This window comes from Phyllostomus discolor, chromosome 3, assembly GCF_004126475.2.
Source record: "Phyllostomus discolor isolate MPI-MPIP mPhyDis1 chromosome 3, mPhyDis1.pri.v3, whole genome shotgun sequence".
Lineage (NCBI taxonomy): Eukaryota > Metazoa > Chordata > Mammalia > Chiroptera > Phyllostomidae > Phyllostomus > Phyllostomus discolor.
In genome coordinates this window covers 25,950,287-26,022,375 of record NC_040905.2, presented here as the reverse complement: position 1 = coordinate 26,022,375, position 72,089 = coordinate 25,950,287, and positions in this window count along the sequence as shown.

Below are 72,089 nucleotides of genomic sequence, written 5' to 3'. Positions count from 1 at the left end.
GTTTAATGGGAGCCTGAATGTGCAGGCCTTTAAAAGGTATGTGTTTTCCTTTTTTATGTGTTGGCATACCTATTAATATGTCACAACTTTACATTCATTTTAATAAACTATTGATATGAAGGTTATAATTTTAATTACCAGTTTATGAAAATAAACTGTGCTTTGTTATCAACACATGGAAAATACTGAAGCCAAATAGATTCAAAGTTGTCTATGTTCAGGAGACATTTGTACAGCTTAAGAAACCACAGATTGGTTTAAAAAAATGTTGTGGCAATCCTTGGGCAGACAATCTCCCTGAAAAAGAAACTGGGTTGGGAAAACTGCAAATTCAATGGGGAAATCCTCATCTATGTTCACCCCGTGTGACCAGAGAGGAAAAATGTCTTAGGCCAAATCTGATTCAGATGATTGTGGAGAACAGTGAAGAATGAGGGACAAGGGCATTCCTTCCAGAGAAGGGAATCACTGCCCCCTCATGGAAGGTTCACCCTTCAGGACTGCGAACCATCTCCAGATCTGATCACACTGATTTCAGAATGTGTGTGGCCCTATGTCTTCACTTCTTCCCATTTCAGAAAGTGTGTGCATGCACTTGCCTGTGTGTGCACAGTGTGGAAGTAAAATACTCTATTTCCTAGCTCATACATTCCAAATATTTAGGATCCCATGATTTGTTTTTTATGCCTTCTTATCATGACTCAGGAGCTGTGAAAAATGTGCAATTGTATAACTCTCAGATTTATTCCTTCTCATACCTTGTTCAAGGTACCTCATCATGTACCTTGAATAAGAAAGAAATCTTTGTTATTTTAAGTATCAAAGGGTACTGGTGTTTTTTCTTTGTTTTGTACTTTTCAGTCTCAGCATGAACTATTTTAACTAATAGGTTGTCATACATTGTCAAACAATTTATAGGTCATTAGATATGTATATGATTTTAATTTAGATTCTCATTAATTTAAGAATATATATATAGCAGTGCCCCTTTCTTCACATTTTCATTTGCCACGGTTTCAGTTACCTGAAGTCAACCATGATCTGAAAGCATTAAATAGAAACTTCAAGAAATAAACAATTTATAAATTTTAAATTGTGCAGTTATCCGTAGCTTGACAACATCTCATGCAGGTTCACACTAAATGCCCCAGACGTGAATCAGTCTGTTGTTCAACATAAACATGCTGTCCGTGCTGCGTGTCTGTCAGTCACTCAGTCGCCGTTTAGATCATGAGATTGACTGTCTCAGAGTGGCAGGGCTTGTGTGCAGATAACCCATATTTTACTTAATAATGGTCCCAAAGCACATGAGTAGTGATGCTGGCAATGAAGACATGTCAAAGATAAGCCATAACGTGCTTTCTTGAAATGAAAAGGTGAAACTTCTTGATTTAAAAAGGACAGAAAAAAATTGCATGCTGTGATTGCTATGATCTATAGTAAGAACGAATCTTTTATTTGTGAAATTGATTAATTCGTAAGTTAAAATTTTATCATAGGTGTATATGTATAGGAGAAACAATTATCTATAGGGTTCAATACAATCAAGTTTTTAAACATGCACTGTGGGTCTTGGAACAGATAAGGGGGAGTTGTAGTACATAAAAAGTTTCAAATAAGCCACTTTCCTTGACAGTACTTCTTTTCATATAATTGTTTAGATTGCAAGTATAGATAAGTAAAATATAATATATATTTACCAAAAAGTCAGGGAAAAATCTATTTTAATTTTTATCTTATTTCAAAATCCTGTAGAAAAGGGAATGTAATGATATTTTAACAATTGGCAAAAATAAAACTTAAAAGTATAAATTTAAAAGAAAAAATAACCAGTATTACTAAAATGTGTGCTTTATGAATCAGAAGGGGAAATATATATATTTTCTCTCCCACTACCTTTTTTTTTATTTCTAGAGAGGGAAGGGAGGGAGAGAGAGAGAGAGAGAAACATCAATGCGTGGTTGCTGGGGGTCATGGCCTGCAACCCAGGCATGTGCCCTGGCTGGGAATGGAACCTGCGATGCTTTGGTTCGCAGCCCACGCTCAATCCACTGAGCTATGCCAGCCAGGGCTCTCCCACTACCTTTAGATAGCATATTCTCTAAAATCTTCACATATATCCAGTAATAAAATTTAACTCTGCAAAATTGAAAATGTATTATTACATTATTCAAATCAGGTGTAACATTGCTACTTTTTTTTATTAAACATGTCTTCTATTTGGTGTACAATTTTGAAGCCATTCTTCAACCCACTACTATCATTAACTCATAAAACTTCACCTTTGCCACAAGACACTGCAATTACTTACTGCAGCCCCTGGAATTAATCTCCATCATTGATGGTCTCGAAAAGTCACTTTTTAATAAATGTCTGCTATGACTGCCTATGTTTCTCCTGTGCCTTAGTATATTCTCAGCACTTACATGATCAGGCTATTAGAAGGCTATACGGGGCAGCATTTGATACCTACCCCAATTATGTAAGAGGAGGTGCACATTTTAATTATTTGGAAATAATTTTAAAACTAAGGTCTTTCTCCCTAGAAATCTCTCAGCGGTTTAATCTCTCCTTCCTGTTCTTATAACAAACTTAGCTATGCCTAAGAATAAATAGACTACACTGTTTTCACACTGTTAGGAGGAGCAACAAAAGAATCGTGTTCTTAAACAATGAGCATTTTAGGAACATAAGTGATAATATGTTTACAATGTACCACACTTCTCACTTCAAAATTTTAGCAATTGTAATGCACTAAGTGTGGGTGGTTTAAGAGCACAAAGTGTGTATAGTGTTATGTATGTGTAAAATTCTGTGATTCGGAAGTGTTTGGCCTGATTAATTTAGTGAATATCAGTTCACTAAAAGCCAATTGAACAATTTTTTTTTATTCTCCAAATCTTTACATGTGTTAATGACTTATAAAAGTTACAAATTAGATTTAAATAGGCTTCAAAAATTTTCAAAATTATTTTAATTTCCCAGTGGCTCTTATATCTAAGCAACTGTGTCACAGTTGCTCAAAATTCTTACTGGGTAAACTGATCATTATATGTTGATGCCAGATTCTAAATGCTGACCACATTTGCTTATGTGCAAAACCATGCTAAACAGTGTTTCCATCAAACAAACTGACAAATTGGTAAATAAATTAGAAATGCAACCAAATAAAGTGAAAATATATTCATCGTTAGAAGAAAAGAACTTGCCTCGTATATTATGCTCAAATTTCAAAACATCTTTAAAATTTTTATTTTGCTATGCCTTATCCCCTTAAACTACCTAAATTCTGACTTGGTGGCAAAATGGTTTTTGCTATCTATGCTAATATTAAACTGCATGATAACTTTAAAGAATATCACCACTAGTTAAAAATATCCCACATCACAGTAAATGCTTAAGTTGGTGCTGTGAATGCAATTATGGTGGATGAATATTTGCAATGGTCATCTTTAAGGGAAAAAGAACTCATTTCATTCTCACATATAATCTTATGAGGAGATACTACTATGCCATCTGTTCAGTTAAGTAAAGTGAGGAAGACAGAGTGTAAGTGATCTATCTAGGTCCATCCTTCTAATAAGTTGAATGCAATTATACCTATACTATAGGTATAATTATACTATACTTAATATATTATAGTATATTATTGACTTTGTGAGACTTTTCTTTCCAAAATTGATCTGTTCACTAAGTAACTTTTTAAAAATTAATTTCAGTAAACATATTCCTCACAGTTAGGTCATTGTTCACATTTATGGACCCTTTAAGGAAAATAATGCACTAAAACACATTTGTTACATATAGAAAGTGACATATTGTTTTCAATCTTTTAAATAGTTTGTGTGTGTATATGTGTGTGTATATATATATATACACATGTGTATATGTATATGTGTGTATATATATATGGCTACTGTCTATCTGTCTATCATAATTATTATCAAAGTAGAAGGTACTAAAGTGAAATAAAGCTGAGGTAGAAATTTTAATAAGCAGAGTAGTGTAGTAGCTCTCCAGATGAATCTAGTGAAGTAAGCAGGGGAATTACAGTTATTCAGGGCTGATTAAGTTCTTGGTTACTATTATAGATAATGTGTATACATAAATTAGCAGGCCAACATTTGATCTAGATGCCAAATTTTAATTTATTAATTATCAATGTATGAATATTTTCCCAAAGACCTACAAATATATCTATAATAGGGGCACCACTATCTTGATTTTTAAGTCAGAACATTCCTTTAATTAGGACAGGGAGAACAAAATGTTTTTCATGCAAGCCATTGTCATCTTTAGAAGTCAGAGCCTAGCGCAGAATCTGGCCCAGATATAATGTGAAAGAGTTTGCAAATTAACAATGAGCAGATCCTCAGGCAGGCTAATAGCCAAGTCCTTCCCCTAGTCTATCTTTCAATTGTCAGCCCTGACACACTGAACTATTCTCTACCACTCCAGACAGCAGTGAACACACATGGTAAAAGTCTTACACTCGAACCTTCCCTGCATCAAAAGTAGAGACTCTTTTGATCATTCCTGTGTCATCACATCTGCATAATGTAATCCTCTGGCCCCCTTAGTCTGACGTCCAATGTTTCTCCCACCTTTTCCTTTTCTGCATTGCCTGTACCACTTTATTTTCCCTACTTTTAAACTTATTATTTTTCTTGTACATGTGTTATTTTTAACAGCATGAATAAATATCTGCTTGTTATCAGAGTAGCACATTTTCATTGTAATCTGGAATAATGGCAGTGTTAAGGACATTAAAATACAGAGTGTTAACTTTTAACCTTTGATTTCTGCAAGCTTATTTGTAACATTTATTCATTTTGTGACAGTGTTTTCTCTTTTTTTCTCTGATTGAATCATGTTGCTCTTCATTTCAAATTTTCCCATATGAATTTGCAAATTGTTTTTCTTTCCATTTATAGTTGTCTTTCATTTTCCTTTCCTGCAACAATGTTTGAATTATTTTTTAAGTCTTGATACCATATAATAAGTGAGAAAATATTTGTCTTTTATTTTTTCATTTTTTCTTCACCAATTTTGTTTTCATGCCATGTCTTTCTTATATCTCAGATTTTTTACCTCCTGTCTTATGAATTTCAGTCACTCAAGGTTTTGGTTTATGCTTAGAGCTGTAGCCTGGAAGGTGAATGGCAGGCAATATCTCCACTGTTTAATTTATGGGTGGCAGTCACATCCTTGGATGACCCAATAAGTCACACCTACAATAACTCATTGCCCCTTTAGTGCAAATAGAAATTGATACTTGCTTAAATACAACAGACTATAACACAGAACACAAGATAGTCACTCCCAGGATAATTTACATCATGTAAGATTCTATCTTAGAAGTCTGGAGGGATGAATCTTCTTCCTGAACATTAAAAAGTGAGCTGCTATGGTGTGAGGTGGTTTGTGAGAGGGCCACATGGCTCGGAATTGCAGGCAGCCTCACAGAGCTGAGCAAATCCCTAGCTGACAGCCAGTAGAAAATTGAGGACCTCAGGTCTACAGCCATAAGAAACTGAATTATTCCAATAGCCACTCGATTGTAGAAAAGGACCCTGTGCTTGGAAAGAAACATAGCTCAGCAGGCATCTTGACTGCAGGCTCTGAGCAGACAGGCCAGCTATGCGGTGCCCAGATTCCTGGCCTGCTGGAACTCGGAAATAATAATAGGTGTTGTTTTAAGTCAAAAACATTGTAGTCCTTTGCTAAGCAGCTAAATAATACATGAGGACTATTTCCTGTTTTTGTCTTTATAAATGACATCTCCTTCCATCTTACTGCTCTAAATTTTTATTAATTTATTCATTTTCCTCAGTTTTACTGAGATATGATTGACAGATTAAAATAGTATATATTTAGGTTGTAAAATGTGGTATTTTTAAAAACTGCACAATGTGATTTAATATGTGCATATACTGTGAAATATTTGCAACAATCAAGTAATTAATACATCCACCACCTTACATAGTTACTGTTTTTTGTGTATGTGGTATGCACACAAGATCTACTCTCCTAGCAAGTTTCAAATATAAAGTATGGTGTTATTAATGATAGTCACCATGCTGTATACTTACAGAACTTACTCATTTTGTCAATGAAAATTGGATAACCCCCTAAAGAATTCCACCCAAACACCTGCCACTGGCAACCACCGTTCTACTCTCTGCTTCTACGAGTTTGACTTTTTTTTTTGGGGGGGGGGTATATTCTACATGTAAATAAGATTATATAATATTAGTGCTTCTGTGTCTTGCTTTTTGCACTTATTATTTTATGTCTTTCGAGTTCAACCATGTCACAAATGGCAGGTTTCCTTTTTTTATGTCTGAATAAAATCCCATTATATGTATGTGTATGTAATACAGATATCTACAGATATATAATCTACAGATATCTACAGGTATATAATCGTCTATACATATATGTATATATAGTTACACTTCCTTTTTTCACTCATTTGGTGGGAATGTACATTAGTGCACCTACTGTGGAAAACAGTATGAAGGCTTTTCAAAACACTAAAACATAGAACTACCATTGATGCAGCAGTCTTACTTTTGTGTGTATGTATCAAAAAAAATGAACTCAGGATATTGAAAAGGTGTATGCACTCCCTTGTTCATTGCAGTATTGCTCACAAAAGCCAAGGTGTGCTCTAATTTTTAATTAAAGTTTTTATAAATTTCCCCTGGCAGTTTATTTCCCTGGGTCCAAATTTTGACTCCTCTGCCTGATAATCTTCTCTCTGTGTCCTGGGTTCCCTTAGATGAATTTCCAGTTTCTTGTTCAGCTCATTTTTCACTAGAGTCTGGTTACAGGAGAGAGTCAAAGAACAAGATTTCCTCCAATGGTTAGAGAAACATTGTCTTTATTTTCACAACCATGAGATGTAAAGTCTGGGTAACCTGAGCAAGGACTTTTCTCTGGTCTGATGATTGTCTTCCAGCTCCAAAGGCAAAAATACACAATCTGACTCTTGTTTGTCTTATTTATAATTCTACATAAACTATATATAAACATATCAACTATATACCATGAGCAAGTGCGATACTATGTGATACTATTTGATACCAGGTTACAATGATGTTGTGCAAATCATTCTCATTATATTAACCAAGGCTGGACTTTTTCTGGACAGACCTCATATATGACTTCTAATCAAAGACAATACTCTGTGGGATTATAATAATTTTTTATACTGAGACTTGTTTGTGATGGTTAAATATGCTTTATATTCAGGAATATGGCATATTTTTCTAAAATCAAGTTTCATACATTATTTTGAATTTTTCTTATTCAAATGGATGCATTTTTTTAAATATTGGGGAATTTGCTCTCCATTTATGTTATATCACCTATTTGTTCAAAATGAAATGACACATGTAATTTAGGACATGAAATTTTTAAATGTAATTGAAAAGCAGAAAATGATATTCCCATGAGATACCCCAGGAGTAGCATAAGAGCTGAAACTATCAGCAATTTTCTTTATAGTTACGCTGGATGTATCCTCCCACAAGAAAAATTGTTTCATGAAAACCTGCACTCTCAGAGCCCAAATATAAGCCTGGGTAACAATATTTCTCAATGTATAGCTGTTACTATTAAGATGACCTTTCCAAAAATAAATTTGACTAGTCTACTGTATGGAAGTCCTAATGCTCTATTGCTTTATAATGTACAGAATTCTCCAATCACCTTATTCAAAAACTTGTAATAGGAAGTGCCATAGCATATTAGATAAATATTAACTTCCAAAATTATCTGAGACCAGGAACTGCCTGGCTCTTCATAACATTGTTAGATTTTATCTTAAAATATAATCTCTTTTTAACCTCCTGTAGAATAACATGTCACTTTGAGCTACAGGGCTAGACTCCAGAAATGAGACTAAAGCAATATTGGGGAATGTTTCCTAATAAGATAGATTTCTATAAGGATGATTGTCAGTGTACCACATGAAACCCCTTCTCAGGAGTCCATACATCAAATTAATAATGGTTGTGCTGTTAACCTGTTTTACAGAGCATTCCTCAGGAACAAAACATAAAACAGGGAGGTCTTTCTATGGCTACTAGGACAGCCTCTCCTAGACTCATCTGCTCAAACTTGCACTGAACTCATAAAAGGTAAACTACATTGGGAAATGTTTCCATCTACAGTGCGTTATCTATTTTGCTGAACCACTTATTTCTTGCTTTTTTGTTTACTTTGTTCCTCTGTTAATGAGGGCACATCTCCATTGCAACAAAGTCTGAAGACAGAGAGAATTATACTTCCCCACAAATATTCCCATAAGGAAGTGGCTATTACCTTAAACGGAAGTTTGAGCAGAATTATAATACTTTGGATCATGATGCTAGTCCATTTTCTGAGATATATGTGAGAAGATTTTTTTGCACACTACAAAATAAATTTAAACAATGGTAAGTATGTTTGTATATGGACCAAGGATACTTTCCCCAACTGCTGGCGTTTTTCTTGACCAAGTAGCCAGCCTTCTTTGGCTAACGGAATGGCATTGTGTGAGATGGGAAGCAAGGCTTTAAGTGAGGTTGTCAGCTTTGGCTTGCTTCTTGCCCTCTGATGAATCTCCAAAGAACTGAATTTCTAGGTAGCCTGGACTTCTGCTGTAGGAAAGCATACTAATGGTCCGCCAAAGATTTCTATGGCCTAATCCCCAGAATATGTGGCTATGTTACCTTAAACAAGAAAAGAGAATTTGCAGATTTGATTAGGTGCAGGAGTCATCCCTTATATATGGATTTGCTTATCCATGGTCTACTGCAGACCAAAAATATTAAATGGAAAAATACCAGAAATAAGTAATTCATAAATTTTAAATTGTGTGCCATTTTGAAGTGTGATACAATCTTGAGCCATTTTACCCTGGCCTGCCCCCAAAATAAATCATCCCTTTGTCCAGCAAATCCACATTGTATTCCATGTTGCTTCACAATATATTTAGTAAAATGGACTTGAAAAATTTTAGAATTTAAATTATATTTTTAAATATTGATATAGACTATCACATAGAAATAGTTAATCAAAGAGAATATATACAATTTATTATAAAAGACTAGTAATTACCTATTATCAATTGAAGATTACAATTAGTCTTTCAAATCATCAGAGTTATGGGTCTTTGCCAAAATCATAAAAAATAGATAAGCAATCACTTAAAATTCAGAGCTATACCAAATCCTTTTTCTTTTAAAGATTTATTTATTTATTTTTAGACAGAGGGAAAGGGAGGGAGACAGGGAGAGGAACATCAATGTGTGGTTGCCTCTAGTGTGCCCCCTACTGGGGACCTGGCCTGCAACCCAGGCAAGTGCCCTGACTCGGAATCGAACCAGCTACCCTTTCATTTGCAGGCTGGTGTTCAATCCACTGAGCTACACCAGTCAGGGCCCAATCCTTTGTTAATCAGGTAATATTATGATTTTGAGGTGAATAAAAATACTGGATACCTTGTTATATTATGTCACTAAAATAGTACAAAATAGGTCTTTGATTTAACAGCTTAGCAGCAATAGCTCTAAATTGAGGACATATGCATATTTTAATTATCACCCTGAAGAAGAACATGTATGAGCCTATCTATTATCTATGTAAAAAAATGTTAGGAAATGAAAAACAAAGATTGATCTATAGGGCCAAAGAATAAAAAGAAAGATGAGTTAGTAATAAGTCATACAAAGTGTTGGCAAGGTAGACAGACTCTCCATACAGGTGTTTCTCCATTCCGAGTTCCCGACATACAGGTGGGAGAGACAATTATTATGAGCCAACCCTTCTTTGTATAGTGGTGAGGTAACTTTCCCTCTTCACAGGCCTAGGTTCTCAAGGTGTTTTTGGCAATAGCTCCAGTTCATCCACAGGCTTCCTGACAACCACATCACTGGATGTCCAGGTGCAACTACTTTGGTATAAGGAATAGACTGGGGATGGCATTTACACTTTATAGTGAATAAACACGAAGTGATATTTGACAGCCAAAAATTGTCTGAGTTGCAAAAGGCGTGTAACATCCAGTGAGGTAGAATTGATAGAATGGGAGGATTAACTGGTATTGGATCTGGATACAAGTAGGAGGAGATTATCATGCTAGTGGAACTAAGTCATGGGTGGAATGGAACTCCATGTAACTCTACTGAAAGAGCAATATTGCTTGCATTATTCCTTTGCTAGATCCACTTATTCTGACTTTTCAGGCAAGAGACTTGTCTTAGTCCTTGGTGCTGCTATAACAAAGTTCCACAGGCTCATAGCTTGTAAACAATAGAAAGTAATTTCTCCCAGTTCTGGTTGCTGGATAGTCCACGAACGTGGAACCAGCATAGTCGTATCCTGCTGAAGGCTCTTCCAGATTGCAGACGGCTGGCTTCTCACAGCGCCCTCACATGGCAGAAGTGGCTGGTAAGCTCCCTGAGGTCTCTTTTACAAGGACACTGATCCATTCTTGAGGGTTCTGTCATCATGAATAAAGCACCTCCCAAATGCCCCACTTCCTGATACCATCCTCTTAGGAGTTAGGATTTCAATATATGAATTTTAGAAAACATAAGCATCCTAGTTGGGGAATCAGTATTAAATCCCCTTCTTGTTTCTGCTCTCTTCAATCCACTCTCCAGCTCTGTTCCACCTCTTGGCCACATTACCATTTGTCAAAATGATTTTCTTTCTGCTATTTTTTTATTAAACATGATGAATGGTAATACCCAATGCTTGAATTATTGGTGTTTTTTAATAAACAGCTTCTTTTCCTAGAATGGAGAAAGGGCTTACACTACAAAAGCACCCAAAAAGCTTGGGGACAATAGGAGTTTGCCATTCTTCTAACGAAGTAAAATGCAAACAAGAAATAACAGTTTATCATTAATTTTCTGTTCCATTTAATTTGAAGTGTGAATGGCATAGAGGGATATTTTCTAGAAACTTTCTGGGTTGCTATCACTTGGTATTTATAAAATGAAGTTTGTTTGGTGGATAGAAATTAGCATTTTAGAGTTCATTCTTGACTAGACTTGACCCATGTAGCAAATTCTGAAGTCACATAGCAAATGGGCACAATCATCAGAATGTTGGAATTTTTCTACTTTAAATGAAGGACATTTGTGATTTCTTATCTTGATTTGTCTATTAATCACTGTGTTTTTGGTTTTTTCCTCAGATTATTTATACTTTTATTGTTACAAAGATATTTAGATAATACCCAATGTATTATCCTGTATTGGTGACATTTGAAGGTATAAACTCTTATGAATGAATGTAACTGAAATAGCATATGATTTTCTATGAATGTCGGTATAGTAAAATGTTTTGGTAATATTTAAGAACATTGGACATTGTTTTAAATATGTTATCTTTATATTATATAATATTTAAATCATTGAATATTTCATTTAAATTGTTATGCTTTTTAAATTTCTTTAATGAAATCACTAAATAAAAATTTATATAATTTTCTAACAGTACCTCTACTGAAACTTGTTTATTCTGTTTTTTTCTAGTTATTTTTTTTATTATTCGTTTGCTCTGAAAAGTGGAAATTCTTTCCCATGGAGTTCTTTTGCTCTCCAAAAGTGTCAAAGAGTTTGACAGCTCTCCAATAAATTTCAAATTAAAATAACCTAGCCCACAAAAAGAAAAATCTAGCCATATATGCAAACAATTGTTCATTGGATTCTAGACCTTGAGAGAAGACACTATACTGTCTCCTAGGCAATTATGTCAATCATTGTATCAGATGCTGCTGTTCAGGCATCATCAAAGGGCAAATGATGCTTTGAGGATCTGAATTCTCTGAAATGGGTAATATCAGTCAAAACACATACCCAGCAGTTAGTGTGGTGTCTGTGAGTTAATGGAAATAGGCCAAAGAAGCTAAAAATGGTTGAAAAATACTGGAAATTCAGCAAAAAATAGGTCTCCATGAAGTTGCTAGTTTTATTTTTTGCTTTTATGTTTTAACCTACTGAATCTATTGTTAATAATGGTGTTTTAATAGAGGCACCAGCAAATGACAAACTGAATCAGTGAACTGGCTCGGCTCTTGTTCCTTTAGGGAATACATAATTGTCTGTGATTATTGGTAATAGCAACAATAACTGGAATAATAAAAAATCAGCTGAATATTTTAGGAATTTGTATTTGTGTATTGCTAGATTTCTATCTTCCTACTACATTTTTATTACCACTGTAAACATAAACATATTTCAATTATGTAAAGTTAAGTAATCCCCTAAACCATTATTAGTGATTCTCTCCTCTTCAATATAGTGTACAAATCCACATTTAATATAAAAAGGCAACATTTATAACATATAAAAGAAAATAATAGATATGATATTTTTTTCAGAGCTTAAATCATTGGGAGGTATATTTCATAAAATGCAGTTCAAGCATTCATAAACTTTTTATTATACCACACTATTGATGCCTAGCAGGGAATTAGTCAAATGATAATAAGACATGTAATACTCTACACATTCAGGATGATTTTTAATATATTTTGCTAGTCAGTCCATATTTTAGTACTTTCCTTTAGTAGGTAGAAAGCTAGTATGATTATAAGGAAGCTCAAGTTCATTACTTTCCTTAGGAAATCACATGCTTTATAGGAATAATTACTTTAACCTTCTTAATTTCAGGATACAAAGAAATATGAAACTTCAGTGATTGATAATTGGGATTGTAACCTGTAATTCCTAATAATTTACATTTAAAATTAGTGTTTTATTTAATAAGTTGTTCCTTAATAATGATTAAATTATTATGTTCCTTAATGATTAAATAGATACATATTTTATAGTTTTTAATGAAAATACAGTTTATTTATAAAGACAAGAAAGACTTTGCAATGTCCTTCTTTTCTGGGGCTTCCTGAAGGGATCAGTAAATTCAGAAAGTCTCTTAGGTTTCTGATTCATACAATCTCCCTCCCCTTGCCTTCATCACACTGTTGTCTGTGCCCACGGGCTGTGCATATATATTCTTTGGCTAACCTCTTCACCCTCTTTTATCTTCATTTTTTAAATTTACATAATACTCTATTTAAATAAACCACAGCATTGATTTGATGACAAGGAACTTCACCTCTATGATATGTCTCCACTAGAACATTAACCCCAGTCTAACCATGAGACAAACCCAAACTCAGGGACAGCCTGTAGAATGCCAGACAAGTATCCCTCAAAACTGTCAAGATCGTCAGTAACTAGAAAGATTGAGAAAAAAATCACAGACTAGAGGATGTTAAAGAGATACAATTCCTAGATATAAAGTGTTATCCTGATGCAATCTTGAAACATAAAAAAAAAACAGAAAATGGAATGAAATTTGAATAAACTGTGAAGGTTAGCTAATAAGAATGTACCAGTTGTCTTCTTAGCTCTATAAGTGGACCATCGTGATGTAAGAAGTTAACAGCAGGGTAAACTCAGTGTGGTGCAAAGGGGGTCTCCCATGCTTTGCATGCAACTTCTCTGTTGATCTATAATTATTTTAAAATAATGTTTATTTGCACAAAATGTGTCCTGCAGAAAAATGTCAACAGATTATACAAATGAAGTCATAAACAAAATAGCCATTTCAAATAATTGATTTTTTTATATTCTTAATTATTCAGCAGTATAGAAATTTAGAGCACGGTGAAATTTACGTGAAAGGCCAAACAAAATGACACCTTTTCTGGGTAGAATTAAGAGAGGGTCATTGGAAAACACATAATTCACAATTAAAATTTAGAACTTGGAAAATTACAGCTGTATCTGTATGGTAAAGGTGACTTCCATCTCTCCTTTTATAGATGTTACAAAATAAACAAAACTAATGATCAACAGACATTATAAATATCTCTTCTAAATTTCATTTTCAAGGAATTTACTTTCTCCATATTCCTAGAAAAAGTTAAGTGACTCTAACTATATTTTATTTAAATGCTGTGAAATGAAGCCAGTGTAATAGTACCACAGAGGTTTTTACGGGAAAATCATCTTTCACTGTTTTCTCAGTCCTGCCAATTCTCTGCACTCCTGGTCAGAAATGCCACACAGGATCAGCCTGGCTTTCTCCATTTGGTGAAACAGATAACTTTGCAAACAACTAAAGCAAACTAGTTCATGTTTAAAAAGATAACATAAAACAGATGCATATATATATATATATATATATATATATATATATAGTGCGGTTGTATTTGTGGCAGAAGAAAAGATATTCCCTACCGAAGTGAAATCATTATCTACCCATTAAACATGGGGAAGAATAGAGATATCTTTCTCACACTTAAAAAGAAGCAACAAATACATGATGATAACAGGGTTTGCACTCGATTTGTCACAACTGGACAGCCATGGCTCTTTAGTTCCAGAGAAGATAGAAATACACTGACATTTCTTTCCTCCCATCCATTTGTAAAGAGGAACTCCAGTTTTATGTGGATACTTCACTCACTCCCCTACAGGGATCATTCTGGTCTGAAAGGAAAGAATTTTAGTGTAAATTAGTTCAAAATGACTCCGCCCCTGTGTACTAGGAAGACATTAGAGCAAATAAACGATTTCTCACTCAGTTGGAAGTCCCTTGTAAAAGATTATGGATTAAATTTAACAGGAAAAAACCCAGAGCTGTGACAAATGGTGCCCCCGGAAAGGCTGCATTAACCCAGGCACAGTTGGCAGAAACCCAGAGAGTAACCTCCTTTGACCTAGCCATGGATTACGTTGTGATGCCACTGTAGTATGTAATAAGGGAAAATGTGCCAAGGAGTTGATGGATCCAGAAATGTCATTTGAATAAGAGAAATGACTTCCCTTACAGCATCACACAGAGAGGTGACATACGGAAAATGGTTACAGCATTTCAGAAATAATGAATGATATCCTATGATTTATAGTGCTTCACACACAGCGCCAGTTTCCTAAACAGTCACCCAAAGAAGGGATCATATTTTAAACGGGTCTTTTCTTTTCGAAATGTGCTAAATTCAGTGTTGTGCCCCTGTGAAAGACACTGGAAATATCATTGACGCCCTCCCACACACAGCCTTCTAAGTTCAAGTGGTCAGATGTGGGAAATGGCAATGAAGTCGTCCTCTCCATTCCACAGGTAGTTGGCGTATGTGTGACAGTGGTAGCACATGTACCTGCTTAGTGCTGAATGGGAGAATTTCCATTTCAAGATTTTCACACAACACTTGGATCTCAGGTTGAAAATCATTCTGAAACAGATGGGCATTACCTAAAAAAAGAAAATCATTTGGAAATTTAAACTCAATGAAATGAAAAACACGGACTTACAAGTCTATAACCCTCAGAGTAGTAAAACACAAAGCATGCTATGAAAAAAGAAGTGCGACTTAACAAATTACTTGATGCAGCAAATAAATATAGCATTTGAAAAAATAATTATTCTAAGAAGAAAGAGAGAGAGAGAAGAAGAAAGGAAAAAAATGAATGCAAACAAGCATGACACTTATTTTTAGAGTCCCAAACTGCCATTATGGGCTTATTAATTTAACAAAAAATAGGTTTTTTACTTAATGAACCAAAGTACTTAATTGATTATCAAATTTTTCAGTATTACAATTATGCACATGTAAGAATGTTGTTCAATTTTGTCCAGCAACTTTGTTTTACATTTAAATGCTGTTGATCCTGAATGAGGGGATCTTGAAAACACAGACCTGTATCTGGAATTGCAAGCATCTCCCTACTGAAAAAAATATTGCATATTTATTATTTTGTATTTAACTAAAAATTTCCTCTAGGTACATTTTCTAGAAATAAGATGAACAGAGCACTCTAGTTCTGTTAATAAACTAATCACTCATTCCATATACCAGGACATTATACACACTATAATTTAGACAAACTACTTAAAAATCATACTGCACAATAGTCAGAAAGAAGAACTTAGAAAATACATTCTTTACAATTGACAGAATGAACTTATGATAGTTGTTTTTATTGTAAATAGAAGAAATGTTCTTTTGTATTTTAAATGAATAGAAAGTAGTATTGAAAGGAATTTTTTTCTATTTGATTGTAGTTGATAGTTTAATGGATCGCTATCTAGTTTTATAGGCGCTAACCCTTTGGAGTCATTCTTCCTTTGGAAGCTATATTATACTCAATATATTAGTTTGAAGAATTCTTCACTCTCCCAACCATTTCCTAAAAAATTAGTTTAAGTGTGGGTGAAGCAGAACTTTTCTATAATCTGTCAGCTTAATTTTTTAAGAATGTCTGAAATTTTATCCCATGTATTGGACATCTTCCCTTAAGTTTTTTTTTCTATGTATGACCATTATTCAATTTTTTTAATTGTAAAATTTTACCCAAATACAAAAATAATCATAAAATAAAAGGATTCTGGTTAAAGGATAATTGTAAAGTAAAAACTGGTGGAACAACCAGCCAAAGAAAGAATAAAAATTGTCAGAAGCTTCATGAGCCTTATCGCTTTTAGCTGTGTTCTTTTCCCTGAACCTTAAGATAATCATTCACTGTATTATTTTCTATTATTTTCCCTTTTTGGTATTATCACCTAAATAGACATTTTTTTAAATGTTCTGAATGAGGTATGATTTTTCTTTTTTTTTAAGATTTTATTTATTTATTTTTAGAGAGGGAAGGGAGGGAGAGAGAGAGAGAGAGAAACATCAGTGTGCGGTTAATGGGGGTTATGGCCTGCAACCCAGGCATGTACCCTGGCTGGGAATTGAACCTGCGACACTTTGGTTCGCAGCCCGAGCTCTAGCCACTGAATTATGCCAGCCAGAGCTAAATAGACATTTTTTAACATCGCTAAACCTGCAGGTTTGGTTTTCTTATTTAAGAAATTTATAATTAATGAAATTATGTAAAATGCATACTCTGTTTCTGGTTTATTTTTCTTTTTTTATCATTTTATTTTGTTTATTTTTTTTCCTTTTTAATCATTGTTCAAGTACTGTTGTCTCCATTCCCCCCCACCACCACTCCCCTCACCCCGGCCATCCCCACCTCCCACCCTCTATCCCATCCCCCCTTTGGCTTTACATTATGTTTTTGAGATTGTGCTTTGTTCTTTTTTATCCCTGTGCAGCATTACTTTGCATAAGTATATAACAATTTATGCATTCTACAATGATGTACATTTGGGATGTTTCCAGTTTTTGACAATTAGAAATAATCTGCTATTAACATATTATGACAACAGTGCAAGAATCTTGAATAATTTAGTAACATATTAACCCAAGTACTTTTAGAATTGTGTGATAGACCAACAAGTGACAATTTTTTATGCATGCAAATGTGATTCAAAATTAGGAGACCTCACCATCTAATTTGCAGTTCTTAATAACTATAAGTGAAAAAAGATACATGATGATCTCAATATATTTCAAACTGATGTTAATAAAAATCAACATAGAATCCCAATTATGGCAAAAATAATTTCTCTATAAGCTAGAATATAAACATTTTCATGTTACTATATCTGAAAATATGGCCTATTCTGTGATGAAATAGAAGAGATGTTCACATTAATCACAATAATAAAAAATGACTGAATCCTATTTTTACATAATGATTTATCTTATATAATAATAGAACCAATCTATTTAAAGAAGCAGACATAAATAATATGTTAACTGGCAGGAAAGAAACACTATCGGTTATAATTATTTGCCATTAAAGATTTACTTATTATAGGAAATCATGCCTAAGAGGTATATAAACAGAAATATTATTACATGAGGTAGCAGGAATTTTAGTGCCTATGTTTTCCTCTAAATTTTAATGGTATCAAGACATATTTAAGTATTTTATCAACTTTGAGTTTATTCTGGTGTATGGTATAAGAAGGTGGTATAGTTTCCTTTTTTTGCATGTACCAGTCCAGTTCTCCCAACACCATTTCTTGAAGAGACTGTCTCTGCTCCATTGTATGCTCTTGCCTCCTTTGTCAAATATTAAATGACCATAAAGGCATGGGTTTATTTCTGGGATGTGAGTTCTGTTCCATTGATCTGCATGACTGGTCTTATACCAGTGCCCAGCTGTTTGATTACAGTGGCCTTGTGGTATCAGGTATTGTGATCTCTCCATCTTCTTTTTCAAGATTGCGGAGGCTATTCGGGGTCTCTTTTGGTTCCATAGGAATTTTTGGAATATCTATTCTACATCTGTGATATATGCCATTGGTATTTTAATTGGAATTGCATTGAATCCATAGATTGCTTTGGGTAGTATGGACATTTTAATGATGTTGATTCTTCCAGTCCATGAACACGATATATGCATCCACATATTTGTGTCTTCCTCAGTTTCATTCTTCCATGTCCTCCAGTTTTCTGAGCACAGGATACCAAATCAATATTTAGAAGTCTCTAGCATATTTATACACAATTAATAAAGTTACAGAAACTAAGAAAACAATCCCATTTACTCTTACAACAAAAGAACAGAAGATATCAAGGAATAAATTTAATCAAGGAGATAAAAGACTTGTACTCAGATGAATATTGCTAAGTATGTATTTAGTTTTGGTATTTTAAAATAGTTCAATTATATTCTATTCATGGTTAGATATAACAGAGGTTATATATATGTTTCCTTTGAAATTAATTATTTAGCTATAAAAAGGATGTTTCAAAATAGGTATTAGCATGATTTTTTCTTTGTGACTCAACTAAAATAATGAATTAAAGAAGACCACTATGAAAAGGAAAAATAACACAAATAATGAAAAAGAATAAAGTGGAATTTGTCTCATCAGAGTTTAGTGCAGGCCTGTTGGTCTCTCCCTCTGGATACGGCTCTGATGGTGTCTGAGGCTGGTGTAAGCCAGTGCCAGGTGCTGTCCACATCTAGCCCTCACCTGTTAGGATCCTCAAGCGATCCACAGTCCGTGGCTTGTTCTTCCAGTCTTGGCTGTGCCCAAGTTGGGCCAAGCTGCTCTGCAAAGCTGGCCTTCATCAGCACTGGGTCTAGGGTGTGTGAGCAAAGGACCCAAGTCACTGCAGGATCTACATCTGCCTGTCTCTGTCTGCCAGCCTGCCGTCAGTTTTAAACTAGTTCAGATTCAACTGTCTCTGAGTGGGCTTCTGGTGGAATCAGGGGAGATGGGACTCGTGCTGCTGCACGTGCCTTTTCAGAATTCAGGGAAGATTGTGGCTGCCTTCCCCAGCCACAGGGCCACTAGCCTGAGTTTTTCCAGGGATTTTCCCCTGTACTTGGCAGGGCAGGGCACCTAATAGGTTAATGAGTAGGGTCTCCAGAGCCCAGACGTTGGGTTTGCCAGAATCCAGGAGGGTGTTTCTAGGAGTAGTGCCGGTCTATTTCCCAGGAAATGTAGGAAACAGCTGCACCCTACAGACTGTCTCTGATACCCCCTGAGTCTTGTATGTTGCTGTCTCCTCAGCAGGGGTTAAGATGCAGGATGGGAGGAAAAAAGAAGAAAATGAAAAAACACACAAAACAGAACTAAACAACAACAACAACAACAAAAACATACAGTGTGGATTAAGCAGGATTCCAAATTTTGGGAGTAGCAGCATCCCACAGAGTAAAGTAATTGCTTTTCTCCTGGGCAGGTTTGATCTTCTAAGGTAACTTGGTTGCTGCAAACTCCAGGTACATCCCAGAACAGAAAACCCCACAGTCACTCCCCCACGGCCCTCCCCTGTGCCTCCTGCTGCAGACTCTGCTTCTGTGACTCCAGTCCATGACACCCTCTTCACTGGGGCCCAAAGGAAATGGTTGTGAACACAGAACCTGTGCTTTGGCTCCTTTAAGAATTAAGGGAAAATAATAGTGGCTTTGTCTCTAGAGGGTCTAGTCTTGCTCCGGAAGACACAAACCCTGTGGCCTTTAGCCACTGGGTACTACACTGTCTGCTGATCCGGGCACTGGTGCTCTGTGCTCAGGAGCTGAGTTTGTGTTTCCAGCTCCCTTCCTTTCAAAGGGAAGTCCCGGAGCTTTGGCCCCACTACCCTTGTGACTTCACCCTTCGTACTGTACTGGCAACGTTCTTTCTTGTCCTTAGTTAAAAATTTCTTTTTCAGGTAGTCTTTAACTTATTTTGGGTGTCTAGTCCTCTCTTCAGTTTTATATACAATTTGCTTCTTGGAGGAGGTGCACCATATACCCTCCTACTCCACTGCCGTCTTGTGCTCCTGAGAATGTTTCAGAGTAGGTGCCAAAGAGCAGGTCTCATGTACCTTTCTGTAGGCAGTCATGTGGAAAGGAAGCATCTGGCATAATTTACAAAGAAGCAAATCTACTTAAAATAAGTCACTCCATAGAACATTCCTTTTAAAATAGTGTATAATTTAGTACCCCCCTCAAATTCTTTATACTCAAAAGGTCAAAACTGTACAAAATAACATAATTTTTTAAAATTATTTTATTATTGTTCGATTACAGTTGTCTACATTTCCCCCCCCCAACCCCAGCCAATCCCACCTCCCTCCCTTGCTTCCACCCTTCCCCTTGGTTTTGTCCATGTGTCCTTTATAGTAGTTCCTGAAAATCCTGCCCTCCACTGTCCCCTCCCCCCTCCCTCTGGCTATTGTTAGATTGTCCTTAGTTTCAATGTCTCTGGTTATATTTTGTTTGCTTTTTTCTTTTGTTTATTATGTTCCAGTAAAAGGTGAGATCATATGGTATTTTAATATAACTTTTGATACACTTTAGACATTATGCAATAACAAAATCACTTATAAAAGTTTTCACAAATGTGATTCTTGGTAAATCACTAATGTGCTTTCAACGAGGGCTAGCAAATCATGTGAACACATGACATCTTCTAAAGCTAGTTTTAGTCAGGTTCTGGCTTGTTCTTATTGGGATTTCAAGATCGTCTCACACCTATGCTCATCTTCTTCCATTTATATGTATGTCTTTTTTTGAAAGATTTATTTTTTTTTATTTTTGGAGAGAGGGGAAGGGAGGGAGAAAGAGAGGGAGAGAAGGAATCAATGTGTGGTTGCCTCTCCTGTGCCCCATACTGGGGATCTGGCCCACAACCCATGCATGTGCCCTAGACTGGGAATCAAACCAGCAACCCTTTGGTTCACAGGCTGACACTCAATCCACTGAGCCACATCAGCCATGGCTTATGTGTATATCTTAATGCATGTGAGTTGAAGGGACCTCTCATGTTCACTTTGTATTTACAAGAGTTGAATTTCTAAACTACCTGTATTATGTCAATGCTTGTATTATATTACTTTTCAATCAACTATATTTTTTTGCTTTTACACATTCATGAGTTGCATGGCACAGCTGTGATTTGTTGGTTAGAATGAGGAAAACTCACAACTCTCCATTCACAGATAATTTACATTGTGCTTGGACCCCTGAAATAAGAATAAATCTCTGATTACCCATCAATATTTAGCTAATTGAAAATATAGATGGACCCAGGTTTCCGGCGTTAGGACTTCCATAGCCACAGGTTCAATCAGTTCTTACGGTCAGCAACAAATCCTTCCAAAAACCCTTTCTAGTGGTTCTTTGTACAACCCTGGAAATTTGAGGAAAAAATCATTGTTCTCAGCCCCCCAAAATAAAAAATATATATTTATTGTTTTATAATAATTTGCTACCTATATTTTCATTTTTCCCACAATAGCAAAAGAAAAAAAGAAAGCCTTGGTATTTTATATAAATAAATTACAGTAAGGTTTCAGACCATGGTTACATGAAGAAAATAAAACTTTCAGTAATATAAATAATTAAGTTTTAGACCAATTATATTTTCCAATGTGTTAGCATATAGACATGAAAATACATGGAAACTTACTGCTAAGTGTAAAATTATTTTTCTTTCATAATGAAGCCACAGGAGAAGCAGGATATAAATTAATTAAAATGATTAAATAAATCCATACTTGTGTGAAATGTTAGACTACTAATTGTCCAAAGACAGAAGAAGAAATTATTCTTAATTTATTGTCACATAATTAAGCTCATAAATATATTTACTGCTGCTGTTTCTCTGGATTCATAATAATATGGTTTTCTTTGCTGTCATTGGGAATTTTAATATTAAACATCTTGATTTTTTTGTATGTGGAAAAGGCCTTAGATATGAGAAGAGTATGCCTTAGATATGAGCGGCAGATTCCATGACTCTGTCCTGATAAAATTGTGTTCTATGGTTCATATTTCCTGATCTTTTCAGAAGGGTGTCTCCTTGGAGTATAACACAATTATCATGCTTTTTGGGGTGGAAGGTTTAGGTTCATTTCATGGAGCCATTAAAGAAAGGACCAAAAACAAAGGAAGCTTAAATGTCAAGCAGAAAAATAACCAAAATTGGTATGAGGACAGCAGAGAAACACACTGATTTTGAGTTTAGAATTCTCTAGACTCAGATTTAGTGGCCCCAGTTACCTCAAGAAGGAGGTAAGAATGGAATGACTAAAAAGGGAGACTAAAAAAAACTTAAAAAATGTATTAGGGTAATACTGGTTAATAAAATTGTATAGGTTTCAAGTTTACAATTCTGAGTTTCATCATCTGTCTATTCCATTACCTGTTTACCATCCAAAGTCAAAAAACAGTAAAATCCCTAGGTTCCATCACTGTCGGTACTGCGTCACTTCCCCAGTAAACAAAAGACAGAAGCTGTAATTTATGTAAGGGGAAATCATCAAATCTTTGGATACAAAATGAAGTGGAGAATGAGAGTGCCAAACACAAAATACAGAAATGAAGTCAACTCTTACATACCAAGTGCTGAAAATATCAGTCTACATTTCCAACAAAACTCTCATAATGCTGACACCCAGACCTAAAAAAACCGTCCTGAAGATTTCTATAAACACATGACCCAGCTGATCACTAAACCATTTAACAAACATCACCAATCAGCTGAGATACTCAAATGAAAATTTTAAAGCCCCAATTTTAGGTGTTAACAGCAAATTGTCAGTGTGCATTGGAGAAAAACTGATAATATAAAAAAGAGGCTGAAACAGAAAGAAAATAAATATACTGAAGAAAAAAGTCAAAATTCATATATTCAGAAATATAAGAGAAGGTAAAAAATGAAATAGAAATAGTTTTTGAAAAATACAAACACAAGATATATATATATACACACATATATTTATATAAGTATACTTTTTCAAAGTAAAATATGGTGAGAACATCTTTATTTTTACAGTTCAACAAATATCCTTAATGTCTAGTTTAATAAAAGTAAGCTAGCATTTTATGTGTACCTCTGAAGTCAATCTGTTGTAATACATTTTTTGAAGTATATGAATAAACTCTGACCTCACACTGATATTTAGCTGGGAAGAGAGGAGTATTTCAATTAGCTTTTTAGATTATAATGAATATTTTTGTGAAACCACACCAAAACTCAAAGATGGTATATTTTTAAAAATATATTTTATTGATTATGCTATTATAGTTGTCCCATTACCCCCCTTCATTCCCCTCCACCCTGTACACCCTCTCTCACCCACATTCCCCCCTTTAGTTCATGTCCATGTGTCAAAGTTCTTTAGCTTCTACATTTCCCATACTATTCTTGCCCTCCCCCTGTCTATTTTCTACCTACCATCTGTGCTACTTATTCTCTGCACCTTTTCCCCCTCTTTCCTCCTCTCACTCCCCTATTGCTAATCCTCCATGTGTTCTCCATTTCTGTGGTTCTGTTCCTGTTCTAGTTGTTTGCTTAGTTTCTTTTGGTTTTTGTTTGAGGTGTGGTTGTTAATCATTGTGAGTTTACTGTCATTTTACTATACATGTTTTTTATCTTCTTTTTCTTAAATAAGTCCCTTTAACATTTCATAAAATAAGGGCTTGGTGATGATGAACTCTTTTAACTTGACCTTATCTGAGAAGCACTTTATCTGCCCTTCCATTCTAAATGAAAGCTTTGCTGGATAGAGTAATCTGATATAGGTCCTTGTCTTTCATGACTTGGAATACTTCTTTCCAGCCCCTTCTTGCCTGTAAGGTCTCTTTTGAGAAATCAGCTGACAGTCTGATGGGAACTCCTTTGTAGGTGACTGTCTCCTTATCTCTTGCTGCTGCTAGGATTCTCTCTTTCATTTTTACCTTGGCTAATGTAATTATGATGTGCCTTGGTGTGTTCCTTCTTGGGTCCAACTTCTTTGGAACTCTCTGAGCTTCCTGGACTTCCTGGAAGTCCATTTCTTTTGCCAGAATGGGGAAGTTCTCCTTTATTATTTGTTCAAATAACTTTTCCACTTGTTGCTCTTTCTCTTCTCCTTCTGGTACCCCTATAATTTGGATGTTGGAACATTTAAAGATGTCCTGGAGGTTCCTAAGCCTCTTCTCATTTTTTTGAATTCTTATTTCTTTATTCTTTTCTGATTGTATGTTTTTATTCTTCCTTCTGGTCCACTCCATTGATGTGAGACCCAGCTTTCATTCCATCACTATTGGTTCCCTGTGCATTTTTCTTCATTTCACTTAGTGTAGCCTTCATTTGTTCAACTAATTTGTGACCAAAATCAACCAATTCTGTGAGCATCCTGATCACCAGTGCTTTGAACTGTGCATCTGATAGGCTGGCTATCTCTCGGTTGCTTAAAAGTACTAGCTGTGAGGCTTTGAATTCTGTTTGAGCCATCTTTGTTTTTTTTTTTTCTTTGGTCTGGTCGCACCTGTTACATATAAGGGGTGGAGCCTTAGGTGTTCACCAGGGCTGGGCACCCCAGTCACTGGGTTGTGACATTGTATGTGGGGGCTGGGTCCGAGAGGGAACAAAGGTACTTGCTTCACTCTTCCTTGGATCCCAGTCCCTTCCGCCACTTCCCCCGAGCAAACTGGGCCCCTCTGGTGCCAATTCCCATGTGGGTGGGCTTGTGCACACTGTGGGACTTTCCAAGGACCTCTCCTGTGAGGCTGGGAGTCTCTCCCTGTGCGTCAACCCCCACAGGTGTTTTCAATCAGTGCCCCGAGGCTCTATTTCCCAGCGCTGTGATCCTAGGTTGCACGCAGTGCCTTGCTTCACAATTGCCACCTCGCTGGGTCTGCTGGTTGCCACCCCTTGGCCGGGGTCTGCCAGCTGCCACTTTCGAGCTCAGGGTTCACCTGCTGTGGTCTTGCGCACCCCGGATGCCTTACCCTCCTGGTCCCAATGCTCTGCTCTCCACCTTGACCTGCACCTGGCTCCCGGACTCTGCCCTTCCTACTGGTCTGGATGAATGAGCATATTTTAACTTCTTGGTTGTCCGACTTCCATACAGTTCAATTTTCTGTCAGTTCTTGTTATTATCCTGTTTCTAAATTGTCGTTGTCCCTATCTTGGTTGTGGGAGGAGGCACAGTGTGTCGACCTATGCCTCCATTTTGTACGAAAGTCCAAAGGTGGTATATTTCTTAATAATTAGTTGCACAGCAAAATTGGAAGCCATATCAGTAAACATTGTGTACTCTATTACCTTAAAATCCATTGATTTATGTTACATTTTAAGTGGATCCTATGCTCGTACATGATTTTGTAACATTATTGCTAATTTGGAGAACATTGGCTCAGTGAGTAATTCAGTTATTTCATATTTTGATACATTTCATGACAAATTAGTCTTTGAAAAGCATACTCATTAATATCACCACTATCTCATAAGAAGAATCAAGTATTAGGGATGAGTCATTTATGGTGGCTAATACAAGTTTTCCAAAATTTAATTTTTGCTTCAAAAATTCAAGTTTGATTTTGGTACCATTAATATTAAATTTTTCTTATTATTTTTTATTTTTAGTAAATGTATTGAGGTGACACTTGTTAACAAAGTTACAGGCGTGCAATTCTATAACACATTACCTGTACACTGGATTTTGTGTTCCCACCCCAAATCAAGTCTTCATCCATTACCTTTTATGACCCCATTCACTCCTTTCTCCCTCCCCCACACCCTGACCTCCAGGCAGCCACCACACTGTTGTCCTTGCCCACAGGTTTTTCTCTATTTTTTTTCTCTATCCTTGAACCCCACCCACACAGCTGTTAGCCAGCTCTTTATTTATGAGTCTGTCTTTATTTTAATTATTAGTTTATTTTGTTCATTAGATTCCACAATTTTCTTTTTAATTTTTAGTAAGGGACAAGTTTATATTATTGATTTCAGAGATAATATTGATCAAACTCAAGTCTTAAGAACCATGGTTATTGCAATTCTTATAACCTTCCAAGTATGCATTAGGCTTGATCCTTAGCTTTTTCTGACTGCTTGCAATAAGAGAAAAGGGGTTTCTTCGAAGCAATGTCTGCATACTGTACAACAGTAAATATTTTAGGCCTCACAAATCACATGTTTTTGTCACTATTATTCTCTTTTACCACATGAGCAACCACAGACATCACTTAAACAAATGAGTGTTCTTGGCTTACAGGACATACACTAACAGGTGAAGCCTTATTTGGCTTGGCTGAAAGGTTTATCTTTGAGAGAGAGAGAGAGAGAGAGAGAGAGAGAGAGGTTTTATCATTATTTTCCTGTTCCTTGAACTGAAATGCTTAAATTTTCATTTTACATTGTGTATCCTCCTCAGAGGAGTCGAACAAAGCCAACTGTTCCATACCACCTTTGAAATCACTGCTGTCATGATATGTGACACGGCCCCATGACCTCACAGTGTTTTCTCTTTATTCCATTCCATATTGTAGTAGAGCATTGTGTGCATATTGTGGCTTCTCACTGCCAAGTGTCTCTTATTTATTTGATAAAGAGGGTATCTAAGAGAGGGCAGGAGGGTACAAACTCAAACCAATGACAACTTCACATGATTTTGAACAATGTGGACCAAGATAAATACTACGACTTTTGCTCACCATGTTGGATCAAAAGTGGGCACTTTACATATTTCTTATTGCAACGGATCTCAACGTTATATTTTCAGCATAGTCTGCATCACCAAAGCTCTCAGCCCCCATGTATTTTTTTAAGGTTGGGTGAGCAGTGTTATCCTTACACATCCAGTTTCATTCCCCATAAATACACCTGAGATTGCCTAGTGAAGGGTGTTAACAATTGTTGCAGTTAACAGTAAAGCAGTCACAGAGTATGAACTCCAGTGGCAAATATACTAAGAGGAAGAGAGGAGAGTGTCAGTTGGGAAGTTGAGGATAAAACAGAAATTGTGCACTGTCATGTATTCTCCTGAATCTGAAGACAGTGCTTATGAATGTTCTCTGCTATTTCTGTTTTATGTGTCTGGTACAGATCCATGGAAAAGTTTATTTCTTCCAGTTAACTAGAGATTATTCTTTCAGGTACATCTGTTGATGTCTGTCACAATCATAGAAATAAATGTTTCATCCAGAAAATTCTTACATAATGAATTAGCCATGTTTGATAGCCTTTCATTCAGATCTATGCTAAGTGCAGTTGTGGTAAATTTACACTCTCTAGGTAGCAGCTGAGGCTACTAATTTATTTCCCTAAGTAAAATACAAAAATGGAATAGGAAGTTGTTAGCAAAATATTGGATTATGGTATAGCATCGTAATTGTATAATCTCATGAAATACTTATACAATAAAGGGCAATAGCTTTAATAGTAAAATACCCATATTTTAAAACTCAAATAATAATTATGAATATAAACAATGCATTCTTTTGATGAAAGAATATAAAGTTTCTTATTGAAATAAATCTAAACCACTATATATTTACTAAATTATATTTTATACTTAAACATAATATTTCTCACAAAATTACTAATGGTATACATTTTTAGACAGTTTTGGTTAATGATTTCACATTCTATGTGATAGAGAAAGTCTGTAAATATTTGTTAAATATGGGTTTTAGTACATTACTGAAATCACTAAATACATATTTACATATCAATTATGATTTTACTAGTTTTCAATATATGAAATGAATTAGCTGAAAATGCATTATATATTTTTGAAAAGAAAAAAGAATACAATTTTGGCACTTTATCTGCAGTTTAAAAATTCAATTGTGAAAGTACTTTTCATATTTATGAGACCATAAACTGCTAAATCTTTTAGAAGTCCTTCTTGGTGTGACGCTTAACAGGATACTGAGTCCCAAATTCCCTATATTTTTTGAGCAATGCTTTACCCTACAATACCCTTAAATTTTATCACTTCATACTTCAATATTCACCAATGAATTGAAATAAGATTCTTTCTAAAATAAGGTTGTGACTCATGATTGTGAAATCTAACTGCATAGACCCTGAAAAAACCATGAATATAGATGAGAAAGAAGTGCTGAGTTAGGCAATACCTCTACAAACAGGCTTTTAGTTTTGAAGAAGCTATTTAACACAAAAGTGTGGTTGAAATTAATGAACAATTTTTTAATAATGGAAATATTTATTTGATTACTATTAGTTGTTTTCATAGACATTTCTTAATATTAGTTGGCAAGTTGCTGCAAAAAATATATAGTTAATTATAGTGCCTATTATTATGTAGTTAATTATGCCAATATAGTGACATACTGGCATAATAAGGCTTATGTCATTGTTGTATAAAAGAACTAGAGTAAATACATGAGACCTTAGGAATATGTATGCATGGTATACCAGTGGCTCACATGTGAGGAACACACTCCTCACAGGTTACTTACATATTTTAGTCAAGTAATTGTTACATGAATTTAGTTAAATAAAGACAAAATGAGAACACAACTGAAATATACAAAAAATAGGATTGTGACCCTGACCCGGTGGCTCAGTTGGCTGGAGAATTATTCCGTGCACCCAAAGGTTGTGGGTTCCATCCCCAATAGGGGTGTGTACAGGAGGCAATGAATAAATGTCTCTCCCTTCTCATCTCTCTAAAAGCAATGAAGATATACTTGGGTTAGGAATAAAAAATGAAAAATAATAAAAACAAGATTGTGAATCAAAGGAAACAAAATTGTCCAATAAGAAAAAAACATTTTATTTGATAATGGTAAAGCTGAAGTTTTAAAACTCACCTGGCATCTTATGAATGATAACTATACTTCACACTGTACTCCCCAGGTGTTTCATAGAGCTGGGTTTTTTTTTCCCTTGAAACAGTTTGAGCTATATTTTGTTATTTGCAACCTAAAAATCCCTAACCAATGCAATCATACTTTTGTTCTTCCCTTTGTTTCCTGTTTTACTTATGTGCTAGATGATGTTATGACAACTTGGCTGAGTCTGGAAAACACATTTCCCAGTATCCTCTTCCTTGTGTGGTTTTAGTGAGAGTTGGCTAAAAAGAAATGTGCACGGTATTTGGAATGAGAGAAAGAGAGCCATGCCCTCTCATGAGATTGCTGCGGTCAGTCATGTTGATGGACACATATAATGTGTTTGATGGGCTCCACACTCACTTTTCTGTACTTCATGTCCACCTCAACTCTTTTACTACTGATTCTGGAGACCAGCAGGATTCACAGTTGACCTTTAGGAGCTGTACTATAGTCCTACACAGGGAGAAGTTACACTCAGACAATAGCTTCTTCGGAGGAGACGGTTCCCACAGACCTCTGCATGAGGCACCATTCTGTGGTGGCCTGTGGATGGCCAGATGCACTTGGTCGAGGGTATGTGATAGAGTGATAGCGTGATAGAGTGTGAGCCAAGGAAGGGAAGGGCATCACAGAAAGTCTCCATATGTCCATTTACAATAGAAAACTGAAAAGTGTTTTGTTTTTGGCGGCCAATCTGCTTAAAAACATCTAGCTTTTTTTTTTAAAGCAGGTTCAAGTTCATAATGGTTCATAATGGTCAGGTTCAGAATTGTTCAATTCTGCTTGTTTAAAAGTAGAGAAACTTTCAGCATAACGGTGATTCTGAAAGATTTTCTTCAGCACATGTGGATGGACCACACTTAGAGCACAGAAAATATGACTATTTATAATGAATGCTTCACGAGAATTTCAGACAAAATATTTCTAGGAATTTTCTACTTCATACTTCTTAATAATATTCTTTTCTAATTCGAAGGTCTCATAAATACAGAATTGGAATCTGATTGTGAGGAAAAGAAGACTGACAGGCTGTGTTGACTAGAGGGGCAGCCTTCCCTCTCAGTGAAGATTAAATCTTGATGTTAGTAATTTTGAGCCTAAAACATTTATGCATACCCAAGCCATCCAAACTGTAGAAGATTGTATATGAACTCTGCCTCCCCTAGTGTCCCTGCGCACTAGAGGAAGCTCAGTCCTGATTGAAGAGATATTGTGTAGAGCAACAGGTGTCCTGATGGGGGCATCTAAAACTTTATGTGTCCAGACAATAGGACAGAGCCAGAAAGCGATATTCACAAGTGGGACTTTTGGAGTACTGTCTTCACTTCCAAGAGAAATGAAGGTGTGGTTGACCATTGAGTTGGAGGAAGAAGAAAGTTCAGCTAACAATGTGAAAGGTGGCATTCAACATCCCTTAATTAATTAATTAATTTATTTATTTATTTTAAAGGTTTTATTTATTTATTTTTAGAGAGGGAAGGGAGGGAGAGAGAGAAACATCAATGAGCGTTTGCTGGGGTTCATGGCCTGCAGCCCAGGCATGTACCCTGACTGGGAATCGAACCTGGCACACTTTGGTTCGCAGCCCGCACTCAATCCACTGAGCTACACCAGCCAGGGCTACATCCCTTAATTTAAATATGGTTCTTTTCAGCCAGAACACCCAGAGTAGAATATGAAGAACTTAGAACAAACTCCTGGAAAGAATAAGGATCAGTGATGAGAAAGGTGTTATCCCTAATAGACTAAGTTCTAACAGCCTAAGTAATTCGTTACATACTGGGTTTATTTATTTTGCTTTTAAGATGCAAAATTAGAAGGCTGCCAACATCATGAAACATGTGGTTCTCAAACCCTCAGACACCAGCCCGAAGAAAGTTCTTAATGTTTAAAACACGTTTTTAATGTTGTGTCCTCCTTTATAAGATACAAGGAGAATTTGGAAGACAGATGCTGTTCTCAGGAAATGCAAATACTTCCCTAGAGAGAAAATGGGTGGAAAAATAATTATAACATCTGGCCCATAAGACTTGTTAAGGAATGGAGAGTTTAGGAAATTCTTTTGGAATTGTCTCTGTGAGGGGTTGACAAATTATTTTCTATAAAGACTCCAGAGCAAATATTTCAGTCTTGTCATCCATATAGTTTCTGTTGCAACTACTTAATTCCAGATTTTTTAAATGAATGTAACCATAGACTATACATAAATGAATGGATGTGACTGTTTTCTAATTAAATTTATTTAATGTTTTTAAAGAATAGAGGTGATGGTTGCACAGCATTGTGAATGTACTAAAAGCCACTGAATTGTATACTTTATGATTTTATTTTTCTAAGATTTTATTTGTTTATTTTTAGAGAGAGGAAGAGAGGGAGAAAGAGAGGAAGAGAAACATCAGTATGTGGTTGCTCTTGCGCACCTCTTACTGGGGACATGGCCTGCACCCCAGGCATGTGCTCTAGACTGGGAATTGAACCAGTGACACTTTGTCTCTGGCTGACACTCAATCTGCTGAGCCACATCAGCCAGCCAAGGCACAATTAACTTTTTTAAAAACAAACAAATAAACAGATGCCAAGACATATGTGGTCCACAGGCTGTAGTTTACCCAGCTCTGGTTTTTAAATGAGGTCATAAGAGCACGTGTGTCAAGAAGACTATGAAACAGATGTAAAAGGTAAATTATTATATATTCTACATAAAAACTTTGTGGGTGTGGCAGGGAGGGGAGGGGGCAGGAAGTGACAGAGGTAACAACAATACACAATGAAGCAAGAGGCTTAGACTGTGGCAAAGGATGGTGGAGCGGACTTCCTGCTGATACATTGACCATACCATTTCCTACTGTTCAATTTTATGCTGTTTGAACAACTGTAGTGTAAGTCCCTGCACCTTCACTAAAAGTTTCTCTATACACTATCAAACTGTAAAGTAAAAATTTATTTAACCTATGTTTACTTCATTGTATTGAAACTATTAAGGAACAGTCTTAATATGTGCATGTGGTGTGTACTAACAAGATAAGAGTTGTAACTGATACATGGTAAGAAGGATATTCTGAGTCTTGTAGACATTGTAGCTGACACACAGTGACCTTGAAATCTTAAGCAGAAATCCTGGAGAAGATGGTAGATTTGTGGTTAGAACTGAAATGTGGGTACAAGGGAATATTTTTAATAACTATGCATGTATTAAACCACTTTAGAAAATTGTCACATGCCTGTCCAGTATGTCTCAAGAATATACATGCATGGTTATCTGATATCCAATTTTGCTGAACCTGGCACCAAAATTGTTTGGATCAGTTTATTGATGGAGTATGTGTATGTGTGTATTACAATATTACCAGGTACCACTACTGAGATTTTGATTTAGTAAACCTAGGCAGGTCTTCAGAGCCTCATTTATATGATACTCAGATCTTTCTCACATGCCACCAATTTTGGAGATCACAAGATGAATTTGACCATAATTTGAATAAAGAGGAAATAACCCATACAACCTAGATAAATATTTTTGACCTTTAAAGGTCTTATTCACAGAAAATGCAGGAATCTGTTTTCTGGTTGGACTCCAAGTAGGAAGTGACATATTTCATGTGAAGGGGCTTTGAACATCATTTGTTTCACAGCACTGTACACCACTGAATGGGACCGAGAGAACAGCCCTTGAAGAGGATAAGATTCCGTATTAGAAAGACAGAGAACTGTAGGGCTGCCAGTTAGAAGGTCAAAATCTTTTATCACGCTGGAAGGTTTTTAGAACAATTGAAATTGAGTAATTTTTATACTGTCAGACCTGCATACACAGATCATAGCAAAAGACTATTGGGAGGGATGTGAATGAGCTACTACAGCCCCAACCAGACCAATTAAAGCAAGGCAAACCAAATGGCATACTTTGTTTTTGCTCTTAGAGAAATTACATACAGGGAGGCACAACTGTCTACCATGTCTGATAATTGTAAACTTTTGTAGAGTAAAAAGGGACTTTTAGAGGAAAATCTATATGACCCTGTGGGTGTAATTGTTTAGAATCAATAGGAGAAGATGTTTTACCAAATCTTTATAATAAGCATCCACTTAGCATCTTAATTACTGTAATTGCTCCATCAGTAGTATTGGAGCAAGTATTGGAACATAATAATGCATTCAACAAGTGTTCATTGAATGTTCAATATGTTTGAAAACTTACCTATATCACTGAAGGTGTTTCAGGGACCAAAATAGACTATCTCTGAGTTTAAATTTTGGAGGGGAAGTCTGACAATATGCTTTCTCAAGTAAATGAATATATTGTACAATGTATGATATTGAAAAGTCTTGTAAGACAAATAGAGGAGGTGTAAGATATAAAGTGGTAGAGGTGGAAGATGTTCCTTTCACATTAGACAAGTATAAGAGAGACAGAATAGTTCTCCATGATGAGGGGATTGTCGAGCAGAATTCTGAGTGGAGTGAGGGGGATTCAATGTGAATGTCTGTGCATAACAGAGAGTTCATGGTCCTGGGACGAAGATGTGTTTGGTGAGTCTGAGGAGCAGTAAGGAAGCCAGATGGCTCAATGAATTGCTCCTAAATTAGTGAATAAGTTAATGAGAAATGAGGACAGTTTTTATAAGTAGATAGACTGGAAGAAATTTCAAAGAGTAGGAAATGTATGACCAAAGGTTTAGTTGTACAAAACTTGCCCACATCTCTTTGAACGATTAGAACAACCGTATGACTTGCACTCTGTACTGTGGTACTACAGAGCTGCTGAAGGCTTTTGAGCATGGGGGTGACATGGAAAATAAGTGTTCATAAATTTTTTGCAGAGCTACAAAATGTAAACTAAAACGTAGAGAAAATGAAGAATCGGTAACTAATAGAATATTTTCACATAATGAATAAGGAAAATAGGTAAGAAAATAAAGATAAGAATAATATATGATAAAAGAAGATGATAATACATGGTAAGTAATTCAAATTTGGGGCAAGACAGAAATAATAAAATATGCCCCTAAGATATGGAGACAGAATAACCAGTGACACAGTGGTACTGGGGTAGGCAGAATACAAGATTACTGTCATATACTTGGTTTAGGGACAGGTTTATTTTGAAGTCATGGCTTTCACATTCAAATAATCATCATGTGATTAGAAAATATAATGCCAGTAGTCAGGACTACAACAAGTTAGGGTGTCATATATTTAGGTCTGTTAAAGTCATGAAAATAACAGGCTTCAAAATAAAAGTATCTGGTTTCAGAATTTCAGAATATAAAAGATGATTTATTAGGGAAATCCTAACTTAGGAAATAAGTGAATGAAATTGCAAATGTTAACTTTAAATATTAGAATATTTCAAATTTGAAGTAATATATTTAGATAACTTTAGTAAATGTTAATATATTCATTGCATGCATACAATATTCTTTAAAATTGTTCTGGTCTAAATTTATTTTAATTGCTCATTATGCTTTCATAAAGGATCCTTACATTTCTTAACAAAGTATTTATAATACAAAATTAATTTTCTGTTTCTGTGTTTTAGCTTTTAAATATACTTGGTCCTTAAATATTTGTACACATGTAATATATACAAAGCATTTTGCAAGATGCTAATAATAAAAGATGGAAATACAAGATTATATTTAGACTTTATCACCTAAATAATAATAATGTCAATCATAACTGTAATCATAACATCATGAATATTATGATGCATTCCATGTACCAAGCACTTTTCAAGAAAGGTTACCTGTATTAAGTCATTTAAATAAACTAATGCACTATTAAATTTGTATTAGTATATTTACTAATTGTATAAAATATATAATTTATGTAAAAATAACTTGGAAATATGTCAGAGTATCTAGACTCTACCATGTGATACATATTTAATTTACAAAGCTTATTTAATTATGCTATAGTTTTTAGATTTTTTACAATCCTTCTTTACATTTTAAATAGCTTTTCAGCTACACAAATTCCCTTTTTATTCTGTTTTTAAAATTCTGTACAGGTTGCTTTCTTTTTTATCTTTATAATAAAAATTACATTCTTAATATTTATTTCTATTTGTAAAATTAATGATTTTAGACTAGTGATTTTCAACTTTTTTCATTTCATGACACATATAAACTAGTAAAATTCTGTGGCGTGCACACACACACACACATATATATATATATATATATCCCATGTGACCAAAAAATAGGTGTGATTTTGATTCATTCACACCAGATGGCTATTATTGTGTTGGATGTTGTCATCTGTTTTATTTGACAGTCTAAGGGAAAAGAGGTCAGTGCCCCAACTGAATAGTCAGTTATTGCATGTTTCAAAAATTCTTGTTGTACATATATGTGCCTCTTGCGGCATACCAGTTGAAAATCCCATTTCAGTCCACTGCTTTCTGTTGGACCCTTTGTCTTCAGAAAGTACTTGACTTTTACTTGGTCTCTAGTCTTTCCTTTTCCTTTTTTTTCATTTTTTAAATTTTAATTGTTGTTCCAATACAGTTTCTGTCTTTTACTCCCATCCCAGGCCAACCACCCAGTCCTCCCCACCTCCCTCCCATTCCCCCGCCCCCGGTTTTGTCCACATGTCCTTTACACTTGTTCCTGTAAATCCTTCCCCTTTTCCCCTGAAATTCGCTCCCCTGTCCCCTCTGGTCACTGTTAGTCTAGTCTTTTCTTTTTTAGTTTCCACATTTTTTTAATTATGATTTACTCCTATAACTTGAGATTGGGTAATTTCCAGCAGTTTAGGTAGAAGTTCATTCATTGCCTCTTCTCTTTGGATTATATCCCTATCATATTCCAAGTTCTGTATCTGAAAGGCAGGTGGAATTATGTAAACCTGAGGAACATCCTCATTGTTGGTCTGATCTCCATCTACTGCAGGCATATGACTCAAAAAACAGTTTACCGCATAACTAATGGATCTGTCTTTCTGACATTTCAATAATTCATTAGCCAAGAGGACACTGCATTCTCCTTGGTGAATTTCTAGCAAGACTCACCATTCTCTGTTCCTGCATCACATGTTTATAAGTCACTGAAAATGTGTTAATGATTTATCACTATAGTATGCAGGAGTGTGATCACCCTAATCCCCAGAGCTGGTGAATATATTCCTTTGCATGGTATCAAGAACTTTGAAGATGTGATCAAGTATATGGACCTTGGGAAGGTGAAATTATTCTGGATTAGCCAGATGAGCTCAAGGTAATCATATAATTTCTTAACACTAGAGAATGTCTCTTGGCTATTTTGGAAAATTATCACATAAGAACAAAAATTGCCTTCACTGGTTTGGAAGGTGAAGAAAGAGACCCATTAGGCAAGAAATGAAGCAAATTAGAGAAACTGGATAGATTTTTCAGCTGACAGCCAGAAAAAACTCAGGGACCCAGTGCTACAACACCAAAAAACTAAATTCTACCACAAAGTGCAAATAAGCAGAAATTTAGTCCTGATATCAAGTCTTCAGAAAAGGAATACAGACTGTTGAAACCTTGATTTTAGTTCAGTGAGATTTTTACAGGCTTGAAGAATCCTAGGAATAAATTTTTCTTCTATGAATTCACTGAATTTGTGGTGAGATCTGACCAAAGAAATAAAGAACTACAGTAGCACCCTCAAGCTTCATGTCTCTCCCATCTACCTTGTTGAATTCATTTTTGGGAACTAAATATGAAAGAGAGACACACTCAGAGACAAAGAGAGAATTATAACCCATATTCCTCACAAGAAACACACACACATATGACATAGGGAAGATAAATAAAGTGAGATTATCTAATAGGTATAAACTTTGGATAATTGGTTTTAGAAGAAACCAATGTCCCATATTTTGTAAGTTATCTACAGAAATAAGTTTATAAAAGAGAATGTTGAGACTTAATTCTTAGTCAAAATCCTTGGTTTAAAACAAGCCATTATATTTTATTGCCTTTCTCTTTATATTTAAGAAACATATTTATTCTGAGCACTTGAGCATGGGTTGCGAACCAAAGCATCACAGGCTCGATTCCCAGTTAGGGCACATGCTTGGGTTGCAGGCCAAGGCCCCCAGCAACCGCACATTGATGCCTCTCTCTCTCTCTCTTTCTCCCTCCCTTCCCTCTCTAAAAATATATAAATAAAATATTTTTTAAAGTAATATATGTATTATTTCAATTATATAATATGAATTTATTTAGTATGGAATAGGGAATATTGAAATTTAAATACTTAGCTTAAATTCAAAGTAAATACAATTGGCTCTATATCATTTTCAATAAAACAGTATCAAGCAATTTCTCTCTTTTAACATTTACTAACCAATGCAGAAGCTTTGTGTTTAAGCTGTTTGAGCAGTTTCAACATTTGATTCAACTCAATATCTGAAGATTTTCTAATTGTATTAATAATCATTTTAATTTATATATAGTGAGATATCATTAGTGGGAATGACAGAGTATGGAACTCTAAAATTCTGCTCCTTCATAAATTCCATAAGATTATGACAAAAATTATCAAAATCAACATTTTCAGAACTCTTAAAATTCACCAAGGATTTACAACAATATAAGAATTGCTTATTTAATAAAAACCACTTTATGTTTTTGAAAACAATGAACTGGTAGTATTTCAAACTGTTTTAGTCCCTTTTCTCTCTCCTCCGATCTGGAATAGCCCCCAAACCAATAGCCTCATAATCATGGTGACAGCCAGTAGCCTGGCAGCCGTTAGAAGAGATAGAATGGGTGTGGTGCGCTCCAAAAGTACCCTTCGAAGAGACCCTGGTTATTTGACCAGACTGGCAGTTCTCTGGAAACACCCGCTAACAACGCTTGCCCGCAGTTGTCCTGCCTCCGAGTTCCCTCAGTACACCTAGCCTTGCCCGCCTGCCCGAGCATTGACAGTGAGATAAGGAATGATCAGTTCCAGACATTAAAAAAACTGTTTTTGATTAAGGCACTAACTGAAGAGGGACATGGATTTCCATAGGCAAAAAGAATTTTAGAGTTTTCACAGAATTGGTTCAGGAAAGCTGCTCAAACAGTAAAAAGTGAAAAATAAAAAGAATCAGATCAATAACAACAGGCATCACAAACGACAACCCCGAAGTGTTTCGTTTTCATCCAAAACTTAGGAGACATGCAATGAAGCAAGACATCGTGGATTTTAAACTTACTAGAAAAAAAGCACTTTAAATTGTATATTTTAATTATGCCAAAAGAAGTAAATATGTTAAAAGAAATAAAGAAAACAATGTTATGTCTTGGACTGTCATAAATATGATACCACAGTCTGGGTGGCTTAAGCAACAGATAATTTTCCTACAGTTCTGAAGGCTGGAAGCCCAAGATCACGGTGTTGGCAGGAGTTTCAGGTGAAACCTCTTTTGGAAGCTTGAGAACAGCACCTTCCCATTGTGCCCTCACATGGGTTTTTTCCCTTCACACACACACACACACACACACACACACAGTGAGAGAGGAGACTCTAGTGTCTCATTTTCATAAGGACGTTAATCTTTTCAGCTTAGGGTCCCACTATTAAGATAAACTTAATTACCTCTTTGAAATCTCTATCTCCAATCAAAATCACACTGGGGATTGGCATTTCAACATATGTATTTTGAGGGGGGAATATCTGTCTATAACAGTATGCTTTGAGAACTAAAGGGAAATATGAGAATAACATCCCATTGAATAGAGAATATTAATAAAGCCATAATGATTATAAACCCAAATAAAAATTCAAGACTTGAAAATTACAATGACTATGATGAAAAATTCATTGCAAAGACTCAAAGGGAGATTGAGCTGGCAAGAGAATCAATGAATTTCAAAATAGGTCAATTGAGGTCATCTCCCTGAATGCCAGGCACAGAGGTATTGCCAATCAGTCAACTAATACGTTTATAGCTATGAATAATAGATCAATGACAAAAGCACGTGTTTCTAAATTAACTCATTTTCAGTATCAAGTGAATACAGTTTATGAAGACTGATTTTTAGATTGCTTTGCAAGTTAATATAAAATAACAGGTAACATGGGTGTGGAAGTGATCTGGATAAAGCATGACTAGTGACACAGATAACTGTCATCTGGGAGACAAAGCAATAAAATATTTTAAAAACAAAGGGACATGTTGACTTCCATTATCTTTCTATACTTAAAGTGATATGGCAAAGTGGGAAGCATTCTTTACCTTGAATTACAGAAAATAACTTATTCTCACCTATCTTCAAGCGAAACTTTTAACAAGCTAATTTATAGACTGCAAAGGAAACAACCATTTTAAACATATATCTTACCTATGACAGCTTCACGCTTAAGAAAATTCTGTACAGTCAGTCAGTTTTTTGAATGTCATACTTTGGAATCCTTTTAGTGTCATTTTGACCACCCTATCTTTGTGGCCCTTTGATCCTGTCATTGTTTTGGCTAATGAACTTTTGGAAAGGAATTGCTGCCATTTTTGCCACCAGGGAAATGGCATGCCTATATTGACTCCAAGAATGGTGTCTTATTTTTATGTCCATGGGCAGCTTGTGAGAGTTTGAATTTTAATATAATTTTATAGTTTCATATGAAATATGTATCAACATAAAATATGTCATTTATATCTGAATTAAAATTTTAAAAATTCATTAGAAGTTTATTGGAATTTATACAGTTAATGGAATAAATATCATTTTAAAATCTAATAGTAGGTAAAATGGTATGATTTAAATGGAATATCTGAAGAAATATTGTTGGAATTTAAGACAGAAAAAAGGAAGTGATTTGAGCAAAGTTTCAAATTAAAGTCAAGCTTGTCTAGAAATATGTGAGGACTAAATGAGATATAAAAATAACTATGATTCAGATAGGTACTATTGTTACAGAAATAAATTATAAAAGATAATAAAGTTAACTATAATATATTTCAATGTGCCATTCATTAATGGCTTTACATTTATTTTAAAGAGATTTTATAATTAAAAAGACACATGGAACTACAATAGAATAATTATTTTGAAAGAAAATATAAGGTTTAAACAACTTCTTAAAATTTTAATCTGAATCATTGCTAGGGTATTCTGCTACATTTGGTAATATGATATGAATCTGATATATAACTTCATTGGGAATAAAAATATCTGATAAATGATAGTTATTGAAATGATTCATAAGAATAATTGTTATATAGTAAAACCTTTTCTTAAATATGAACTATGACAAATATTAAAAAGGCATGTTTTTTTCCATTTTATATGAAACACAATTTTAATGTTAACAACATGACTGTTAAGTACATATATACTTGCTATGCTACAGACACAAAACTGGTTTCAGATGCACAAAGATAAAAGATAATGCATGTAGTGTGACTTTAAGGAATCTTACAACTTGAATACAGCAAGGTACAATTAATAAAATAAAAAAGTGTTTAAAAAACAATGTGCTAAGAATGCAAAATGTTACTTTGAAATACAGTCTGACAGTGTTTTACAAAATTAAATACACTTCTAATATAACCCAACATCCTATTCCTCTGTTTTCACACAGAGAAATTAAAACATAATATCCACACAAGAACTTGCACATGAATGTTTATGGCAGCTTAAATTCATAATAGCCAAAACTTGGAAGCAACCAACATGTCCTGCACAAGGTGAATGGATAAATAAACTGTAGTACATTTAGACGATGAAATATTATCCAACACTAAAAGAAGGGAGGTAGCAAGCCATAAAACGACAGAGAGGAACCTTAAATTTGGTTTACTAAGTGAAAGAAGCCAATCTGAAAAGGTTAAATACTCTCATATGATTTCAACTGTATGACATTCTGGAAAAGGCAAAACTACGAGGACAGAAGTATCAGTGGTGGCCAGGGTTTAGGATGAGGGAGGGGCAAACAGAGGACAGAGGATTTGTAGGTCAGTGAATGTACTCTGTATGCCACTATAATAGATGCATTGTATTATACTTTTGTTCAAATGCCTTAAAATGTACAATACCTAGAGTAAACTGTAATATGAACTGTGGAGTTTGGATAATAATGATATGTCAATATAGGTTATTCAATTGTAACAAATGTACCACTCTGGCAAGAGCTTTTAATGGTGGGGAGGCTGTGTATAGGCGGGGGTAGAGCGTATACGGGAAAATCTGTACCTTCTCTACAATTTTGCTGTGAACCTAAACTGCTCTAAAAACATAGTTCATTAAAAAAAATCATGTGGGAAGACATGTTGAGATTTGTTTCACCTAGTAGTTGCTAAAAATCATTGAGAATGCAACAAAATTGAGAAGGCTTATGCAACATTAGGGCTTAATTCAACAGGCACAAGAGAAAAGATTTTCCAGGTATGATGTCTAAGGTTTTTAAAAACAGAGTTTTCCCATAGGCAAAGCCTCCACAAAAGTTCCTGCAACTCAGAATATGGTTGAGGGTGGGAGGGGCTTGGTGCAGTATACTGTGAATCATTGATAGTTCTGGGGAAGGTAATCTTTTTTATGTTTTGTTTTGTTTTCAGTTTTCACAAGGAAAACAGTAGGTCTGGGGCCAGTCATTCAGCGAGGAAAAAATTACTGTTGTGGGAGGCTCCATTCTTCTTGCCAACAAAGTAAAGAATTATAGATCAGCAAGCCCATTAGTATGTAAGCAAAGTTTGTTAGTGATGCGTTCTTATGGAAGAGAATATGGGCATAGCCAAGGTAGGCAAGAAAGGCATAGGCAATCAGTTTCTTTATCCTGAGGATTTACATAAATTTGGGGGTGTGGTGAGGGAATTACATGTGGATTTGGTGGACTAAGGTGGAGTGTACTCTTCCAAGGGAAGGTGTGACCTCCTAAGCACAGGTGTGGGTGGAGGCCTGTTAACTCCAAATGTTATCTTGCTCCAGAATACCTCTTGTTATCCTGTTAAAAACAGGTACTTGGCCTGAGACAGTTCATCAGAGTTATTTATGAGGTTTTCTGCAGGTACTATGGACCCCCTCCACCCCTCCTCCTTCTCCTAAAGTACCTAACATTACCTTGTGGGAAAGGGATCTGGAGAAAGTACAATCGCTTCTAAAAGTTGAGGAAAGAAAGGAATAAAGCAATAGAGTTGCTGGTAGAAATTAGGCTGTTCCATGGGATTGTGAGGAAAGCATTCCAAGGCCTGGCATGTGAGAAACTGTGGTGTGGCAATGTGGTTTATTTTTGTGAAATGCTGCCCCTGGGTGTCCAGTCTGTCATCTCCATTTGTCCCACCATGAAAAAAAAAGCCATGACCTCAGCAAGGCTGAAACAAAAGCCAATGTCCAAAGCTTCTGCTTCATACTAAAACTCAGTCCTTTTGGAGCCAACACCATCCGATGCAGCTCTGGTATCTGCTAGACCAACAGGGTTGTGTGCTCCTGGGCAAGAGAGTGCACAAATGCATGGGGCAAGTGCACCACTAAGTTGGGGAGAGAGAGAGAGAGAAAACTTCTTTGTTCCTTTGGTATTACATTATCTTGGGTTTGGGATGAACTAGGAGCTTTTTCAAAAGACGCAATCAACATCCCAGGCTTTTGCAGACTTTGAATGGGTTTACACCCTGTAGTTAGATTGACAAGCCTCTATGGTATATTCACACCTTCCCCTGAGCCCCCAACAATCTGGCATCAGAACAGGAGAGGAGTGTTAACCCCCTTGGCAGAGAAATGCTGTAATCCCATGGGGTGTGAAGTTATAGTTTTTTGGTAAAGCAAACAGGCTTATGCTCCCCAGTTTATTAAACTCAATATGTAATTCCCTTTACTCCTTTTTAAAAATAACTAGTTAACTACTTATGGTAACAATAGTGCAATCAAAATGCTTAGGGTGACTTTTCCTCTAACCTGTTCTGACATAGAACATTGTTGGATTTCTCCCTGTCATTGCTATCAAGCACACTGCAAAGACCTAGGGAGTGAGGATGCTGGCAAGAGGTGTGTCTCCTGTTCTCCATCCGCAGTGGCTTATGAGCACAGGAAAAGCTGAGATTAGCCTAGTAATATTTTTACCGTGTATATATCATTAGTGTTCTGAATAAACTACGTCTCCTTCTTCTCCCAGGTTTTTTTTCCCCCAGGATGTTTTCTAGCACAAAAGAAAAAAAAGAATAGATATTTCTAGTTTTCCTAAGCAATGAATGGGTTGATGTAATCTTTAAAATGCTCATCTGAATCCTAACAGCAATGACCTCTTTGCACAGGTTTTCTAGGCCAGCTTGTAAAGAAAAACTCCAACAATATAAAATGTGTGGCAAGTCACTTTATCACAGCATGATCTTCATGGACACAATGGATCAATAACATAAATGATTTCAAAAATGTATATGTTGAACAATTATTTGTTTCTCTTATAGTATACAAATTGCCCTAGAAAGTGAAAAATACTTGTTCTTGTTACTTTAATGTATTTGAACACGCCAAATTTTTTAGGTCTCAGGAACATTGTACATTGGCTTTGTTTTAAAGCTAGTGAAGAACTAATTCTGCAATATAACTGATATGTACATTTTCTTTTTCGATTCTATTAATACTAAGTTACAATTGCTGAGAGTGCATTATCTTTCAGGAATCATGCAAATAACTTTCTGAAATGGATCATTAAATATTTGCCTTTTATCAGAATGCATTTAATTTACTCACTTATAGAATTCAGCTAGAGAAAAATGTAAGTGAGAAATCAGGTTTTCTTAATATGATGAAAAGAGCCAGGAACCTCTTCCCATTTTATAGACCAAATAGCATTTGGTAATATACAAAAACTGCCATTTAAAATGAGGAAATATCACTGGACTTTTACTGTTTCTGCTACACTTAACTGACATGGCAAGAATGAGAGTCTCTTTCCTATAATAGGCATATTTGCACAAGTTATCTTTTCATCCCTCAGACTTTGCTACACCAGTGTTTTTTTTTCCCTGTAATGAATTGCAACAAACATGCAAAAGAGTGTACAAATTCAAAAGTACATCCCGATGAAATCTCACCAAGTGATGACAGCATGTGACCAGGCACGGAAGATTATCACCAGGGTCTGGCGGCCTCCCCACGTCCCTTCTCATTATACTATTTCACAGTTGCAAACAATACTTTGAGTTCCAAATCCATAGAGGCATTTTGTCTGTTGATGAACTCTATGTAAATGGAAATTTACAGTGTAATAAATTCTCTGTTCACCTTCTAAAAAATTTTTTCAGACTCACTCATATTTCTATATTTTATTATAATCCTTGGAGTTTCATTGTTCTTTCAGGCTCAGGTGTGAACAAATCCGAATTTCTTCATGTCACTGTTGATGGTCTTTAGATATTTTCTTTGTATATTTTCTGTTTTGTATGATGCTGCTATGAGCATCCTTGCATGTGATTTTTTAAAAATGCATATGTATGTATGTCTCTTGAACATTGCCAGAAGAGCATTCATTCATTGTTTTGTCCTACATTATAAATGTTTCAGTTTTAGTACATACTACGTACTACTGAGCTGTTTTCAAAAGAGGCCAGCAATTCCTATCTTCACTAGTGGAGTATGTGAATTCTGGTGGCTTTACTTTCCTTGTTCACACTTGGTATTGTATACTGTGATTTTGTGATTTAAAATGAGATAAATATTTATTTGTGCTATTGCAGTTTCTAACCAATAGCTCCTAAAACCCTTGGAATTTCTTAAGTAATGGGATTGATAAAGTTATCTTTTGTTATGTTAATGAGGTGACTTTGGAGTTACCCTACAGCACTTAAAAATGGAGGCTAGTCCATGGAAAACTGCAGATAACTGTACTTGAACAATAAAACAATTAAAAAAAAAAGAAAAATGAGCCACATGATAAAAGGATTGTAACATCCCCATGATGTCCTAGGAAGGAAGAAGGGCTGGAGGTTGATTCAATTATCAATTTTCAAACATTTAATCAATCATGTCCATGCAATGAAAATTCCATTAAAACCCAAAAGGGTGGGGTTCAGAGAGGCCCCAGGATGGTGAACACATAGGGACAGTGGCACTGAAGACGACCTGGAAACCCTGTGTCCTCTCCTCACACACTGTCTGATGTATGTCTCCTATGCCCTCTGCAGGTTCTTGTGAGTTTTTCTCATGAATTTGTTTTTGCATTTTTGTTATCTGAGTGCAAGTTCTTAGGTATCTTTGCTGCAAATATCTTGATATCTAAGGATCAAACATTGAAGCTTCCCCTGACCCCCACCCATTTAGAAGTTGTGTTTCCCCTCCAAAACAATGGAAATGTTATTTTCTATATTTTTCTAGAATCTTTAACTCTTTTCTATTTTTATATTATAAAGACAGTTAACCATTGTGCTACTCTATGTAAAAATCTTAAGTGGTCCCTAGTTGCTCTAATCCAAGTACTTCATGACAACATGATCCATCATCACACGGAATTTGTACACTTCTCTTATAAACTCACTTCTCATCACTCAGCTGTTTTGTATGTGTGCCCACTGTCCAGTGCTACCCATACGTTCTCCTATCTGATTTTCACAGCAAATTTCTGTTAAGTATCATAATTTTCTCCATGGCAAAGATAAAGCATTATTAGTTCAAAGTGTGAGTGACATGCCCAATAGATCACAATACAAAGAAATTACAACTGGATTCTAACACTCTCTTCTTGCCTTCTTGGTCACTAAAGAAGCAGTTCGTTTATTTTCTAGTTATCAAGAGAGTTCAGCTCTGACAGGGAAGCATAACAAGTACCCTGAGCCCCTTAGGTTTCATAAATCATTTTGATATTTTCTTCCCAGCATATACAACTCACAGTTTCCTGAGTTGACTCGATGCATACAAATCAGTAAATCCAGGTTCTCTCAGAGAAGAGCTCTGTGCTCTGCGACTCCAGCTCACTGAGCTCGGATGGTAGGTTTGACCATGGAAATGAATCCTTATTCCACATGTGCAGGTGCAGAAGAGATTTTATAGTATTATTTTTTCCTCTTAAAAAACTCATTTTCATTTATTTCTTCTGTAACTCATATGCCCATTAGTTATCTATCTTTTCCCCTTTCTTTTTATTTATTTTCTGTTTATTTTTCTTTCTATTTTCTTCCTTCTCTTCTTCCTTTTTTCTCTTTTAACAATTTTCCTGTATTTTTTAAATATATATATTCAAATCTCTGACTAAAATTTGTTTTTATTATACCTTTGAAAATGAAATAGTCAAGTATACCATTACCTAAAAGATATTTAACAGAGATCTCATTTAAATTTCATATAAGCTGTAAAATTTTGGATAATTCAACTTTTTCAAGTAGTTCTCTTTTTTCCCATATTTTAAATGAAGAGCATAAATATGTTGGTTTGTGGTAAGTTATACTTCTGAAGTTATACAATTCTAACTGATTTTTTAAAAGAGATTTTTTTATGGGTGACATTCTGTTTCTGGCAATGTCTATATATTGACTGATGCCTTTAAGTGATTGGATTATTTGGTATTGTTAAAAGGCTTTTAAATTACAATAATTATTCATATCCTTGGAGCATGTAGTTAGAATGCAGAGAAGTAATGCTCTTCTTCTTGTTTATTTTCAAAGTCTATTTTGTTGTTCTTTCCCTAATTTTGGACCTATTTTATTAAAGTTGTGAAAGTAACAAGTAACTACCATAACATTTTTTTTACAGTGATTGCTTACTGCATTACTCCTACAATTTTTGACATTTTATTTGGCTTGGGTTTTCTGATTTGCCTTGCTTTAATTGTATAGAATTTTTTTTTCACAAAAAATCCTCTCTTCCCCTTCTATTGTAGTGCAGAAAATTATTTCCTTTCTATTTGTGCTAGAGAAAATGGTTGTCCTTTGCCGGAGACGAGGTCACCGGGTGTTTTGTTCTGGATCTATCTTCTCTCTGATTGCCCAGCTTTTATTCTCCTCCCTGAGCTAAGGTCCCTGAGGCACAAACTGCTGAAGCCAGGTTCAATTCAAATAGAAATGTCCAGAAAGTTCTCTTTATTTTATTGTACAAACAACATTGTCTAGTCAGCTGTACTAGTAATAAAGGTCCTGGTGTTTCCAACATCTTACCCACTCTACTTCTCAATTGGTTAAAAATCTAGATGGAAAAAAGAGTATAATGCAGTGTCTTCATCAAGCTACAAGAAATATTAACACAAACCTAATCTTTTCGTGACCCAAGAGGTTTTTCAAAGAATTTATAGGTTAAGAGGATCTCCTAAAATTCTTTTTTTTAAAGATTTTATTTATTTATTTTTAGAGAGGGAAGGGAGGGAGGGAGAGAGAGAGAGAGAGAGAGAGAGAGAGACATCAATGTGCGGTTGCTGGGGGTTATGGCCTGCAACCCAGGCATGTACCCTGGCTGGGAATCGAACCTGGGACACTTTGGTTCCCAGCCCACACTCAATCCACTGAGCTATGCCAGCCAGGGCAGAATCTCCTAAAATTCTTTAAGAGTACAAGGTCCCTAAATAAACCACCAGTTATTAAAATGTCTTTCTAAGCCAAGTTATTGTTTTGGTTCCTCATTCATAGTAAATATTAAAGCATATCTGAATAATTAAGAGATATAATAAATAACCTCTTTATATAAATACAATGTATTTTTTAAAGATTTTATTTATTTATTTTTAGAGAGGGAAGGGAGGGAGGGGGGGAGAGAGAGAGAGAGAGAGAGAGAGAGAGAGAGAGAGAGAGAGAGAGAGAGATCAATGTGCGGTTGCTGGGGGTTATAGCCTACAACCCAGGCATGTACCCTGGCTGGGAATCGAACCTGCGACACTTTGGTTTGCAGCCCGAGCTCAATCCACTGAGCTACACCAGCCAGGGCGTGTTTCTGTTTCTGAAATGACATATGATATTACTGAGATTGTTATATATACAGGGGTGGGCAAAAGCAGGTTTACAGTTGTTCATGTGGAAAAATATATAATACAAGAATAAATAATAATACAAGAATAAATAATAATACAAGAACAAACTGAGTTTTGCATGCTCACAACCGTACACCTACTTTTTCCTAGCCATTTATATTATTTACCTGAGATTTTCCAGGTTAATATGTTATTATGGTTTCAGTTTAGAACACATGTGTTGTAATCATGTTTGCATTAACCCTACCACATAGCACTGTACATTAAACACAACAGGAACTGAACAGATAATTGTTAAAATGCAGTTCCCTTTATTTAAAAGGGAACTGTACAAAGTAAACTCTGATATACATGAATTTTCTTCTGTAGTTCATTAAAAACCTATGAGTAAGATATAAACCTCACTTAACTGGCTAGAAGCAAAGCTTATCTCAGTCAACAGAACTCCACAGAGGGAACAAGTTTATTCAATATTTAGATACTTTCTTGTGTTTGGGTTACACAGACAAAGGGCAACAGCTGTTTACAAATTTCTTTAGCATTACAGTCTGGCTTGGGAAAACAAATTTCTAACACAGAGAATGTACGCACCCTTAGAAATCTACTTAATCCAATAGCAATTTGGCAATAGCACCTGACTTTAAGACTTAGGTCTTACCATGTGCTCATTGATCCTGGAAAATGTTGTAAGCACATGGGTTAGGGCACGTGCACTAAACAGAAACATATCTGGTAAGCACCCATAACAGAATATTCATTGGAATCATGATATCACTGCCCTTCTGTTATATAGAATAGGAGAAACACATTGTTTGGAAATTGTCATGTACTAGGTTTCCATTTTCATAATTTTTCTGTAATATTATTAAATGTCATTTCTTTATACCTAAAAAAAAATCATCAGAGCTGATTATAATCAAAAGCTCATAGAATACCTACCATATTTTGCCATGTATAACATGCACTTTTTCCCCAAATTTTTTAGGGAAAAATAAGGATGCAAATAATGCTTAGGCAGTACTAATTTATATATATATATAAATGTTTTTAATTATTTTATTTATGCTTATGCATTAAAAGTATAACTCTAGAAAGCAATGATAATATCTGTATGCAAAATAATACCCCAGAATACAATAGTAAGTTTTATTTCTAAATATAAATAAATAAAATTTTGAATTAAAAAATTAAAACAAAAGATTTTTTTCCTGAAAGTTTGGGTCAAAAACATGGGTGCCCATTATACATGGCAAAATGCAGTAAATCAACTCCCCACACCCATCTCCATGCAGCTCATCATTCATAGTTAGCTGGCTTTTTATGACACTTATATTTACTGTTTGGGTATTTACTTGCCCAATGAGATTTCCATCATTTAACAGGCTGTCATGGCTTTCCCCAGATTGCAGGTGCCAATCACATCAAGGCCACCAGATTGTGAGTAAATTTGAATATACATATGGAAATTGGCCTCTGAACACTTTCCCAAACCTATGTCCTACATTCAGTATTCATTCTTGTTTCATAGGATATCTCAAAGGGAAAACAAGTAACATGCCCCCAAAAGAATTTCATCTTTTGAAATTATTCTGCTATCAGTAAATTTAATAACTCAGTAAATTTATTCCATCCATATTTACTTTTTAAAGAAAACACTTACAATGAGCCTATGTCAGAAAATACTATGAAACAAAAGTCTGTGTCTATGACAAATTGAAGACATTTATTTACTTCTTTTGTTGTTACATGGGGGGAAAAGTGGTAAGCCAGCAAAATGAAAAACATAATATGTTTCTATGACTACAAGAATGGGTCCTGTTGGTACGGTATTAGACAAAGTAATAGGAAAAGAAGGAAAATTCACATCTTAGATATAAAAATTTTGTGTAAACTATATAAAGAGCACAGTGCACTTTCTGCATACTTATTATTCCATTTTGAATAACATAATAGTCTAATGTAAGTACTGGTAGTAGCTACATACATATAAAGAATTTTCCGTTTGATTTCATTTTCATACAATGTATAAAAAAGTGATTATACTGAGTATTGCAGAAGAATCTCCTCCTCCTGGAAGTTATGTTGTATGATACTGGGTACTAAGAGTATAGTTATTGTTAAAATATATTTCCTTAGGAGGGAGAGGAATGAAGTACACTTTTTCTTCATCAGGATTAATGTAAGACACTAAAATACTTCATGAATTTGGAAGTAACTTCTTGAGATAATCAGAAGTGTGAGAACAGGATTTTGAAGTGAGAAAAAAAGCAATGTGTTTGGAAGGAAAAGATCTGGGTTTGAGTTATGGATCTCATCTGTCATCTGCTTCCATTTACTTATCTGTGAAATGAATGAGTTGGTCTGAAAGGAACATTTCTTTTCAAACATTGAGTGAATATGTTCCAGACACCAATTTAAGTATCTGTCTTTGAAGTTGCTCAGACTCCATGGAAATGATTCAGCAAGACAAAGTCTTGTTTCACTAACTCCCAAGAAGGACTAGGTAGTTCCACACTATTCAGCCCTCATTTTATCACCCTCTCGATACAGTATTCAAATAGAGCAGAAGGTAGTTAGTGATTGTGTTCAGAGAGCCTTTTAGTCCTGGGAATAGGACAGATCACAGACCCTTTTTAATGTGCTAAGCTGCCTTTGGCATGATTATCCCTAACAGAGGGCCTATCATACTGTTTGATGATTATGCATTTACTATTTTATCTTTCCTTGCTAGACTGCAAACATTATGAAAATGTCATGAAAAATGAAAAGGGAATATTTCCTCCACATAATCTCTAGTATCTTGTGCAAGGAATGGTGTTTAAAGTCTCTATAATGGCCCTAACTGGTGTGGCTCAGTAAGTTGGGTATTGCTCGGCAAAGTGTCACAGGTTCAATTCCCAGTCAAAGCACATGCCTTGGTTGCAGAGTGTGTGAGAGGCAACCAATCCATGTTTCTCTCTCATCAATGTTTCTCTTGCTTTTCTCCCCCCTCTTTCCCTCTCACTAAAAATAAATACATATAATTTTAAAAAATTTTACCTTTAAAGTCCCTGTAATGAACCATTGAGTAGAACCAGGCTTCAAAGTGCAAGAAAATAATAAAGATTTAATCAGCTTAATGAATGCGTCAATTTAATTTGAGTCCTTCTTTTACATTATGCACTTTGTTTTATTTTTCTTATTATTGCCTCTACTGAAATATTTATGAATTTACATAAAATATAAATTTCCTCAAAATCAAATGTTTTTTATCATTAAGGTAGTCTCTCTACAGCGACTGTGACTCTCAACACTGAGAGTCGCTAAGCCGAGAGTAAAGAATCACATAACCTCCCTTCTATTAGAAGACTGCCATGGCCAGACAACAGGTATCCTATTTCAGGCCTTTTTTCAGAAAAAAAGCCCCGATCACCTGATTTTAAATATAATTGCAGAACATAATTTTCCTGTACAGTTAGTTGCCTATTTCAACTTAAACATAAAACTTCAAATAGAAGCACTTCAAATTTAAAGCAATGCACTTTTGTTACATACAAAATAGAAAACCATCCATATTTTGTTGAATAGTTGGCTTCACAATATATTTCCCATTGGTAAATAAAAATATATTGTACACAATATCATTTAAGAAATTTAATAATGTATCCTTTAGTTAGAAAATAACATTAAATTGACATGCTTATCCTTGTTGTGATTCAATAGCCTGGCTGTTATGTATCTTACTTTGCTTATTGATTTACCAATAAATTGCATAGGGTTTGCAGGCTTTCATTTCTAAATTATATAATCTCCAGCACCTGGGCCAAACAAATCTCAGCGCCTCTAGGGTCATCAGAGAGCGAGCAAGGCACCTGAATGTGTAACACCTGGTGGCAGTAAAACACAAGTGCAGATTGGTCTCTTAAAATTTAGTCTTTAGGATCCTGTATATTTTGGCAACAATAAAAGTAACTATAAAGTAACACAAAGAAATCAAATTGTACAAATAGCAAATTATGCTTCCATTGAACCACTGAAAATATACATAGAAAAACAAAAGTAATTTAGATGTACCTCTTTCTGGTCCCTGACACCTTTCTCAATTTTGCTTAAGTGAGCTAAAGTGGCAATCAAAATTGCCATAATCAAGTGTAGGAAATATAACTTTATTTTAATTGTAAGATAAGCAAAGGCATCTCGATAGAGCAGCTTTTGGCAGCAGAGTGGCTATGTAGAGAACATTGTCAAAATCCCCATAGCCGAACTCCAGAAGATTCTCAAAGCAAAAAGAAACCAATTTAGTTCTAACTTAATTGGATGAAATCTAAGAGTAATGTACCACAGACTTTGTCACAATTACCCTGGTGTCTGGTATTTACAACATATGTACTTGAGTTTCTCAGAAAGTTGATTGTCCCAAGACTTTTGCATGCAAATTTCCCATAGATGAGGAAGTGTTTGCAGTGTCAAATGCAGAATGTTGAACCTGATTCTCAGTACACCTTCTGCCAAATGAAGGACAGGTCTTTGAACAGTTACGGACCCGGATATTGATCTTCATAACATTTTGAGAGCACCTAATATTTTCCAGAGTCATTCTATTTCTTTGCAGATTATCTCTGTCATATATTTTGCTTTCATTAACATAGTCCTTGATAGATTCTCCTAACTTGATCTCCTTCCTTCTTTCTTAGCAAATCCTAACTTCCACCCCTTACTTTCTCCGAAATTGTTTTAAAAATTTCGGCAATGAACTCCACATTGCCGCATTTTGATGCTACTTTCTCCATTTTGGAGTTCTTTGCTCACTTGGCTTCTGTGACATTCATTCCTTGGCTTGCCCTTCTCTGACTCTCTCAGGTTCCCCTTCCACTGTAACTCTTTAAACATCGTTCTCCTTGCTTTTCTCTGGTCATTATTAGTTATTGTCTTTACTGATCACTCCCAAATGTACAATTCTCTCCCACAATGTCCTTGAACTTTCCATTTTTATATATAACTGCCTGAAAGATATCTATATGTCTATATATCTCTGCGTAAAGAGATAGGTCTTGAAGTCTAAGGTCTTGAAGTCATTTTCTCTGAAATTTGTTCCTTGTTATTTATTCCATGCCTTTATCAGGACATGGCAAAACCATCCACACATAAAATTGAGAAGATTTGCAGTTTATTTTGTTCTCTCATCCATGTTTCCAACCAACCAAATTTTACTTTTCTCCTATCTCCTACTTCTCAATACATCTTACTTATTACCTCTGTAGCTATTGGCACTGCCCAAGTTCTTCTTAACCTGTTTTGAATAATTGTGATCGAGTTTGCCATATCTCTTCCTTGTCTGTTCCAAATCTGTATTTTACAGAACTGCCAGGTTAAGCTCAATGAAATAAAAAATTCAAACCTAAGCAGTTCTCAAAGGCAAATCTACAGAAAAGCAAGATCAAAATTAATGGGAAAATTGTTTGAGATTAAAATTTTAAGATCAACTCAGAACAACCAAATCAGAAACTCTGGGGGAAGGGCCTTGAATTTTTGTTCTATAAGCTCTCCCTGTGATTCCAATGTACTTTCAAGTTGGAGCACCATTACTCCACAGCAGAAAATCTAAGGCCCGTGCACATACCATGCAATCTCTCGTGTTCTGCCACTAGCCTGTTTGCCTTTTCCACCTGATATAGAACCTTGCTACCTGTAGTCATCTAAATTCCTCAGTGCCATCATTTAGACTGATCAAATGACCTCACCCCCACAATTTTTTTACTGACTCTTAGAACCCCTGTCTTCCCAACTCTTCTAGTTTTGGGTGTATATATCTATAATTTATTAGCCCACAGACTTCATTACTACAGATTCCATGTTTGTTTCTCCAAACAAAACCACATGATCTCTTTACTGAAGGATGGCATGGTTTTAACTTTTATATTTCTAAAGTTCAAGCACAGTATTTACAAATGCTAAATAGCCAATAGTAAGGTCTTTAATATACTAAAAAATGAATAAGATTGATGCCACACCCTGATACCCTATATTCTTACCCAGAAAGAAATTGTATATGTTTGTTCTTCTAATACAGTGTCTTTAGGCTTTTGCAGCAAGACAAGACTTTTAGATTTTATTTACTCACATTCAGGTTTAGACCTACAACAAAAATTACGAAAACACATTTGAGTAGCTGAGAAAGAAGAAATACCACCTAGGTACTGTACCCACAACATGACTGTTGAATAAGTTGACAGAAACTGTTTCAAATGTGACAGTCACATACACTACTTTGTTCAACAGGCAGCACCAAAGTCCTTGATAATAAAGCATGTTTGAAAACTAAAGGAATGATTTAGTTAAAGGGAAGAGAATGATTGTGCATGGGAAAATAGCTGACGTAAGAAGGACATTTTTTTGAGCAGATAAAAACGGTGAGCATCCAGAGATGGAGTGGAGGCCCTAACTGAGAAGAGGAGGACTGCTCACGTGCTGAGACTACATGAACAGGATGATGTCAAGAAAAGGCCCAGGATTTATGAAGTATGTGCATATATTGTTGACAAGGCAATCAGAAACATAATATATAGATATTTTACAGATTTTACATATAAATTTTTTACTGTTCAATATGAGAAAGACAGTTAAAAAAAGATCAAGAGATTTGAATAGGCACTTCACATAAAAGCAAATTCACATTGCCTAAGAACTAATGAAAAAGTCCCTGTCTCCTTATAAATAGGGAAATGTAAATAAAACATCAAGGAAATACTACTATACACAGCAGATGAGCAAAGTCTAAGAAGTCTGTTACTTTGAAGGGTTGGTGAGGACATAGAACTATTAAAACTCTCACCCATTGTAGTGGTAGTGGCAGAGGAGAAAAGATTATAAGCAGTTTGGAAAATAATTTGACACTTTCTAATGCAACTAAAATGTGAATATCAATAATAATAGCCCAGCAATTTCACCTTGGCATATATGTCTAGAAAACTTGCACTTATGTCCATAGTAAATATTCACAGTAGCTTTATTTATAGTAGGTTAAAGTGACAAAAACAATTGTGCATCAACAACAGAAAAATAAATTGTAACATATAATTCTTCCCAAAATGGGGAAAAATTTGTGAGCACCTTTGTTCATAATCATCATTACATTGATTGATTAATTAATTGAAATATAAAGAGAAACGAAGAGAGGGATAGCATATAATTCTTTGACCACTCTAGGTGGCAATATGATTAGTTAAACCACAGAATGAGGTCCCTACAATTCAGAGAAGGGCAAGTGGCTGAGAGGGTTGTGACACAGGATAAAGAGGAAAATACTATCTAACCAGGACTAGAAAGGGAATTGGGGGTTTTTCTTCTTCCTCTAATATTCCCAAAGGAAAACTGATAGCAGTTAATCCCCCACTCCACTCTGTTCTACCAGATAAGTGGAATGCAAAAGAAAAAGATTACTAAGAGTTGATTTCTCTATTTTATAACAAATCTGAAGGATATTTATGCTCCAATTACTAAAAAAGAGGAAAAAAAGACAAGTCACAAAGCAAACATGAAAAATGCGTTCTGTAGGAGGAGGTAAGAAGAATATTGTCTGATCAAAACTTAAACTGAACTAACTCTACATCTGATCCTGGATCCCGGTTTGTGTTTGAGCTAGCATACTACATAGTTCTTATATTAGCAAGGAGGTAATCTAGAATGACAAAATGCCACTATTTCTAATACACAGTGTATTTTAAAATCACACTTCCTTCTTATATGGGCTTATTATTTAGGACTGACATAAGCAAGAAAATATGGAAGAAAGAGCAAAGCAATTTCTTCTCAGTTGTTCTTAACAGAAAGCAACTAAAGATTTTTAAATCAATACACACAAGAGCCACACAGTAAAACCTCATTAATGTAAAGATGGGGCAGTAATCATTGTGAAAGAAAGAGAAGAATAAAAAACATTCTGTTTTCATTTAATATTTAAAGTTCAATGATCTGAAATGAGTTTAATTCTTTAATATACTACAGCCACAGTGTGGAAGGAAAAGCTATGTTTTTAAAAACTTGTTTTGGTAGGTTTTAAAAGTTAAAAAGTTCTATCAGAGACACATCTAACAGCTTGAAATGCTAATAGAAAAAGAAAATACAATTGAAGCAACTTAATGTTTATTTTTACATCACAGATATCATAGGAAAATCTGTTTCAGAAACAATTATGATGGTGGCTAATGAGTAACGATAATGTAAGTTGGCAGACTGAACACCTGTTAAAGCCATAAAGTCAAGATAAACTTTAACACCATGAAAATAAGGGCCTGAAAGGATTAACAATCCTATAAAGGTGGCAGAAGCTCTGGCAGGTCATCTAAATATTGAGCTTCTGTGTGTATGTTTGTGCACATGAATGGAAGGACATTTTCCTCTCAAATATTTATGGGCACATAAATGAGCATCCCAGTCATCTTAAATTATGTATTTCTGCATTTCTACTTTAAATAAATAGACATTAACTAGCATTCCTTTCCTTGGGGAATAAAAACATTTCATATCGAGAGTTAGCTATGGAACAACAGACTCTATATTTGCTAAGTCTCCCTCAGACACAGAGGAATGTTTTTTATAAGAAAAATAGCACGAACCTGCATATGCTGAAGTTTTTGGTTCATGAAACACAGTTGATCCAGGGATTTTCTCGGCAAGCGCAAGGTTAGAATTTAATCTGTGCCGTTTCTCCATTTCCCTCCATCTGGATCAAAAGGAGTGATTTGCCGTGGCAAAACTCTTCCATAAGGAAGTTGAGATTTACCCAACAACCTCCTGTACCATCTTGTCCATACTTTCAGATATTTTAAACTCATAGAATTTTAAGACAAAACATACAAAGTAAGAAACTTTAATGGTGTGTCTATATATTTAGTAGATATTAGGCTCTTGTAAATTATTTTGACTCAAAAATGAAAATTTGGACCACTAATGTTTGGACAAGTCAGGATGACAATAATTATAAGGATTAACCTTCATGTAGATCAAGTGAGCATAGCTTTCCATATTAATGAAATGTATATTTTTGTATAGTACCATGTAAATATCATAATAAATTAGCCAAATATGTTTCTATAAATTATATGTGTGCATATATGTATATTTGTATGTATGTGTGTCCATGCACTTATATTTGAAAAGTTTTACGTGTTTATTTTTTTGAAATTCTTTGTGTTGAGGTGATTATTTTAGTTTTCACCAATTTTACTACTTCCCTATTATCTTTTTTTTCCTTTATTATAGAAGTTTCAAAAATATATTCAAGAAACTATAGTCAGAACTTTTACATGACTTCTTAGGACACCAATAATAAAAAATGAAATTTAATACTATCCAAATGACCCTAGGAACATAGAGGATACTCCTGATTAAAAAAAAAAAAAAAACGGTATATATGGTAAGGTGTAATAATGATTCAATTAAAATGCTTATACCAACTACCATCAACATTTTATCAATCATCAAGTCGCTCCTACATGGAATGTGCAAACCACTTATTCAAAGTGTTGTCTAAACCTTAACACTATCCTTCACTTGGCAACATATTTGATGGTTATGTGGGCATTGAATTATGTCTCCCCAGGTGCTATGTTCAAATCGTTACCCCTTGTACCTGCAATTGTGAACTTATTTGGAAATAGGGTCTTGGAAGGTATAATTAAGATGCCGATTAAAATGAGGTCATAATGGAGTACACTGGGCCCTTAACTCAATATGACTTGTGTCCTTATAAGAAGACGAGAACAGGCATGAAGAGAGAGACCCAGAGAAGGAAGGCAGTGTGAACGCATTATTGTGGGAGAAGGCAGAGACTGGGTGATGTGTCTACAAGTCAAACGTTGCCAGAGACATCAGAGAATGAGAGAAAGGCATGAAGCAGGTTCTCTTTTTGAGATTCCAGCCTGAGGACGAGGCCCAGCCATCCTGATTTGGCAACTTTTAGCATCAGAAGTGTGAGAGAAATTTTTCTTTTTTTTTGTTTAAGCTATCCAGTTTGTGGTAATTTTTTTATAACTGACATAGGAAATGAATGGGATAAGAACAAATTGTGATGTTAATTTAACTCCAACATATTTTAAAATATTCTATAAAGCTTATCTACTTAAGCCACATATCTATTTAAACCTCATGTACTGTTAACCATTCAACTTTTTGAATACATAATTGCCAAAAGCCTAATGAGATTTTGCTTGAGAACCAAATACGCTTTTGGGGTAGGGACACTACAGACAAAGTTGCTCCGGCCACAGGAGTGGGGGAAGCAGCCTATTGGACAAGTGAAGAAGAAGAGTGATGTGATTATGATAGAACTCGAAATGAAGAAAGCCACTGTCTTTACAGGATAGCAAATCTACAGGACATCCACATCTTTATAGAAACCTGACATTGTGTCAAGAGCTGTGCAAGAGACACCTGCAGAGCTGAAGGAACTACAGGATATAAGTTGCTGAGTTAAGGAACTCAGTGCCTTCTCTGTCATAAATTCGTGGACGATATTTTTAAGAGTTCTTATGGCAAATACATAAACGAGTTCATAGAGAAAAATATGTGACTTGTGTTTTTCTCTTTACCTTCATGATATATTTTCCTGAAATGATCTGAATCCTATAGATCATCTAAGGATGATCAATCCTCTAAGTTGTCCTTTTCCCTGAGTGTTGCAGATTCTGGGGAAGGACCTATGTTCTACCTTTCTCAAGAGAAGCAAGGTAAAATGGAACAGAGCTTTCTTTTCATTATCGTTGTATTATAAATCATCCCCAATTCAGTGCTGTATACTAATGGCTGTAACAAATTACAAAAAAAATTAGCAACCTAAAATATCTAGCTTACCTTTCTCATAATTTTATGAGCCAGTGCTATTTATTCTTCATTACCACACAATTACCAGAAACTAAGGAACATAAAACAACACCATTTATTATTACAAAATTATTTTGGCTCTGGGGTCTGGACATAAAATAGCTGGGCTCTTCACTCAGGGTCAAGGAAGGCAGCTTCCATCTTCCGAGCCAACAGAAGAGCTCTCTGTCCACTATGCTATCAGAGAATCTTGTAAAATATACTCACAGGAGTGACTATCTTATTACCTTTGTGTGGTAGAACATGGCATAATCAAGGGAATGAGTATTATATCATATTGACAAAACTTGCCTTCACCTAAGGGGAAGCTCCAGAAAACACAGCTGTGTTTTCTGGAGCTATCTTAGAACTCTACCTATAAAAGGCAGGAACTAGGAAAGAGCTTGTCTAGGCAGTTGTCTCTTGCATGGGTCTCTCATGTAGTGCAGTTAGGTGTCAGCTGTCTGTGGTCATCCACAAGTCAGGATGGGCTGGATATCTAAGGTGACTTACTTATATGTTGGTGTTGATGCTGGCTGTCATATGGGAGATGTGATCAGAGAAGTTACACACGGCTCTCCAACATGGAGTGTCAGGCCTCTGACATGGCCACTGACTTTTCCTGGGTCAAATATCCAAATAGGAAGGCTGAAGCCATCTGGTCTCTTCTGGCCTGACTTAGAAATTGCATTGTGTTGTTTTCTCTATACTCTATCGGTTATACAGTTTCAAACCCATCCATCCATATTTGAGGGTCAGGAATTCTCAGTGGGAGGAGTGTCAAAAATTTGCAGGCATAAATTTAAAACTCCACAGAACCCTAGAATATCAGGACAGCTCCAATCTCTATGGGGCTCTGTATAAAAGAAGATAGTGATACCTGCCTAGTAAAACTCTTTATGTGTTATTACTTTCTTATTACTAAGAAAACATGGCACACATAGATGTATCTAGGACACAAGTATAGCAATGGTGCTGTGTTCTGGCTCTCCCAACATTTTTTTCATTTATACTTCACCTGTTATTTCAATAAGGGGCTTATCCTGGTTTTATATCAAAAGAGGGCATACCTGATACTTTTTCTGATATATGGTTTGTGGAATGTGGTAATGAGTGCTGATTGATTAAAGTCTGGGTTTTCAAATAATTCACTTCCTTTTAGGTTCACAAGCATTCTAGCTCTGTCAGATTAGATCAATCCACATGCAAAACACATTCACAAATCCTTGGCAATCTCTATAGTACAATTACATGATGGAACACTACGCAGCAGAAAGAAAGAAGGAGCTCCTACCCTTTGAGGCAGCATGGATGGGTCTAGAGAGCATTATGCTAAGTGAAATAAGCCAAGCAGTGAAAAACAAATACCATATGATTTCATCTATAAATGTAACCTAATCAATAAAACAAACAAGCAAACAAAATATAACTGGAGACATTGAAATTAAGAACAAACTGACAGTAACCAGAGGGAAGTGCAAGGGGATAATGGGGATAAAAGAGGGGAAGGGTTTTTAGGAATATCTACGAAGGACACATGGACAAAGCCAAAGAGTGGTCGAATCAAGGGTGGGAGGTAGGGATGGCTGGGATGGAGGGAGTGGTGGGAGGAAAATGGAGACAATTGTACTTGAACAACAATAAAAAAAAAGGAAACATTTTCTCCACTGCTTCCTTGAGCTGAAACAAGAAGAGACTCCATCATCTTCCTCACAATATTAAACATTTCTCTTTTAATGACCTCATATATAACAAAAATTCTCAACACTTCTTAAAAAGTCATAATAAGTTCATAAAATATATCTTTCATTTTTTGATAGAACACATATATTGTATTGGGACCCAGTGAGAGTTTCAAATTTGAATATTACTTCTGCTTTTATGCCAGTTTTTACTTAAATGTATACTTGCTAATGCTTCTTTTCCTACTTTTTATTATAATGATTTGACTACTATTTATGTACGTGATTACTATTTATGTAATTCTAAGTATTTGACTACCAATTATGTAATCTTAAAGAATGTAAATGACTATTAGCCAATGAGTTGAATGACCATTTCACTTCTTTGATTTAAAATTATCTCTTCATTCTAACACATAAAAAACTTTTTTAGTTAGTTTCATACTGGCACCTATACTTGGAGACATACAGTAGCAGGTGAAGTTAAAAATTAATGTATATACAACAAAAATGTTAATATAAAAAGTTTGAAAGTTTTAGTTCTGAAAATTTATGACTAAAATACATTAAAATATTTCATATATATTTTATATAAAGTAGGGATTTATTGTCTATCGGTAGTATAAGAGAGACTGATATTTAATTATAAAATGTACTTAAATTAAAAATCTTACCCTATAAAAATTTTTGCCTGTTTTTACTTGGCAAGTAAGCAAATATTCAGAATCAATGCTTTTTACACATCATTACACTTTTAAACATGTATAATTTAACACTTCCTGCACAAGTGATTCTGGTGCTGTGAGTAGCTTGGACTTCATGTTGGGATTAAAAGTGTTGTTTTCTTTGTTTCTTTACAGCTCTGTGGTTTCCTCTTGATGCCTTGAAGCTTCTGTGAAGCTGTGACTGATATACTCCTGGGGAAGGGTCACCAGAGGACATTCATTTAACCTTCCCACAGTTCTCGGGGTGTTTATTTTAAACATTTTCCCACAAGCATCTTATGTGTTAGAACAGATGCCTGGGTTCCAATAACTCAGAAAAGCTTACATTTGACTTTCAGCCAAACCCCTTTACAAGCATATGTTTTCCCCTAATGACAAGTTTAGAATTGTCACTACACAAATTCATTGTGAAACTTCAATTTGTTATTCAGAATAGAAAATAGGAGTACACCCATTAATCTATCAAAATGGCAAGGAAAGATTTACTTATAATGTTTTCCTGGTACAGGCCCAGCTTATTACTTATTGTAAAACCCCACTTACTCCCCATGTTATTTAAACTCTTTATTCTGAGTACTGGTAACAAGAACAAAACAAAAAGCACCATTTACATTTATTTTTAGCTAACTGCTGGGAAGATGAGAAACACCTACAAATAATATTCAAAAGGAATTTAAAAATGGATTAATGGAAACATGTCATAGAAAATTAAAAGTATTAAACTGTCACACGTTTCACATACACCCATGCATATTTATCCCAACCATCAAGAGCCACATCTATGAAAGGACTTCTGACTTTATTTATAAAGTCACTAGAACAGCTGTGCCCCTTGCATGTTGGAAGTTGACAAAATAAAACCATTATTTATTGGGCTAACTGCACTAACCACTAACTGCAATGATGAGATGCTGAGATTAAATTGCAGGCAAAATGCCTATAACACACCTTAAAAAATAATCTTTGTTAGTAGTAGTCACAATTAAAAATCATAATTCATTCATGTTGCACCAATGTTCTATCCTGCTCCATATCTCTCCAAGCTATGTTATATAAATTGTTTTCTTGTCTCCTTGAATGTCTCATCTCATTATACAAAAACTTGTCAAAACCTCCTAAAATGTTTGTCTGTCATACAGTCCCCAAGTCTGAACGGACAGATGGCGTATGCCTACTCAACCTACAAATACCCAGATTACTGAGGAGATGGTTTCCCTAGGTCTATTTGCTCTATTTGCAATATTTCTGTCATAATTTAAATTTCTTCATGCTAAGAACTAGCCTTTTTTAAAGTCTGTACTTTCTGATCATGACAGATAATGGGCTCAGTAAAATTAGTGAAGTAGCTACTCAGCTGGATTGGTCGGGGTTCAAGTTTAGGGTCTACTGTTGACTATGTAATGTGTATTATTGGTAGACTAGAAAATAGCACATTATTTGGTATTTCTGTTCTTATATATAGTTCACAAATTTGAAAAAATTCATAGGAGTATCCATATAGAAATCTCATAATATCATGGTAAACATCACCTTGTTCAATTTTGCAAGAACTCTAGAAGTACTGTTTTACAGTTCGTCTTTGTAAGTTTATTTAATGAGGCTTTCCTTATTATGTATTTCAAATCACACTTGACCCTTGAACAGCACAGGGGTTGGGGGTGCAGACCCCTATAGCATAAAAAGTCCAAATATAACTGTAGGTTCCCTCTCATCTTAACTTCTAATAGCCTCTTGTTGACCAAAAAGCCTTACGGGGAACATCAAGAGTTGATTAACATATGTTTTGTCCATTTTATGTAGTTTACACTGTATTCTTACAAGAAAGTAAGTTAGAGAAAAAACATTATTAGAAACATCATGAGGAAGAAAAAGTACATTTATAGTACTGTGCTGTATTTATTTGTAGCATAAGTTTGCATCATCTGTTTACGGGATGAATCCTCTGTCAGTACCTATCTTATATTGTCTTATATCATTCAAAACACTGTAAATGTTATATGTATTACTAACTCTAAACATCACAAATAAAAATGTGTAAAATAAATACATATTTATTTATAGGTACAATGATTCACTCATTGATAATGAAGAAGCAACTATATGATTGCTTTTCAGTAGCCTCATGTAATTGGTATGATTGCTTCATGGTAACCTAGCCTATCGCAAATTAGTGAATCATTATCAAATTTATATGGGATATAGCATCATAGTTATATTCATAGTATAGTATTGAAAACATTGTTACATTTTTTAAAAAGCCACTCACCTGTGAAGATAGCTTGATAAGCAGTTTCTCCAATTATGAGACAGAGGGGGTCACACTGTACTTTAACGTAATTCTCTGAAAGCAAAGTTACATAAAAGTAGTAAAACTAACAAATTATTAATTTATTTAATTATCACTCACCTTATGCCTATGCAAGAATAGGTAACATACACTTTCATACAAGTCTTGCACACAAAACTATTTAAGTGATGATTGATGATGATGATGGTAACACAAAAACCTCTCATACAGTTCTTGCTGTATAGTTACTAGATTTTCACATGAAGACACACACAATAGATAAATTTATTAATTGTTATGACATGATAATTCACTGTTCATTAAGTGAAAGGGGACCATCATAAGAGTAAGTTTTCACCTTCATCATCTTCACAATGAGGAAGCTAAACAGGAGGGGGAAGAGGAGGACTGGCCGGGCTGTGTCGGGGGTGGCAGAGTCGGAAGAGGCCGAGGAGGTGGAAAGGGGGGCCAGAGAGTTTGACACACTCGGCGCAACTGTAGCAAATACACTGATTTCTGTCTGACTTTTTGCTGTTTCATTTCTCTGAAAACATTTCTATTCTATACGGTATCAATCTCCTTTTTCCACTCTGCTTTAGTTTCAGAACACTTATAGAAGTGTCCATATCTTTAAAAAAAAAGTGAAAAAGAGTCTGGAATAATTGAAGCTCTTCTGATAGATTGTCTGACATCCGTCCGTTTTCTGGCACTGCTTCTCCTATGTCCTTTTCCTCGTCATCTGGCTCGGGTTCAGAAGCACTCATCTCCATCAAATTCTCTCCTGTTAAATCCTCTGGTGCAGTGTCTATTCATTCTTGAATTTCCTCAAGTTACATATCTTGAGAATAGTCACCCCCCACATTTTTGCCATACCCACAACCTCTTTCTTGGTCCTGAATTTCTGGGCACAGTTTTCCTCAGCAGGGCTTTCTTACTTCTGGCTGGATGATGTGTGTGGCTTTTTCTTTAAAAATAATGGTATCTTCAAAGGTGTAATCCTTCCAGGCTTCCATTGTGGTCTCTCTATCGCAGTTTGCTTCCATGGTGTTGGCAGTCCTTCCTGTAGAGTACCACATATAATAAACCTCAAAGGTTCTAATCAACCCCACTCTAGAGGATGGATTAGAGACATTGCATTTGAAGGTGAGGAAACCATTTCAATGCCTTTGATGTTGAACTCATGGGCTCTGGGTGGCCAAGGGCATTGTCACTTACTAGCAGTCACTTACTAGTACCGTACTTCCTTATCTCAGGGACAAAGCATTGATGAAATGGAATCAACCCAGAAAAAGGGTTCTTGTGGCCCAGGTCTTTTTGTTATAGACCCAAATGATGGCAGCTTGTGTCTTCCCTTCGCTCGCTTCAAAACTCAGGCTTTGGCAGCTTCATAGATAAGGGCAGCCCCAGTCGTACCCAGGACTACACTGGCACAGAACGGTAGAGCTAGCCTAATTTAAAAGGTGCATGACCCACAGTTTATGTTGACTTTTCTGACCTACATCTAAATGGGAGTATTTGTACTTTTTCAGGTAATAGTGAATTTTACATTATATAGCATCTTCTCCAATTAAATAAAGTGTTGTTTAGAACTAAATTTTACTTAAATAATAATGAGCTATAAAAATAAACAGGAGTACAAAATGAAAAAATGCTTATTTGTAATTTTTAAACAATTGAATCTATTAGGAAAGTGATATTGAGGAAGCAGGAAAAATATTCAAGTAGCATGAATGTGTAAAAAATGGATTTTAATGGAAAAGTGACTCTAGGACTTACTTGAGATTAGTCTGAAATGAAAGTAGATCTTAAAGGAGCAACTAAAGATTTTTATGTAACATTCAAACAAAGCTTCTTTCTCATTAGTTTTTTTAATTTTCCTAAGACAAGAGCTAAATTATGATTTTCATTATAAGCATTCAGTTTAATAGCTAAAGAGGAATAGAAGAAAATTATGGAGCTATCATTCAAAGTTGTTCTCTTCTTTGTAAAGACTGAAAAAGTCACAGTTATCCTGAGGCTCATAAAATGTGATGAAAATTTATGACAAATATTCTCAGACAAAAAGCGAAACCAAGTTTTTTGGAAAAAAATATTTTGTCTAATGATATGATTCTTCTATGATGTTAAATACCATATGGCAGGGAAAATAAATCCTGTATTATCAAAAATGTTAGAAGTTCATGAAACCCTTAACATGCAGTGCTTGGTACAGTCATGGTAAATACTTGAGTAATATTTGTTTTCTTTTCTTTTGTGAGCTGTGATGTAGCATTCACTCATTTTTGTATGATATATCATAAATAAGTATAAGAGTTAAAGTTTGCTAGAATATATGCATTTAGGATTACATGTTAAGCCAATTTGACTTTATATAAATTCAATAGTCACTTATCAATAATAAGCTCCTTGATTTTGATTCATTTTTGAAAATGTAAATCATGACACTTGATTATATATGATTTCAATGTACTGTAAAAAATGAAATAGGGACAGCATCAGGGGACAGCCAATACGCGACTGTGTTTTCCTCAATCCAAAGTCCACTAGCTGTCAAAGAGAATACTCACACATGCATTTTGAAATGAAGGTTGAAATAAAAATGGTACTTTAATTATTTTCCTAACATAAGTAGCTACCATTTATATGATTTTAAATATATTTCAAGGGTTTCACATCTGTCATAGATCAGAATTATAAGTACATGGAAACATCTAAATATGCATGTATGATTTTTAATGTAAAATATACCAATTGAAAATTTTCAGAGAATATTTCAAGACAATTTAAGAACAAAAAATGCTGATCCACATGGTTTTACTTGCAGTATTTTAACTTTTTCAAAAAACTTGCTGATTCCTTATGTATGTCAGATTTTTAAAAATGATTAGATAATGTTGGCATAATTAAAATTTCCTAAAATATTTAGTTGAATATTAATAATTACTTCATAGAATCAAATGCTATCAAATTGTGCATTAGAAATTTTGTCCCTGGTTTCTTGTTTTCTCCCAATTTGAAACAGTCTTACAGATTGTGGAAGTTATTTGATTATGCCCAGGGTATCTGATTATACATTCCAAGTGAACTTTGGCAAGAAAAATCTCTGTGGTTTTGAGTCCATTTCACATTCATCTTTTTATTCAAGAGCTCCATGGTTCTCAGGCCTCTACAATCTTTTTTATATTGTTGAAATTCTCCTTGTTAATTATACTGCTTTTAGGTTTTAAAGCTATAGCAACCTTAACATCATTTTAATTTTACAGAAACAATCAGTAACCCTTAGAAGGGGTAGAGGATGGGGTAACATATTCAATTTCAACATTTTACAAATTAGGACAATGAGTCAATTAGGAACAGTAGGATTGAGGCTAACCCGGCAGTTCATGCTGTTTAGGTGAGGCACAAAGGACACAACGTGTGTTAGGAGTCAGATCATACCAGGCACTTAGGGCAAGGGGAAGGGCTAGTAGATGCTTGAAGGGATGGGTCATGTGTTTGTAAGGATGAAAGGGGTTCATTGTCTAGAGCAGTGGATCTCAGAATGTCATCTATAAACTTGTAGCATCGTATTCCCTAAGGACTTTGGAAAAACAATTCTGAGATCCTTCCTTAGAACTACTGAATCAGAACTCTGGAAGCAAGTTCTAGGAATCTCTGTTGTAACAGACTCTCTGAATAATCCTGATGCATGATGTAGTTTGTCTGAATTAAATTATTTGTAAAGATAAGAGAGAATGTTAAGAGGGTGAAAGTTCAAAATCAACATTTTTGGAGGCAGCATATTTGGCCCAAATAAGAATGTTTGAACTGAAGTGATGAAAAAATACGAGAAAATGAGGAGGTCAAGGCATAGAGACAAGTTGTTGGATAGATTATATATGTAACTCATCAATTCACCAAATATTATGAGAGTACTAATGGAAATTCAGTGAGTCAGCAGCAAATATTTTTGATAATTATGGAATTACTGAAACTAAAAGAATACTCTAAAAGAGCTAATGTTCTTAAAAATAAAGGAATAATATTCTTAAATAATGAAAAAGAACAATGAACACGCCTATTTCACTTCCATGCATTCTGATACAATGGCTGGACAAAAACTAAAAAAGAAAAAATGAACACAAAAACAAACAAACAAACAAAGCACAGCCATGAATGGGCAAGTCAGCAGGAGAATTGACTTAGTGTTGTAAACATTCTGTCTCTTCATGAAATATACAGACTTTTCTACTTGTAGAGAAATTTTATTTTAGAGAACAAAATGTTCGCTGTCTTGAGGAAAACATCAAATTATGCCATGGTCAGAGGTCAAAATAGGATATTTCTTTTTATAATGATATAGTACATAGAAAGAAAAACCAAAACATGAATAAAAACATTTAGATATTTATACTTGGACATATATCAGTCTATTACTTGATACAGATCTTTACTCAATTTTCACATAATCACAGATTCTTTTTTGGGCTAAGTTCTCAAAAAAAAAATCCTACATCACCCTGTCTCTTTTATTTTCTTATTCACTTATTATCCAGATATTTTTCATTCATACCATGCCAGCACCTCGCCTTGCAATTTGCTTTTATTTATTTGCATCATCTATTCCACCACAGAATGTTTTATGAGGTTATGGACTTTGCCTTGTCTCTCTCACTATCATTAATTCCGAGAATAGTTCCTAATACATATTCAGCCTCAGTTATTCTGCTGAGTAAATGAATAAACATAATGACTCTGGTGTTGCTGTAGTACTCGTGTACGAGTAATTCTTCCATTGGATAGCATGGCATATTTATTTTTAAATCAGAAATCATCAGTGCTGGCAGTTATAATTTCTTAGCCACTGAAATATTTTAAAACAGTCTCTGAGGAAGAAGTGATATCATTTTCATTGTATCTTCAAAGAGATTTGTGAGGAAAAAAATTAAGAACCATTGTTAGGGAAAATAAATTTAAAACCAGAATAAAGCCCTTAAAATCATATATAAAATATTATAGCAATAAAAGTAAAAACAAAAAGATATCATGCGAGGTAAACACCTTCTGTGCATTTACATATACTGTAAAATATATAATTAATATATTTACACATTTTATAATCATTTTGCTTATTAACATGATTTGCATTTTTACTTAACAATATGACATAGACATAAATTCCATGACAATAAATGGGCTGACTTTCTTGTATTGAATGGGTACCTGATATTACAATGCATGTTTCTACCATAATGCAGGTAACTAAGTGCTGGATTCAACTTGTTTCCAAAAATATAGAATAAATAATGCAAACGCTTACAGACTTGAATGATTTTGTATTTGTGATGAAATCTATCCCACCCCAAAAAGCTTCCTAAATAATGTACAAAAGCCCAATTTCTATTCTTTTCATCATTACTATTCCTGAACGTATTATATTAATAACTTTACTATGAAAAAGACGTAAAGTTTAAACAGCGCTAAAGTGACAGGTTGGAGACGTCCAGCCTTGTTTGTAGTTTAATGGGAATTCAATAATAGCTACCAATTTGAAAACAACCCTGGAATATAAGCCTCATGTAACACAGAATCCACCAACAAAGGAGTGAGTACTTTCCACTGCAGGTAGATCATGATCAGTCATTGAGATGGAAACTATTTCATATAAACAAGGTAAAAATGTAAATAAACTCTACATCTGCGTGAATGCTACTGACTTAATAAATGTCTCCGAAAATTGGATTTTCCTAATTGGTAAGTCATAGCTGATAACTTAGATAAGTACCATTGTCAGTGTAACATAAGGACCCTGAAATGTCAAAGTACTCAATGATTCTTACTCCTTTTCTCACCATGCTTCCATTTTTCATATAAAGAAAAATACAACCATTTTTATGTAAAACAATCTACGTTCTAGTATAAAATAATAATTGGAGCATAATACACGGATCTGTATATAAAGGCATTGGGAATATATTTATCAGTTTTGGCAAAATTAGAGCTAACTCAGTTACCTCCTAGATGAGTGGTTGTTAAACTTGTTTTGAAAACTAGCCTTCACACCTTGACCATTGCCAATAGCTCCAGAGTGTCATGATTCACTCAGGATCTATGACTCTCCTTCTTCATGTCTTCATGCTGTCTTTTGTTGAAACTGTCAACCCCATTTCCAGGTTCAGTCTAAGACAAATTCACCAGATGCTCGTAGGATGGTTGCCAGTAGTAATCAGGGTGCATGACTTCAACCATTTCATCTAGCAGGAAATGAATGTGTGGCCCCCCAAATGTCTTCCCTGAAAGTAATAAAGACTTTTCCAAAAATGTCATGCATACAATGTACTGTGGCCTGATTTATAGTATATGCCAATTTATGACCAAATTCATAGTAGGGGAAATGGCTTGGTCATCAGAACAATATTTCCTGAGGAATAAGGTGTTTCTCATTGTCTTTAACTTCTTAAAAGTCCTCCAAATGCATACTAATACATAGTAAGCTCAGTGTTTCAGTTCCACGAATTGTCAGAATGTGATGTCTGAGAAAGAAGTCCTCAGGTGCTATTTTTAAAAATGTGGTTTAAGCAAAGCAACACTCTGACTAAACCCAGAGCACAGATCTGAAGAGAGAACTGCCATCTCGGCATACATGTGGATGGCACAGTCACAGAAAATGTGAGTAATGATTTTAATGTCTCCGCTCCTCATTTAAATTTTCCTTACAGCCAGGGAACATGCTCTTAATAAACTCTTCTCTCTGCATTACTTTAGGAAACTAAAAGTATATTAAATTGTAGGGAAAACCATAAGAGAGTAAAATTACATAGAAGGTGTCACTGGAGCACAACAGATATGTCTGCCATCCTCGGGAAACCCCTGAAGATTGCAGCAGGGCATGATGGGAGGGCAAGAGTGGTGGCCACCCCACACCCACCGTGTTTTCCTCCAAGGGCTTAACAGCACACCCGGGTGCTTCAGCAGGTAGAGAGCGCTGATCCAACCTAATTTCCAGATGTGATGAGCATCTTAGGTGCAGCAGGGCCAGACATTCTACTATTTTTGAACTTCATGAAGATTGTGTGTTTCTAGGTGCAATGCAAACTTGTTGGAAAATTAAATTAAAGAATAAAGGCATTGCTTCAGTGAACTGTGAAGTGCTCCACAGTTTGCCAACCTCTCATCTGGGAGTAACGCATTTGCGGATAGTACAATTACTTGCCATAATTAAGACTACTCTTAGTTAGAAATCCTCAAAATGTGATCGTGGGGCAGTGAGACATGATTTGACTACATGCAGAATAGACTTTCAGTCAGCAATTCAGAGCCCAGCAGCAACAGTCACTCTTAAATGGTAAGAATCTGACAACGTAGTTCAAATGCTGTAGACAGAGAAACAGAGAACTGCTGATCGTCCTTCCTTCTTTTACATACTTTCTTCTTATTCTAGAGCAATCTTGCCACCCTCACATCAAAAATCCTCAAGAAGGTTTTCTGTACTTCAATTCTGTAAAAACTTGTACCAATTCCTGCATTTGTCTCCATTTCTTTTGTAATCACACGAGTCTCCAAAACTGCTCTGACCCCCGTAGATAATGTCTTTATGGAATGCACAAGTAAAAAAAATGAGTGCTCAAACCATAAATTACTTGCGAAGAAGGGGATAGCGACTGTGCAAACCTTCTTTAACTAATACTTTTGTCACTAATACATGAAAAAGGTGTAAACATATAAAATGCATCACCCTAATATGCATCACAGACATTTGAATTTCAACATTGAGCGATGATAGTCAAGTGACAACATAATGTCTCAAAGGGGTAACAATGCAGCTGTGCCTCTTTCCACAGCCACCTTTCACATAAGATGGATAAATGTAGTTTCTCTGAATGATGGGAGGGAAAAGATATGAAATGTGTAAAACATCTCTCCTAGCATTATGTACAAAAGTGTCTGGATTGCACATCTATTAGGTAATAGAGTAGAAACATTGCGAATTTTATTCCTAAAGTTCAATAAGGTTAATTAAAGTTTGTAAGAATCTACATAAAATATTCACATCAATATGATATTGTCACAAGTCCATTGTTTCAAAAGAGGGTAGTTGATTTGCAGACTTAAAATATAGTTTTTACAAGTATATGAGGGTCTGGCTAATGAACTAAATCAAAATGGCAATTAATTCAATAATCTTAAAGCAATTAATTAGGTTGATAACTATTCATTATGAATTAAGAAATTAAAAAGTGATAAGTTATTTTGGTATCAGGTAATGGCAGTTGACAATTTGTTATAAAATTTTCATAGTATTTATTATAATAACATTAATCATGCACAGCTGTTCTGCTCCTAAGGCAGTTTCAAGAGTAATTTCATAAAATTTCATTCAAAAACACTATCATCTCTCTTCACAGGAGGGTAGCTGAGTGTATAAGGATACCTTTATGATAAGAAATATAAGATTAGCTTTTCATGTGCTTATATATTAGTTTTAAAAGGAGGAAACATCTTATTAGGTAATGCCTCAGATAAGTCTCTGAAATGTTACAAAATTAATTTGGAGTTTACCTTATTGTTTAGAATGCACTTTACCTTATTACTTAACTATACACAGAAATTGTCTTAATATAGAATACCAAATGTATTTTTTTAATATTATGCTATTTTTATTTTTATATTTTTTTATATTTTATTTATTTTTAGAGAGGGAAGGGAGGGAGAAAGAGAGAGAGAAAGAGAAACATCAATGTGCGGTTGCTGGGGGTCGTGGC